This window comes from Symsagittifera roscoffensis, chromosome 6 (assembly GCF_963678635.1).
Source record: "Symsagittifera roscoffensis chromosome 6, txSymRosc1.1, whole genome shotgun sequence".
NCBI lineage: Eukaryota > Metazoa > Xenacoelomorpha > Acoela > Convolutidae > Symsagittifera > Symsagittifera roscoffensis.
In genome coordinates, this window is record NC_087067.1 from 22307896 (window position 1) to 22379984 (window position 72089).

Sequence of the window (72089 nt, forward strand, 5' to 3'; positions counted from 1 at the left end):
CCATATTTGGCTGACCTACCTTACAAATTTTGTAAAGGCTCCAATACAAACTAAGTTTGAGGGGGAGCCGCGCGCCGAAAAAGTTATCAAAAAGCTACAAGGGTTGTCAAGTGAGGTTTAAAGTTTTTCGAAAATATTTAATCAATAGTTGTGCTCGAGTTGGTATTTTTGTGGACCAATTTCGGTGAAAGTTTCGACAAAAGCTGTTTATACTTCACTTGACCACATATTCGTTGATATGAGATAAATTAAATTGATTTTTTATCTGCCATAGTTTTCTGAAGGAGAAAAAAATTTAAGGTATATTCATATTAAAGTATTTTTAGGTGAAATCTTAAATTTTTTGTTCACGCTTAATTGTATCTATTGTGGTTTGGTTTTTTCATGATTTATTTAATCATGTTTTCTTAATTAAATCGGAAATCGCAGTCGGAAATCGCTAAGAGTTTTGACCTGGCACGAGCAGTCTTGTGATGTCAATTTCTCTGAGACAGGAGCATAATTTATCGACGATCTCCTCATGTGGAGTGTTTAGAATGACTCGTATTCAGTCGGTCTTTCACCAGCCAGACTTTATTACTTACATTCGTCCAATTTTCTCTACTAAGTACGAGTCGTTTTCATGACAATGCCAAGTGTCGGAGAGTACGTTTCACAAGTGATAAAAACAAAATGATTAGGCATAAAAACAAATCACTTGTTTGTGTTTCAAGTGTTTTAGAGAATGTTCAATCATTAAACATGCACAGTTTTTACAACTTATCACCATCATAAAATTCGCAGCTCATTTAGCTAGTTTGTTTTGTCTTCTGAGCACAAGTTTAATAGAATTTATTCACTTACATTTATTGGTTAGCGTGCTAGAGACCGCTGTAAGCCTAGCAGAGTATTATAAAAATCAATCCCTGGCATATAAAATTTGAGACATAAAATCTAAGTGTGGTTCAAAACCACATTTGACAGCCCTTAATTTGTCTGGTCATTTTTAGTATCAATAAGCATTTTTAGTATCAATAAGTGAATACTTTGGTTTGGGTCTTGCTGTTTTCGGCATTTTTTTCATAAAAAAGTCTTCAACTTTGTTCTCGCGAAAAACTTAATTGACATAAGAAAAAAGATTTCCGGCGGAACAATAGTTATCTACTGATGCACTTTTCTCAACTTGGATTAGTTCTCTTCATAAGTTTTCTAACAAAATTGATTCTAGGAGTTCAATTATTTTCAACATGATACATTTTTTCTTTGAAACACAGAAGGTTTGAATATTCGAAAAAAATCAGCTTCTTTTTGGTTTTCTTGAGTTTCCTGACCCACTTTTAACTAACTTCTAATTATTCAAAATCGACTTTGCAAATGAAATTAGAAACAATTTCACCAGTTCAAGAAAGATAGCGTCTTTGTAATCAAGCGTCTTTTTGTCGCGTCTATCAATAAGATATCAGCCACCTTAAAGATATCAACCATGTCTCACTAAAACTGTTCCAAAAACTGTTCGAGCTCTTAGTTTTTAGTAATAAAACTAACATGAGTGACTTTTTTTGGCTATAACTTGTACGGCTTGTAATTTTTACATCAATACTAAAAACATTCAGGTGAAACTCCTAAACTGAGGGGAATGACTCATTATTTCTGACAATGATGTCAACTGCAAGAACCAAAAATGATGATATAGTTTTTGAATGATGCCAGAACAATTTTTCAGTTTATGCAGAAGTGGATCTTGGATTTTCTCTAGGGGGGATTGAATTTTAAAAAAATGATTCAAAATTTTGTCGACCTTTTTATAGGTCGACCAAATAAAAACGAAAAAAAAACAGGTCATAAAAGCCGTTTTTGGCACTTTTTAGGAAAATTTTGACCAAAAAATTGCGTTTTTGTGGCGCGCGCTCTCCTTCAAAGTTGGTACATATATTGGCGCCAAAAAGTGCTTATCATAATATTTCATTGCCCAAAAAAAATATGAAAATATTGATGAGCAACTTTTCCATACAATGAAAGTAAAAGACTAAATTATTACAGACATCCTGTACTTTAGTCAGTGATAAACGAAAAAAGTTGGCGAGAAAAAAGCTCTTTTTATGAATTCTATGAAACCAAAACAACCTCTAAATTAGTTTTTTTTCTGTCGGGGATCATAACTTTAACGCTTTTAAGCGCAAAACGGTGTATTTCTAAACAAAAAATTGTGGTCAAAATTTCTGAAATTGTTGCCATAGCTCTCGCGATTACTTATTTTGGATTCAAAATGGTTTTTCTCCATTTCATTTTTCTGGAAGTTTTTTTTTGTTACCCGCTTTCCCACTCTTAGTTTTGAAAAACAGTTTACCGCGTTTCATGTCAAAATATTGAGACTTCTCTTGGCGCTCTAAGATACCCTCAGGGTAGTTTCTACATTAAATCAAAATATTAAACTATCCTTAACTCCCTAGAGCGTATATCACAGCTTCCATAGCTATTTTGATGTTGTCTCGAAAACGCTTTTTCGGCGTGCAGAAAACCTTGTAATTTTCACTCAAAATATCGCTGGAACAACAATTTGTGCTTAATCAACTGTGCACAAAATGAAAACTTCTGAAATTCGTTTCATTTCTGAATAATTCTCGCAAAGGTGTTTTACTCTATTTCCTGTTAAATATGTCAACATTGTCCGTTATTGTCGAAGTTTGAGTTGTTTTCAATAGTTGAGAAAAATGGATTTAATTCTCAAGAAGGTGGGAGTTTAACCAAAACATGAGTTGCGCCAGTCGAAGTATTTATTCAAATCACTTTCAAAATTTTGTTGTTTTAGTACCAGATATCGTTGTGCTTAAGTCTAATCCCTGAGTGTTTATTTTGGTACCATAACAAAAATATTAACAAGGGGAGATGGTGTGCTTTTATACACTAGAATTAAAATCTTCGACTTCGAAACTCATTCAAAACGCCGCTCAGGCAGTGACTTTTTGATGAGTTTTTGCTGTAGTTTCAACCTGCGTTCTGAAGTTGACTTGGTCTAAATTGGATTATAGCTTCAAGGCACCTTTGAGAACCACAATACTTGCACGTATTCTTGTCAATTAAGCCTTGTTTTACATGAAACGGTGCGTGATTTTCGTGTTTTCTGTTTTTAATGAGGCTGCCTTTTTTAATTATTTGTCGCACTTTTCGGCTCTTAAGGCAGACTTAATTCGAAAATTAGCGACTAAATGTGCAGTCAACGAAATTAATTCACAGCATGATTAAAAGAACAACAAAATAAGTTTTGATTAAAAACTCCAAGAGTGATTTTAAACGTGTTTTATGTTTTCTAAAGCTATAATTTTTTTTCGAATCGGCGACAAGCCGTAAAAACTCAATGACTTTTGTCGGCCGTCAATAAAACATGTAAGCTCACTAACCATCGATATTTCAATGGTGTAGATCTGGTTTCTTACCACCAAAGTTGTTCAATTATACAATTTTGAGCCGGTATTTGGTCGCACTTTTAATCAAAAATCAACAAAATACATTACAGTATACTCACAGAAGCAAAAAGACGTGGTAATACCGCCTACTAGAAGAACTCTTGACTTGTGATTGATAATATTCAATCGAAAGTAAAAGAAATTCATCAACGAATCATAGTTATTCAAAAAGTTATTTATATTTTAGTTGACGTTGTTTGGCTTTGGTACTATTATCATCAGTCAAAACTACACTTGCTTATCAACGATTTTTCTGCTAAAATTCCTTTGCCCTTTGATATCCGATCTTACTTCACGCTTCGGTTAGATAAGAGTACATTTTTATCTACTAAATTTTATTATCGGCTTGGAGTAACAATCAAAACTTTATTGTTTTTACTATTTATTTCTAACACCAGTGGATAATAACCAGGCTTTACCAACCAAAAAAATTGCTTTTTTTCATCTCCATTTTGGAGTTTTGGCGTGAAATTTGAATACAAAAAATGGGCAACAAAGTTGGTGCCTTGCGAAAATTTTCAACTTGCGCAAACTCTGAATACGATTTAGCCGCAAAGTACAACAAAAACAACAGCAACAACAACATCAGTAAAAAAGTTGGACGGGGAAAACACAAAAGTGGCGACGGAAGCATCGAATGTGAAATTCACATTTTCAACCACCCTCCCTCCCCCTCTCCGAATAGCCCAAATTTATCACCCTACGCTTGGAACAACGATAACCAAACTCTTCCAGCGGTAATAGCCAGCTTCTACCAAAACCAGCAGACTATTTTTCAAGATGAAACTGATATTCTCTCAAAAATTGGGGTTCTCTTGAACTCGGCTGACCTCAACAAGAAACTTCAGGAAAACTTACAAACTCAAGATGACCCTTTGACCTTGACAGTGACCCAAGGTGACCTGTTCTGTGCAAAATACGACTACAACCCGACCAAGAGTTCTATGAACTCATTCCTGGACGAGAACGAGCCAATTTTGAACTTAATTCGAAACGAGTTCTGCCTTCTACTCGATCAGCACCTGATTGACAGGTAAAACTGCCATATTTTTCTTCCTGATTGACAGGTAAAACGCCAAATTTTCGAAAATGCAATAAAGATTCGAAATAATCACGCTAAAGAAGATTCAAAAAATCGATTTGTTTTGGCCTCTCTAGTTTTGGGAAAACGATCTCAAAAGTTTTTTGTGTGCTTCTTTTTTTTTGCATCTGGAAAAAATAGACAAAAAATCCGTCATATGCTGTTGGAAAATCCGCTCTAATTGCAATGAGTCTGATGTGACACCAAATCGAGAACTATTTATCGAATAAAATATTCAAAAACCTATTTAAGTACATTGGTAGGTTAATTTGAAGCTAGCTGTTTTTGAAATTCAATCATTTTTGTTCAACAGGAACTGGGTCAAAATTGTGAACAAAAAAGGCAAATCTGGCTGGGTGCCTGTCAACTACCTCATACCCGTCAAAGAAGTCACCGAATCTGTCAACTGGTACCACGGGTTGCTATCCAAAAGCGGAGCAGAGGTCATTTTAACCAACGGGGTCAACGGAAGTTTCCTAGTTCGTGAGAGTGAAAGTTCACCGGGAAAAGTCACGCTTTCCATGCATTTCGACGTGAAAATTTACCATTATAGAATTCTAATTGATCACGCCGGCAAGTATCACATAAACATGGAGAAAGCGTTCAATTCGATTTATGATTTGGTGCAATATCACACTGTTAATTCCGATGGGCTAATTTCGAAGTTACTATTTCCGGTACCATCGCAAGGAGCTTGTACACAGTCGCCAATTCAAAGCCAGCAGCTGTTGTGCTCTTCATATACTTGGAATATGCTCAGAAATTGGCTAGCAGAATCAATTGTGAAAAATTCTAACAGTACTGCAGATTTATATTCAACAGCTTCACCTGATATGTATATATCATGTGGCGAAACAGTAGAAAATCAATTCAGTGATAAAAGTAGCGAAAAATGCTCGAATAGTACAGAGAATTCGAACGGTGAACATCGCTACGAAAACTACGACGAGGCCATTCGTAACTGCAAGCCACAGTTGATTTTCCCGCCGAATCAGCCAGAGTCGAGCGAAATGCGAGTAATCATTTCGGATTTGAGACTTGCAACATTGTGAATATAAGTAAAACTATTAAAAACCGACGTAAATTTTGTGCTAAAACTGATAAATTGGTATGAAAAGACATATTGTCGCTTAGAATAATTATTTTGATAGAAATAATTTTGTAAAATTATGAAATTTAAAAACAAAACGAATTCGATATTCAATTAACGTTACATATAAGACATTTTAAAAATTTCTCAGCTGTCAGATAATTACTGAGAACCAGGGGCGGATCTAGAATTTTCTCGAGATGGGGGGGTCGAATCCCTGAGAGAAAGGGCGTGTGCTCCCCCCTAAATCCGCCGCTGCTGAGAAACACAGAGAGGAAGGACTAGCAGCAGAACAGTTCAGCTCTTTACCAAGAACTGCTAATATGGCCAATAATGCTCTATGAAAATTTTCAAATTAACTCGATTATACTTAATTTCGAGTATATGGGATTAATCATACTGAAAAATGCAGAAAAACATACCGAAAAGCACAATAGTTACGCGTTAATTATCTCAAACATGTATTGACCGGTAACTAAGCCAAAAATACTCGGGTAGACGCCAGTTAAAAACAAAAATTGACAAAATATCAGGAAAAGTCTGGGATATAGAACTTTTAATTCAACTCGTATTTTCTTTTAAATAATTCAAATGTTAGGTGATTGGGCCAGAAATAAAATGCAATCCCAAAACATTTCAACTGAAAAAGGTTAAGGGAAATAAACAAAATTAGGGTTGATGAAATTACATATAACAGAGTTATATCAAAAAAACTTTTAATAGTAGTGCAAATAGCAAAAAAACATACCAAAATTCTACGTTGTTCTAATTAAGCATACAAATAATAAGCATACAAACATTAGCTCACCTGCAGTGAGGTTCCATGGATCAAAATCAATTTTTGCGGTCAAAAATGTTGCAATTATAATCGAATATAATTGCGCTTTGTTACCACGCAATCGACTATAACACATTAAAATACAAAGAAATTGATTATGATCCATTCAAAGTTCATTAAAATGAATTATAAGAAATCTCTATAAATTTCTTCCAAATTTTCTGCAATTTTTGCAGACTTTCTTCATTATCCACAGCCTACTCGATTTCTAAACCTACTCACATTTAAACAAATTTAGCGAAAACATATCTTTTACACTTTCAACCCAGGTTTTCTCAATTTCAACACGCAAGTCAAACAACCCCAAATTTACACCCCCCCCCATTTATCGGCACACCTACAACCACCTCCACCTATCCCCCCACCACCTACCCCCCACACTTACCCCTCTTACACACACACCTAACTTCCCTTCTCCTACAACCACTTGACAACCCCCGTAAGTTGGGGGGAGGTAAAGGTCTATAGGGGTATAGAGGTGTGTATGTGTGAACGGGGGTGAGGGCACGTATTTACGGTATTTTTCATTTTTCACTTATTTTTATGGTTAATGTAAATTGGGGATAAATGGTAGTGGCAGGGAGAGGTTGAAGTGAAAGAAGGAAGTAACAAGTGTGTGAATTAGTGTAGGTTTTTAGGGTCAAGAAGAGACAAATAGAAAAAAAACAGTTAGAATACAAAACAAATTTTTGCAGTGGCCAAATGTAAAACACAATTGTGCAATTGAAACGTTCAAGTTTTGAAGATTTACTTTCAAGATTTTAGAAAATCAAGCTCTTACTCGTAAAAATCTAGTATAATCCATTATAATCTATTATAATCTTTTATTGTCAATTATAATGGATTAAATTGATTTCTACTTTTTTTGATTTATAATCGATTATTCATCCATTTTAATAGAATGTTTCAGAATTTAATGAAGACAGACCTTGAGAATTTTTTTAAAATTGATTTTTTATCCATGAAACTTTTATTGCGTGCAACTATTTTTTACATTAAATTGCAAGTATGCGAAAAAAAGGTCCCGACCGGATTCGAACGCAATATCTTTGACATCTGAAGCATCGAAGTTGTTGCTGCGACAAGTGTGCCAAGGAAGATAAACAAAAATCTGTTCTTATTTTAAAAAGCGTGCTAATCAAGAGCAAAAATATACTTTAAATTCAAATATTTGAAAGACTCATAATCGTTTGTTTTTCGTTCAAACTGTTCTTTCAAAAGTAAATAAACTTTTCCATTGCTTTTTTCTCTAATTACAATCAATTTATTTAAAACGAAGCAAACCTCAATTTTTTATGCATCTACTAAAACTATGTAGCCTTCTTTTGATTAGTAGCATTCATTTGATGTATATTGTATCATTTGCAAAAAAAAAAGAAAAAAATTTACAGCTTGTTTTTTTTTTCTGTCAAACTATTGATAAAAGTCAACAAATATAGACCAAATGTGGATCCCTAAAGTATTTACCAATTAGCGACGTTCTCAATAGTTTTGCATTTTATCATTCGGTTGTCTGCTACGTAGTAGTCTGTCAAAATATTCGATTTTTTCCAAAACTAATTCGATACAAATTTTTCAAATATTTAATTGCGATTTAAGCTGTTAAACGTTTCATAAAAATTTACAAAAATAGCGACACAATAATTTTGAGCTCATTCAATTTGCCCATAATTTCAGTAAATTTAATCCAAGGTTGAAGAAAAGAAAGTACTTTCTTAAACCGATATTGATCTGGTTTGATTATTTTTAACATGCGCATGTAAGCTCTTTGCCATTGAGTCTTGATTATATTATAAAAATTTTTTGGAATAGTTTTGGGAGAGGGGCAATTTTGGTCGTTTGAAAATTAACAAAAACTTTTTGTGTTCAATCTCTGCTAGTTTTTTCAACTAATTTCGTCTTCTTCGATTGTTTTTTTTTCTGATTATTTTTGGTTTTCCAAAAAATTATAAACAATTTTTACCCTAAATGCGGCTTTTTTATTTCAGCTCATAAATTTATCAGTTTATTGCAAGTGACTGAGTTATAGCAGACTTTAAAATAATACTTATTTTACCAGTACGTTTTGAATGAAATTTTTCACCAATGTTTGCACTTTTTTGACTTGAGTTTGACTTGTGAAGCAAACTCATCATAGTTAATACCGTCAATTTGATTATGATCTCAATTCATTTCTTGAGGTGAATTTTTGAGTTTTTGATTCACTCAAAGCAGAATCTTACAAAAATTGTCTTGTTGATATAGACTTTGAATTGTGGATAGGCTTCGTTTTGGATTTTTCACTCTCGAAAAAAATTATTACAGCTTACCAGCTAGGCAATAAAATAACTAAGCGTAAAATCCATTGTAAGGACGGAAATGTTTTCAACTGAGATAAAATAGATAACAAATTTCAGATGTCGATTTCACTTTAGTTGGCTCAAACTCACTCGCACATCATGAAAACTATGCAGTTCTTGTTAATTTTTCAAAATATCCCAGCTTTCATCAGGATAAATTTTGACGTTGAAATCATCAACAAACAAAAATTTATGATTTCAATGTCCTATTTTATTTATCAGTAAATCAATATTTGAAAAAAAAATGTATCTTCAATGAGCAGGATGTCTGTAAAAAGCATATCATTGTTTAAACTTTGGTCTCATTGAAAATGATCAAAAGAACATGGACTATATCATAATAATAGCTACATCATATTACGATATTAATATAGAAGAGAATTAGTATATGGGATTTATTTTGGTGGGCCATCAAATAATTTCTGATTTCTTTTAGAAATGAACTTCGGCGGATAGGTGCTTCTGGCCTCTTGAGTGTCAGAAAAAAATTCTTGGAACAATAGATCAGATCTTAATTATAAAGCTGAAAAGTATCTTTTTTTGTAGCAGCAGAATCTTTGAATTTTTAAAACTACGCAAATTCAAAAGTTTTACTCAACGCCCTTTGTAGACAACCCGTACAATAACTTTTCTCTCCAATGAACTTGGTCGTTTTGCCTTTAACGTATTACAATATTTTTTTAAACATGTTTTCCTTTACTTTCGCTAACTGCACCAGCTTTAAAACAGCATGCTACAAACAGCATGTTTTTTACTGAATTAGATCAAAAGTTACATTTGTAACTCCATTAGTTCATTCCTTAGTAATAAGAAAATCTGTACTCATGATTGAAAGTTATGTTTTTTGAGATTTTTTTTCAATTAAACCGTGATTTTTTGAAAAAAAAGTTTTGGAGTTTTCGCTGATGGCGTAGTTTTGTTTTCTGAAAAATGCGAATTCATCTTATAAGATTGAGATCAGTTTATATCAAGCTTTTAATTTGTTGTTTATTTTCATACTTCTGTCTTAACTTCCTAATATTTGTTTGTTTACAAAATCAACCTAAACCACAATCAATTTCATTTGAAGATAATTTTAGAAAGTTAGTGTCGATACCGAAGTATTCTAAATTACCCTTACGAAATTACTCGTATGTTGAAAAAGAGTTTTTTCAATCAAATTTATCGATTTCTGGGTCAAATTTAAATAAAAGTTTTCTCGCTAATTTTTCAAGCGCATTAACTTTGAATTATTCCAAAAGCTCTTCAGTAAAAAAGTTGACCATAAATTCATCGTTACTGCCAAATAACTTAACACAAAAATCAAAACTATCCATAAAAGATATTTCAGAACTATTTATCTATTATAACAAAAACATGTGTCAGATGATACCAAAGATGAATAGAATATTGATTATGATTCCTTCTCGAATTAGCAGTTACCATCGAAGGATTTTTATACGTCAAACTTGGGCAGATTTAAGAAAGCGCGACCTCAAATTGAATTACACGATCATATTCTTCGTAAGTAGACGAAAATAGAATAAAAATCCATTAAAAATCAAGCTATTTTTGTTCCAAGTTTGGCCCAAGAAATCAAAATATTTGAGTTTTTTAAGGCAATGGTTCGAGACCACTATGAGCTGTTTTCGATCGTTATGACGCAACAACATGGCATTGACTATACAAGGATAAGTATGAAGAAAAAATATTCTTGTCATGGCCTAATAGATTAGCCCATATGCCAACTTGTTAGACCTCTACAGATTATCACATTTAAGATATGATTTATTAATAATCGGAAGTTCATCGTTAAAAAAAGAATATCAAAGGTAAATTAGACTTGTTAGTTTTTTTTCCGCTTCAGCTCACCTATTTAGCTTTCTTCTTCGAAAACTTTGGTTGGTCACGATGATAATTTTTCCAGGTTGGCAAACCGGAAGGAGCCAATCAACGGGCATCATTAGAAGCGGAAAAGTCTCTTTTCGGAGATCTAGCAATTCTAACGTTAGCCGATGTTTATTATGACCTTACGAGTAAAATGATGGCCCTGTTCTCATGGGCCGAGCACTTCTGTCGCGATGCTTTTTTCGTATACAAAGTCGACGACGACGTTTACTTGCATTTGGAAAATATGGAAAAGCGAATACAGTTCATAATCAAAAAGGTGAGGCTGTTGTTGAGTCTTTCTTTCATTATTTCCTCTCGATTGTGATGGACATCTTTAGGCGTGTGAAGTGAACGGTTTTTTTAATTTAAATTCATTTATGTTGACAAATATAACTTTCGTTTTTCGCAGAGAAGATTTAATATCTCAAGAATTTAAAAAAATGGAAAATTAGTTAGAAAAACTAATGAAAGCTGAGAAAATAATCAAATATTTTGGACTAAGAATAAGTCTTCATAGCTGAACAATAATAAAAAATCTTGGACTAAGAATAAATCTTCATACTTGTTTTGAGATTTTTTGACTTTGATTTTTCAGCAGTCTTTCAGTAGATCCTTATATGGAGGAAGATGTCACAAATATCCTTTAATTGAACGAGAAAAGAAGAGCAAATTCTATGTCTCATACGAGGAAAACAACTCAACTTTCTTCCCTCCTTATTGTGAAGGTCCCTTCTACTTCATGTCGGCTCATTTAGCTTTCGACTTAGCCAGGCATTGTTGGGATCTCCCGTACAACAAATTCGAAGATGTTTTTGTGGGTGCATGCATTAAGTTTGTTCACCCGGAAACAAAGTTTTTGAACATTTCTCGCAAATTCATGCGTTTCGAATTTAAACAGGAAAACAAAGCAAAACATCAACGGCCATATAAAATAGACAAGATTCAACCAGGATTCGGTAAATTATCAGTGGCACTGCATTCTATGAATACAAACCAAATGTTGAGACTTCATCAAAAGTTAACCAGCAACAAAATATCAGGGACAGAAAATACCATCAAGTTTTACTTACAGGAACTGAGCAAGAAAGCTTTTGTGTTCAAAAACAATACCTGAAGAAGCGGCTAGGATTGCACCATAATTTCTTTCAATTAATGCAATACTGATTCAAGTTGAGAAAATAATTTTTAGAATTTCTTTTAATAATAATTTACCGAGGTCGAAAAGAAATTTAACAAAAATGTCTTTTTAGCGACTCATTGACAACTCAAAATCTGAATTTGGTTAGTCTTGGTTGTGGAAATCTCAGACTAGGAGATGTATTTAGCCAACAATAGAAAAAGCTAACATGTCTGAAACAGAAAGTCACACTTTGAAATGGAGAAGAACAGGCCAAATAATCGATAACCCAAGTTTCGAGGGATTTATTTAGCCAAACCAGTCAACGAAAAAAAGAGCCCAATTAGTAACTAGTTATCTTAGATACTTGATCTTGCAAAGCTAGGCAACAAAAAATGTAAAATTTACAAAAAAGCAAAAACATAAACAAGGATAGCCGGTTACTGTGAATTGATTCAAGAAAAGTAACTCAAAAATGGAAAAGATTTAGAAAAAATTGATTATTTTGCAAATTTTCTCATCTAAATTTCGTGTTTTTTTTTCAAAAAAATGGGTAAAATTAGGCAAAAAGCAGAAAAAGAATGATCTTGTGCGGGCTCGCCTTTTATACTAGTAGAAATCAAGCCAAAAGAGGTGAAATATATACAAAAAGGTACATACAAAAAGCAGACTTTAGGAAAGATGAAAGTGATCAAAATCATCAAAACTTCCCACATAATTGATTAGATCCGAGCCAGGAGTGATCAACTTTGAACAATTTCTGATCGAACATGCCATGGTTTTGATTAGAAATAGACCAGGACTTAAGACAAATTGAAAAAATTGAACCCTCGAGGAACTGTGAAAAATTAGTATTCTTTTAAAAAGTAATTGAGTGCTTACAGTTCCTGGAAATTTTTTTAAAACAAATAGTGCAATCAGGTAAGCCTTTGAATGTTCTGTTACTTTTTTTCTTTGGCGTTCAAAATGATAATGATGTCAAAAGATTGTAGCAAAATCAATAAAAAACAACAGAGCTTATTTTTCATTAGAAAATGTATAAATAAAACTATATCATCTAAAAAGACTTCAAATTTTAACTAGACTTAAAGACTTCAAATTTTAAATAAAAAACACTAGCGAAAACACGACAAAAAGCAGCTCTCTAAAGTGCACAAAGAAAAAGTAGAAATAAGCCTTGAATTAGTAAAAAATCGGATACGTCTCGGACTCGAGCCTACGACTAGCAGCGACCTAGAGATTATGAATCTCACGCACTAACCACTTAGCCACGGAAGTTTCATTGATGACAAACACCAGCCACAAATAAAGCAGAGAACAGATGCTGTGCAATTTCCAACGATACAGTGAAATTTGCCATTTAAGTTAACACTAATTTGCGAGTTAGAATAGAAAAAAAGAAGGTTCGTATTAATAGACTACCCTGATCGCAAGTGTAAATAACTAAAATTCTGGTCTCAAAGCTCGCTTAAAAAACGTAATTCAATGGGAAAATTTTGTAATACCAGAAACTCTTAGCTTAAAAAGTCATTTAAAAAACTAAAATTCATTCTTGTTATTTTTCTGCATCATATGCATTTTTATTATTGAAGATCATAATTTTCCTGTCAATCGGTCAACACATTTGAACTGACTTTTAGAAGACTCAAATTCAAAGCGCTAATAATCAATTTAAGCTCAAAAAAAATTGATGAAGATACTTTCCGGAAAAGAAGACTAACTGTCTTGACTAATAATACATAACTTCGTTCATTAACACCAAGCAGTGAACTAACCAGGAATATATTGTTGCTAGTGACGCAGTATTTTCATTTTTTCAAGGGACGCTCAAAAACTGAAAGCCTGAAAAATTAGCTTGTATGCTTTTTTATATCAAATTTTGAAATTTTCGAAAACACTCGTTCTATTTTTGAAAAATTGTAGAAGTAACTTTCGCGTTTGAAACCTTTGTTCAAATTTTGAATCTTTCATAGCATCAGTTTTTTAAATCCAAAAAAAAAACAATTATTAGGAATTTTTTTCTATTCAAGTATTCTGATTACTTCAGATGTCTCTACAAAACAGAGAGGAGTCAATGCATACCAAGCTTTTGAAACACACATTTTTTGAAACCCAAAGTTTTGTTCAAGAAAATATCAAAAAATTTTGCAATCAGCCCATTACTTTTTTTTTCCAATTATTTTTTTTACAAAAAGGCGAAGCTGAGCTTCGCAACATTTGCTATAAACAAAGCCACCGATTACGTATATAGACTCTTAAAAGTAAAACTATTATTTTGAAATCATTCACGTTTTTTCGCACCATTTACACTTTCTTAATCGGAAAACGTATTTTACTTTCCTTTTATCAAATGAATTTGGAATGAAGTTTAAAAACCAAGTTCTATTTTGTTCTCCTGTAAGCAATCTGTCACACAGAGGCGAAGCTGAGCTTCCCGCCACTTCCGACTCAAAAATGATAGATTATGATTGAAATCAAATAAAAAACATTTGAAAAAATACATGAAAAATAGTTTTTGCCTGTCAAAAAATGGCGAAAAAGCCCAATATATTTAAAATAACATTACCGACACAATGAAAAACTTCACGAAGAGTTTTTCCAATGCTCAAAAAGTCAAACTTTCAAAAAAACTCCTTTCTGTGGGAACTGAGTCAGCAAAAATAAGCAAACAAAATCTGAAATAGCCGAAAGTTTTCAATTTGCAAACAAACAGGTCACAACTAGAATCAAAGTCCAGAGCTCTGTCATTTCAAGCATGGGTGTTACAGCAACTAGGAAGAAAACTGAAATTTCAAAAAATCGGGCTACGCGAATCAAGCCGACAAAAATAAGCAGACGGAACGATAGGCCGAAAAACCACAAAAACTCAAGGTTGCAAAAAACCGGTAACGGTCGGATTCAAATCACAAGCCTTTGCCGCCTCAAGCAAGTGCGCTACCTTTTAGACACATGTTCCGGATGGTTGACTGAAAATGAACTTATCATCAGAAACCATGCATTCGAACGAAAACTGAAAACCAATGAAAAAAGAAATTAAACGAAAATTGCTTAAAAGTTTTTTTTTCAAACTGGAAGTTAAAGCGTGTATAAAAATGCGGGTTAAAAAACGTATATGAAAAAGCCTTTCATCGTGTTACTTTCTTCGAATTGAATTTAAAAATCAATTGAATAAAATATTTGAAAGAAAAACACTCGGCAAATAAGCAGACAAAAATTGGACCGAAATCCATGAAGGCTACAAAAAAAAGCAATTTACACGTGAATTTTTTTAGCAGTAGACCCAGTAACGCATCAACTCTAGGCAAAATAACGAGATATAAGATGCAACGTGCTGAAAAAGGAGATCTTATAATTTGAGATCATCCTGTGAACACAGTTGTTTACGGAAAAAAAAGTGTAGTATCCGATTGCAATACTCTTGCTTATAGTAAAGGTAAATGCCAGGAATCTATTGTCTGGCCAGGTCTAATCAAGTCTTAATCAGATCTAGGTCAAATCAGATTTATATTTGATCAGATATGTGGGACGCAAGAAGTCACATCACTGCAGGTATAGTCACGGGACAGAAATTTCAACTTTAAGCTTTCAAGCGATGAAACGAAAATTTTTGTTTCACGTTATCTAAAAAATGTTTCCAGGCATCGTTTCGCTATTTAATCAGAAGGGTGATAGAAGAGTTCTTTTTGTTAAGTTCTCAGAACTTTAGTAAAAGGCCAAAACCTGAGCCGAATTTTATTTCGTAGCGATTCGTTTTTTTTATTTATTTTTAATTAAAAAAAACTTTATACCTTATACGAGAGCCTAGCTCAGATACTTTCAACGATTAACTTTAACTTCAAAGTTTCAATTTGCTTCTACTGTTTAAGGGTACTTTTTGGCACTAAGAACACTTTTCTCAATCCTTCTGATTAAATGTCCAAACGATGCCTTTTAAACATTTTTTGCGGTTTTTTCCGGTCATAGGCTATACAAAACAGTTTCATCCAGCATATGTCAAAATTACAGCCGTGAATCTTTAGTAGTTGCAGAGAAAACGGCACGAACGTGAAAAAAAACTCAGAACTTGGGAATTTTTACAGTGACAAGATCCTGCTTTTGATAACTTACTTCAATTCGAGTAGTCTCTTTTCTAGTGGAATATTGGCTGAAAGGACCAGTTATTAGATCCTTGATTTTAGGCCATTTTGCACTACGCGTTTTAGCCTAGAGACCCAAGGCTTGTTCCGTTATTCCTAAGAGCCCTTAGCATTTGTAGAAATAGCATTGACTAAAACTCGTATTTTCAACACAACGAATAAACAATGCAACATGTACTAATCGCGAAGCACCTCGACAGAAATAATCAAGAAATGCTTCAGCTTTCAAAGAACATTTTAGCAGTAGTTATTCACATAACATCAACATTACAAAGTATTCTCAATTTCTTGGAATATTACAGGGAACACAAATATAGAAATCTGGAAATTATATAGTTCTCAAAGATAATTTCCAGAAATATTCCAGATTTTGTCTGAGATGTTAAAATAATTACTGCGAGTACTTTTCTCGGCTTCGATGAATGCTAACCGTGACTTGAACGAGAAATAAGATAACTTATTTACTTTACTAGATTAATACTCGTCATACATATTACTACCATATTAGAATATAAATCATCATAAATGATAGAATAATAGCAACCCAACGTGTAACAGACCGAGATATTTCATATCTCGAGCTTAAAAGAACTTCAACTTGAACACATTTTTTGATCCAAGTTCTTTCACTGCACCTTCAAAGTTTTTCACGTTTTAAATTTAAGAATCCTTTTTAAATTATGAACGCATCTTGAGTTCCAGATTCTTTTTGAGATGGTGTTTAATAATTATAGTCCTGGTGACCACCTGCTCTTGAGTTGTACATTCTCTGTCTTTCGTATCTGCCCCCATTATTTCCATTCATAGGCACGTTGCGTTGTCTCAGGGGTTCTCGCTTCCCACCGCCTTGTCCTCTCGAAATGTCATCATTCCTGTAACCTCCTGCATGATAGTATGACCCCGTAGTCTGAGAAATGAGTTCACTCACTGGAATCGCATGTCCCGTTGCGTTGTTCATCACCTTCAGGGGTTCGTAGGCTCCAGGCATTGCCGGTATTCCAGCGGGCGGTCGCATGGCTGCTGTATTTCCACTGTAGTAAGGCGAGACACCACCTACAAACAATTCACGTTGACAGGGACAGGTCTAGCATTTAGACCAGGGGCGGTGGCCAATTAAAAAAAAACGGATTTTTTTCGACTAATTTAGATCGATCAAATACATGCACTGAGCTTTCTTGAAACGCGAAAAAAAGCGTTTTCTAAGATCAAAATTGAATTGTCTCATTGAAAGCAGCGATTAATCTAATAAATCAGTTTTTAATTTTAGAATTTCAGTCACCGCGAGCAGACAACTGATCAACCTACAACTCAGCACATCTGAAAACTATCAGCAACATTAGGAAAAAACTGAGAAATCAACACGAGACAATGATATTTGTTTCCAGAAAAGTCCACAACCAACAATTTATCACCAGACAGTTAAAATTAAACAACTTCCGAATAACACTTCTATTTTGTCAAGCAGAATAACAGAAATATATGTGAAAGTAATAATTCCGAATCTTGCACCAACATAAACACTGCTAAAAGTGAAGAGATGCCCGCATCAAAAGCCAAAAAGATACCTTGCGACATGTTTACAAGAAGCGTATCCCTTTTCAAGGATGAGTTTCCTCTAGGATATCCTGAAATTAACTAAAGAGAAGTCGATAAACTTTTGAAACGCATTAAATTGCTGGTGCTTAACTCGATGAGGCCTTTATTATCATTTGACCATCAAAATCAGTTAACCTAAAACTATTCTACCATGAAGTAATTTAAGAAAGAAATTCACTGCAATACGTCACACGCAGGGTTGCATTACTATCTGATTTAGATTCTCGATTGATTTAAATCCGATTTTTATTATTTTACCTTGAGTTTTAATGAAAACGTTTTTGTTTCAAGAATCAAATAATTCATGTGAAATTACTGATTCAGCAATTAACTGCGTCCAAGTTGAAATTATGCGAAGAGTTCCGTAATCAATGTAAATACTGCAGAGCTGCGTTGTAAGTTTACCCCTGCACTCAGCCGGATGACGCAATGAACAGCGCAGTTATTTTTTTTTGATTTTTTTGTTCGATTAAAATCGGATTTAAATCAGGTTGATTTTAATCATGCAACCCTGGTCACCCCTTTCAAATACCTGCCGCATCCGTCTGCTGCTTAATCTTCTTAAATTCCATGAACTCTGCGAACAACTTCTGGTCTGGATAGCCTGCTACCGCCATAAAGGGATTCGGTGCATACTGCGCTGCTGCTGCTGCGGCCATAGCTCCCGCCATACCAGCAGTGGAATGAGCCATCTCATTCTTCGGTCGCTTCCGAAGAGCATTTGTCTCTCGGATTAATTTGAGAGCAGTCGTGGCGTCCTTGCCAGCAGTAAGTTCGGGTTCCCCATGCGCAAAAGTGCAGGAGTCCTCATGATAACAGTAGCCTCGAGACATGAAGTTATTGCACAGCACTGTCTTGTAATTTCCTCTGATTACCTTGAAACATAAATACAAAAAACTAATTCACAGAAGTGAAGGGGAGCTTGGAATCATTTACAATACAGTAGATAGACATGAAAAATTTAATCAGCCTTTAATGATGATGAGACCTCTTCTCTGTCCTCAACAAAAGTATTGCACTCAAGGAAAGAAAAAACTGACATGTTTTTTGAAAACACTTCAACTGTAAGCCCTTGAAGCTCGTTGAATTTCACAGACAATTTAAGTTTGACCCTTTTTGATAAAAATTAACCCAATTTGAAAAAACTGGATCAATTTGTACAATTTTTATTTCGCATGGTAATCTGATCATTGAATTCATTTTCGAAATTAGAAGTAGATCGCATTTTTCAAGACTTTTACATTTTTTCGTTCCATGGGGCAATTTGCCTTCCTTTTAACAAAAGAACTGAGGTAAAACTGAAAAAAGAACTGAGGTAAAACTGAAAAAAAGGCCTATATAAGAGTAATCACTAATTCAATACTCTTAAAAACTACTGCATGCTGACCGAAATAGCAACTAAACCAAAGCCAGCAGAAAGTATCAATGAGATCAAAGGAAGCGAGCTCAAGGAATGCGATTGACAACTTTTTCAGAAAATCCAATTAGAAAAAACAGGGTCAAAAGGTAAACTTAAAATCAAAACACACGATCGATATTGGTCATTCAAGTTTTTTCGCATCGCTTGCACTTTTGTTAATGGAGAGCATAATTGCCTTCCTTCAGTGAAATAATTTGAATTGAACTAAAAAACATTTCTGAAGTCGAACCGTAAAAAAAAATTGATCGCTAAGAACTTTAAACAGAAAAAGCAGAAAAACAACGCGACCTATATATATATATATAAGTGTTTTCACTCCATTTATTGCTCTTCAATTTTTCTTAACTCAAAAAGAAACTATCGACATGTCCTTCAAAATTTTTTCAATGTCAGAATAACCACTCGGCGGAAACTTCCAGCTTAAATGCAAACACGACCATAAAGAAAATGTACACAAGGACACACAGAGGCGAAGCTTCACTTTGCAAAAGCAAGAGTGAGAAAATGCCATGAAGTAGCTATACAAATGTTAAAGAAAAAAAAAGAATTTTGAAAAATAAATTACCTCGATGAGAACCACTGCCTTACGCAACTGTGCTACTGACGCTTACAGAACTGAAGCACTAGTTACGCATAAAGCGGACAACCCATGCTTTTAAACTAACAATTTTAGGCAGCAAAATTGCCCCCAAAAATCAGTTTATTTTGCCAACAGACATAGCCAACAGACAGAAAGCAGTAAGAAAAAATTGAAAATTCGAAAAAAACATATGGCCTTAAAGCGTTTTGAATTTCAAAAACAGAGCCAATCGAAGATTGGAAAAGAGTAAACAACGCAAGAAAAGATAAAAAAAACACTGATTTCCATGAAAAAATTTCAACTTTCGAATTTCAAAGAAAAAAATAGATGCCCTTTAAGCTCTTTGAAATTCTAGTACAATTTATTATTGGCGCTTTTTTGATAATATGAACCCAACTAGAGAAAACTAGATCAATATGTAAAATTTTTATTCAGCAGGAAATCTAAAAATTAAATTCTACTTTCGAAACTAGAATTCGTTCACGTTTTGTGCGCCATTTCCACGTTCGTATTTGGAGACTGTTATTTAAGTCACTTTCAGCAGATGAATTTCAATTGAACTCAAAAAGTGCACACAATTTCAAGGCTTTTTCATTTAAAAAAAAACAAAAAACTCAGCAAGTCCTATATAAGAGTCTTCAGTACGTTCATTAATCTTAAACTGTCTATGATTGACAGTTTTTTAGTGTAAGAAAACTAGTCATTCGCAAAATGCGTTAAATTGACTGAAAAACTGATTTCTAGAAATAATTTCAATTTTAGTGAACAAGGACCAGTTGCCAATTTGTTTCAGGCTCCACTGTGAAAGAATGAGAGCATGTTCCGGCGAGTTATCATTTCTACAAGAAGAAAAACGGGCAATATTTATTTAGAAGTAAAACTTTTTTGGTACGGGAAGGTGCCAACAGAAGCTAGCCAACATCAGCTCATCCCTTATAAGAATGTTTTTCTTGACAAGGAGAAATTAATATTGACATTTCGAAATCTTGATAGAACAGCAATTGGCAAAGGTTAATCATGATATATGACTCGACCCATCTGACCTTTGTGGTAGCTGATTTTTCGTAAACAAAAAACGACCAAATTGTTTTTCGTGAACAAAAAACAACAACCACAACAAAATTTTTTTATTACGAGGCCAAACTGCATTTTGTGAATTGTAAGCGGATTCCAGAACAAGGACGCTCCCTTTGTTCTTTCATTTTCTTTGATCGTTCCGACTAAAATTTAACATGTTTAAAGACTTGTCTCTGAAATCAAAGCACATACCGACAAAAAATTGTGCGCCTATCCAGTGCAGAGTTTGGCCTCGCAATATTTCTCATTTTTTGGTCGAACATGTAAAAAATAAAGAAGCAACATAATTAGTAATTCTACATTGTGAATTCAACATGAGAAATGACCAAAAAAAATCTTATATCTTAATTCAGTTTTTTTCAGAATTTTATTCATCACAAAAACTGATCACCAAAAAACGATCGCTTCTCCATGCTATACAACACTAATTGTAAAGCAATAAAAATATTAATTTTTCCGAATAACTTTTTGCAAAGAAGGTTCAAAATCATGAAAAAATTTAAGCAGCTTATGAAAAACTGAACAGCTGCTACATGACAGTCATTGCCGGAGCGCATGCAGCATTCGCATACAATCAATCGCATGAAGCCCCTGAAAGCGTTTGTTCGACAAGTTGTCTAGTGGAAAAAGTCTACCACTCGATTTGATTTACTTGCTACCTGCCCGTAAAAAAATTAGCACCTAGAGCCCAAATTTACCTGTAAAATACCTTTAAATATTTCAGTTTCAATTAAATACAAACTATATGCAATTCGTGTTGAACCGATTATCTCTCATCCATGCTTTGCTACATTATATGACATTATACCATTTATTATATACTTTCAATCTGCAATATATTTAATTCTGTTTTCTTACAAAGAGGCAAAGCAACAAATAAGTTTTGGAAAATAAAAAGACCTTGCCGCAACGGGTTTCAATCTCCCGACCTTCAGAGGTAGACTCATACGCTTCCATAACTGCGCCAATCAACATATTTTCAAACACTAGCCACCAATACGGCGGATACAATACATGTTAAATTGCCAAATAGAATTAGAGCAGCATACAGATACTGAAATTCAGCACTAACTTATGCGGTTGAAAAACAAATTGAACTCGAATACTAGAAAACAGGCCACTTTTTTGTCATAGCTTTCTAAAATAGCTTTTCGCTGTCACTTTTTTCAAAAATCGCTTTCGCCTGTTTTTAAAATCGCTTTTCGCTATCGCCTTTTTTTAAAAATCGCTTTACGCTTATCTAAATGCAACGCTTATTCGCTTAATATTTTTCGCACATTTTGCTATAGACGTTTTTTCACGGGAAAAAAATTCAGAACAGATATTGTTCCGACTTTCGAAGAACGCAACGGAACTTTTATCAATGGTTTTTTAGAATAAAAAACTTACTTGCGACAATTTTTGGTGAAACTCTGGGCGTCTGAAACCGCTTTTCAACTTTTGATAATGTTTTTGAAAGTTCGCGACCACTTTCGCTTATAATCCTTAATCGTTGCTTATTACTGCTACAGACAATGCTAGTTTGGTTTTGCCAAAGTAGCGGCTGGAAAAATTTCACGGACTTCTTTTTAGGGCAATTTCAAAAACCTTAGCAAAAAAATCAAATCATCGTCTGCGACATGAACAATTGGCAACGAAATAAATCGCACGGTATTGTTATTTTATTAGTTTTGTATACCTTGGGAGCATCTGGGTTTTCAACCCTCAACTCCTCTTCCCCGTGAGCATAGTCGCAGTTGATTCTGTTGCAGTGTCCAGCTTGCAGGTAGATCTTACATTGAACACACTTCCACTTGGGGTTCTCAGCTATCTTGGCGTCAAAGTCACCTAGGAATACAAGTATCCCTCGTATTCATGGCAAGAACTGTCAATCACAAGAAAGAGTGAAATTGCACTTCGCATACACAAGCAAAAACATGACCGATAACGCTACTGGGAAAAACTGAAAAAGTCTACAAATTTTTGAGTGACGCCCGCCAATTATGACTCTACATAATTGCTAAGTGACGAAAGCCAATAATGACGCATTAGCAGTACCAGTCAGTTTGAAAAAAAAGTCTACCAACAAAAAAGCCTCAATTTATAGAGCGGACGTTAACTAGCATACGAAAAAGTTCATTAAAAACATCCGACCCTGCCCAGGTTCGAACCCTCTTATTTTGTTGCTGGTCTCTTTCCCTACCTCTATTTTAACTAGCATTTTAACCAGCATACGAAAAAGTTCTTTAAAAACATCCAACCCTGCCCAGGTTCGAACCCTCTCATTTTGTTGCTGGTCTCCTTCCCTACCTCTACGCTACAGATTCATAATACCTTGAAGCTAAAGTGATATTTGTAATTTTATAGTGTGTTAATATCCTTAGCATTGGCTGTACTTAATAGCTGGATTAAAATGAACACTTTCAAAATGAACACAGTTTGTCGCAACTGCATCGCAACAATATTTGCGACTTAGATTGGAAAAAAAGAGAGTTCATACTATAACACAAGCTATGCTTGTGTAAAAAATTAACAAAAAATATATCGTTTATAATGCGCGTTGTGATGAGAGAACTAGAAAACAATCTTACAAATTGAGGCATAATCGACTAAAATGTCTTACTTTTTGCATACTTTTTGAATTTCAAAAACCTTTTATTGCCACGGAAACGCTAAATGAAGCTTCAAACATTTCCAGAGGTAAAACTTAATTTAACGCTTAAATAAAGGCTTTTTGTCTTAATACAATTTTTAAAGGCACCTAATCCGTGTCTGGACAATTGTGCCCAAGGCATTTATCTCCCGGACAAAATTGTCCGAAATTCAAAAAGTGTCCAAGACATTTGGTTCCCAGACAAAGTTGTACAAAAATTTTCCACCTAATTGCCACCATAAATAACAACCGGACTACGTCGACAAGATATCAGCAGACAAAAAACAGGACGACAATTTTTTTATGAAACGGAATATTTCCTGTTCTAAAACAAACAGATCCTGGTCAGATTCAAATCCACAGATTTGCCATCCCAATCGTATTCGTTACCTCCAGACTGTGTGCCGGAGACGCTTGGAAACTTGAATTCATTATGAACCAAGATACCAAGTGATTCTGTTTAGCAAGTTGTACCCAAAAAAAGTCTATATTCGATTTGATAACGCTTGCTAATCGCCAGCGTAATTAACTAAGATCAAAATAAAAGAAAAACAAAAAAAATAATTCTGCCAGTTCCACATTATGAACTGGCAGAGGCAGAAAATCTTAAGAACACGGTCAATTCTCATAAAAAAATAATCCAATTAAATCAAATTTACCAAATAAGAATTAGATACGCAACGTTAAAGAGCTGGATCACACCAAAAAAAAGATAACAAAAAAGACCAAAAGTAGAAAAAAGCGGCAAAAGTAGTATCACGTTCTCTCAGTCCTCGTGAAAATAAGTGTCGTCTTAACAGCTGTGATCTCGTTCAAGGGACATCGTTTCAAAAAGCCCTTTATAATACTTACCATCAAACCCAACAGGTCTCAGCTCGAATCTGCCATGTGCGAAAGAACAGTTCTTTCCACTAGGACACACCCCAAGAGAACTGTAGTTGTGACAGAGACTAGTCTTGTACAGGGCTTTGTTCTTCCCTCCCAAGTTGCCTTGAACTTTCAATTCTGCTTCCCCGTGCGCGAACACACAAAATTCACCATTGGGGCAGAATTCATCCTGCTCGTACCTAGAAATAATTAAACTTTTGATGCTTTCAAACCCCATTTTACTATTTCAAAATTTAACCTAATCAAGATCTGAACATCTTAGATCAAACAGAATATTTTGATTAAAAACTGAATTTTAATGAGCTCCAAAACTTCTGTTTCATTTGCACACCGTCAGCCAGATTCGTAGTAAAAAAAGTAAATCTCAGGCACATGGTGAGTAAAATTCTAGTTTCACAAAAAGACGTATCTTGGAACAAGTGAGAATAATCACATTTCATATTCTACTTTGTTTATTGCATGAATAATTTGCATATGAGACCTTAGACACAGCTTTGTCTTGTATTTGGGGTCGTTTGGGTCAGGTGAAGAGACATTTGTGAGTTCCTCCTTGCCATGGGCGAATGTACACGATGAGGCCAGATGACAACTTCCATGTTTCATAAAGTGGATGCACAGCGCCGTCTAAACCAAAATAAATTGAGTAGTAATTATACAGCAAATTATACACGGAATTCACAAAGTGACAAAATGAAAGCTACAGGGTGTTTTCAAAACACGTTTTCATGTATCACATCATGTACTCATCTCTCATTTCACTAATACCTAAGCTGTTGAAACCATTCTTTTCGCAATTGGTGGCTGAGACTCGCCGAATTCTGATGATATGTTTCTTTCCGTAGAATTTCTTTCTATTCACTCATATTTCCGCTGTTAATCGAAATTTCACTGTATTTTGAGCTGAACAAGCAATTACAATGCTGACTTAAAATATCCGCTAAAACGAACAAAACTGAAGTGTTTATCTTACTTTTTTCACATTGGATCGAAATTACAAATAAAAGGATGACGAAAAGTATCTTGGAATTTCAACAGAATCACAATGGTGTATTTTATTTCGCAAAATTACATCTTCAAAACGGGACAATGCAGTGAAAGTTCGATAAACAGCGGGACAATGCAGTGAAAGTTCGATAAACAGCGGGAAAATGCAAGAAACACAAGCAACACAAGGTAATGAAACAAATCATCAAAATTTGGATAATCGCAGCCATAAGTTGCAAAAAGAATGGCCTCGATAACTAAGGTATTAGTAAAATGAGGAATGATACATAAAAAACGTGTTTTGAGAGCACCGTATGTCAACAAAAATTTCAATGCGTTTGTCTCGACAAAGGAAAACGCAGTCGCCAAACAAAATCAGCAGCATTAAATAAGCATTTAGTATCCCTTACTTCAAAAACTTACAAAGCCGAAAATGTTTGAGTAGTCAACTGTTCAGCCGAAAACAGAAAAACGTTATAAAAAAAACTCAGTGAAAAGAAAAATTTGAGCTATTAAGTTTCATATCTCAAAGTTTTTACAAGCCACCTCTCATAGTACATAAAAAATTCACAACGACAAAGTATAGGGTGACTAACAAGATATAATAAAAGCTGAACCATTTACGAGAAGATGCTGATGTTTCATTACAAAGAAAGTTCAATTTCTTATAGATTTATGATAAAACTTATTTAAAGGAAAAAGTTTGGTAACCGATTAATTCTTACTTGGTCTCGCAAATGAATATACTCATGTAACAAGTTGCAAATTACATAAAATTAACAAAGGGCGCAAAGTCTTTTTTTTTTTGGTAATTTCTAATAACTTTATTATCAATTGAAAACTAAGGTTTTCGATCAATTAACTTCTTTTTATTATTGTACCGAGAAAATTTGTTTCCTTTATTGTCTGCTTCGAAAAAACCGTGCAATATTAATACATAAGACCTTGTTGCAGAAGAAACAAATCTGACCACAGGGGCGAATTGGAGCTTCGCATCATTTGCGATACAACGTAAGCGCCGCATTGAAAGCTAGCGAAAAGAAAGACAAAAAAATTCAACTGAAAAAAAAACAGTCGAAAACACAAGCAACAGCATTAAATAAACTTTTAGCGTTTGCTGAGTAGCAACTTCGCCCAAAATACGTAGGTAGATGACTATAGGGCCAAAAAAAAGGGAAAGGGTTGTCAAATAAAAGAAGTTTGAGCGATTCGATTATGAAACTTTTAAACAAAACCGTCCTGGATTTTAGATTAAAATAATATTTGATTTTTGCCATTTAAACAGTAACAATATAACTAAACGAAGGCGAAACATAAGCTTAAGCTAATTAAAACTCGGAAAAAAAATAAATAATACGAACTCAAAATCTGAGTTTGTAAACTGACAGAACAACAGGACTAGTGATGATCGTCGATTAACACCCTGGCTTTCGAAATTAAGCCGTCACAAAAAGCAGACAAATTTCAGTCTGAACATAAGCTGAAAAAAAGCTCTGGCCAGGACTCGAACTCGACACATAAGGATGAGGCAAGCGTGTTACCTCTTGACCACATAGGAAGGAGCCTCATGATACCGCCAGTTCACTTGCGACACAACAAAAACATTGCATTACAACATTGTCACTAAAAAAAACGGATATTTTACATGAAAAGTCGAAATGTTATATTTACCAAAAACTCATACGCTTGTTTCGGATGATGTTCATAAAGAGCTTTAAAAGAGCATTAGTAATCATTTAGCGAGCGACAACTAAGCCGACAAAACTTGGGTCGACAAAAACAAAACTGTTGTCATAAAAACTTGATGGCTTCTTGATATAATCCGAGCAGAGAAACAGGCTGGCGAGGAAGATGCGAAAGAATCAGGACATGACACCAGCTCGCGAGGTAACACGACAAGACATGACACCATCTCGCGAGGTAACACGAAAAAGAGTGGAGAGACGCCCAGTGCCGATAAATTGGAGAAGTTGGAACAAAAACAGAACGCAGACAAGTTCTATGAGAGAACAGAAGAACTGTTCGAGGACTGTCAAAAAGACTGGGACGACATCGTCCAGTTGCTGATGCAAGCGGCAAAGGAAAACTGTGGGCTCCAGGAGAGACAAGCAGCCAACTTTTGGACGATTGGTCACGAAGAAGAACTGAAAGAACTCCACAACTGCATTTCGGGCTTGGTGCAACGCCGCAACAAACTGATGGGAAGAAGATGGACGAAAAGCACAGCCAACGAGGCAGACAACGAGTTAGAAGTGACGAGGGAGCAGCTGAAAATTGAGAGGAATAGGATGAAGAGAAGGCTTCGCCAATTGGAAAGAGAGAGAGGCGGAAAACGATCATCAACCAGTGCGCAACGGCGTCAGAGAAAGGTGACCTGGGTACCGGCTACAGCACGCGCGACAGCAAGCCTCAAACCGGGACCACTTTAACCACGGACGACTTCAAGCATCAGTTTCAGAAGGTGTCCAACAAGCGTTTCGAGACCGAGCCAGGAGAACTTATGAAGGCAGTCAGCGAAATGGGAGAACATAGACAGGAGGAAGTTTTCCATGAGGCAAAAAAAAACCTAAACAAGATATCGACCATCAGAGAGGTTAAAAAAGCCATGAAAGGACGGAGTGCGCATGAAGTACAGAGGTAGAGAAAGCAGTTGTGAATCTGGTCATCTATACGTTCAACCAGAATGGGCCAAGCCTAGCTGATCGACGGCTGACGCGAGCCAGATCATCATGCGCATTCAAGAAGACGTGAAGGATTTGGTGAAGCGACACAGAAGAGTGAACGAGCCGAGCGACAAGGACCCTGAGGCACGCCTACTGGATCTGACAATGGCCTAACCGAGCGTGAATAGGCCGGCTTTGTGGGAGATGTTGAGACTATATGATTTTAAAGGCGCTTTCCTGGAGAGCGTAATGGATCTTCACGAGTCGAGGTTTGAGAGAGGGTTGCCTGTCGTAACTGTGCCTGTTCGACATTTACCACCAAGTTATCATGCATGTTGCGGAGAGAGCTAGAGATGTGAAGGCGAAGGAGAAGGATATAACTGAGGGAGTTAGATGGCGATGGATACCAGGGAGCAAATTACCGAGCCTGGACAAAGTCGACAACTACAATAGCGAAGGATCCACTTTAGTTTTTCCCTATCTTTTTTCGCGGACGACACGACCCCCGTTAGTGACACTGAAGAACGGGAATATTGCGTGAGAGCGATGGAAATCGTGACGGAAACCTTCAAGAACGAAAGCAAGGAGAAGAGGCTAGAGTTTGGCGGAGAGGACTCGGCCGAGGATGTTAGAAGTGTGGTGTGGACCGAAGAGATCTGAATAAGCAGAAAGAAGAGAGCAGGAAAGTTGTGGGCAAGAGTGAAAGCGCGGCTTAAGAACACCCGGATCACAAAGAAACAACAAGCAAGAGTGGTGGAAGCTTGTGTGGAGAGCGTGCTCCTGTTTGACGTGGCCGTCAGAGCTTGGTACGCCTCAGACATCAAGAACCTGCAATCCTGGGTGGACAAGTGCTATCGGTATATCTGGAGCAACAACAGACAACCGACACAGTTGGAAATGCAAGAGAAAGGAAAGAACATGCAGGATAAGAGGAACAAGCTGGGCGTGAAGTCTCAACAATGGAAGATCGAGAAGACAACACTCCAACGCATTGGCCACATACTGCGCATGAGCAACGACAGCCTGGCGAAAGCAACAGTTTTGGGTGACTGCAGAAGTTGGACGGAAGACCGAAATGCCCCGGAAAGAAGAGGCAAACGGTACTTTAGTTAAAGAAGATCCTAAAAAAAAGCAGGCATAGTTGACGAGTGCAGACGAATTGGCAGCCGATAAAAAGACCTGGCGGAAGAAAATAAATGAGAGGATGGAACACCTGATGTGAGGAAGCGGGCCCTAGAAAGGCCTCCCCAACTGCAGAAACTTCGACAACGTGCGCCCAGTGTGACAAACAGTGTAAGAGCAAAGCCGGCCAAAGAATTCACGTGAAACGTATGCATGAAGACCCACCACCTTTGAGTGCATGAAATGCAAAGCCACTTTCAACACCGAGCACACGAAAACATATGCCAGAAACCATAAAACCCGGAAGGGGTTCATAAAATACAACAACCACCAGAAAGAGCTTAGCAATTCAAACGCCACGCGCCACAGAAGAACAGACAAACATGGAAGCAGCAAGAAACTATAGGACCAGAACCAAGATCTGCCCAGACTGGACTGTCAAAACTTGCAACGAATATTCCAGACACAGAAGGACGTGCAATCCGGAATCCTTTGAGTATACCCTTTGACCCAGGCGTTAATGCATAGAAGAAGAAGATATATTCAGAGATCAAAATTGAAGCAAAACTTTTCCACAATTCATGTTTTATTAACTTGAAAATTTCAAATTCGAACCTCAGACATGGAAACCTTAAGCAAGGCTAGTGGCATGCCATACCCAATTGAAAAGATAAAATTTCTATTTTATGAACGCTTTTTTGATTTCATTATCTTGGTACTCGACAGCAAAAATCATCATCCGTTTTACTTTGCTATGACAGCGCCAATTATTGAATCATCAAGTAAAACGAGTGTGACACTGAAAATGCGCTCAGCCATGAGCCAGCCGGAAGTTATGTCAGTGAATGAAATTTGCAAGACTTTCGTAACTGTAACAACTATTATGAAACAGTTAAGCATTTTCTTGGCTGGTATATACTTTGGGTCGTTTATATACTAAAAAAGAAACAATCGCTGTGTAAAAATTTTCGGATAAACATGAGCAAAGAACTAACTTTATAGGTCCCTTTCTTGATCTCAGGTATATTCTTTGAAGACGTGTTTCCAACCAATCTACTCGACATGGGTTCCTTCAGGGTATCATGGTGTTCTGCAATTGAAGGCATGATGTCATCAGTTCGAATTTCAGTTTCACCATGAGCCAGCAGACAGTCATTTCCCATTTGACAAATTCCTCCTTGTTCAAAAGCAGTGCATAGCTGCGACTTGTAAATCTGATTCTCAAAAGACCTCAGTTCTCGGAGTCCATGCGCAAAGGTGCAATCCGATCCAGCAGGACAATTTCCCTTTAAGAAGTTGTTGCAGAGTTTTTTCTTGTACGGAGTCTGCGCCAGGAAATCGTTATTCATACTTGATGTTTAATAATAATAGTCTATATGTATTAATAGTCTATTATTAATAATACAATTATCTGAATAACAAGACGTCTGCAATCTAGCTTTACGCTGACACTTTTTGGTATTTCATTTCAAACAAAACAGCGTGAAAATAAGCAATATCAGAAACGCTATATGGACACAGAGTGTGATAACGATTAGTTCAAGTTTTCAGATTATGTGCTCAAAGCAATTAAGTAATATGAAATAATCAAAATAAAATGCGATAAATTTACTGCTGGAATAAAGACGACACATTAAGACTCAACAACAAGAATAGAAACCAGTATATAAATAAAGTTTTAACAATGAAAAATTTTGCGACTTGATGAAAAATTGGGTAAAAATAACTGGTGATATATACAAATCTTTTAACGAAAAGGAAACTCGCGCCTTCTTTTTGTCTGCGTACGTACATACTGGATTATATTGAATTTCAAAAAAAAAACACTTTAATTGCGCATCGAAATTAATTTCAATACACAAGTGTATGTCAAATGTTTTCTGTTTTTTTTTCTATCAATTAATAAAAATAATATAACATCATTAGATACGCATAGTTACAATAACAATGAACAAAACAAAATCTATTACAATTATCGATGATTACTTTTCACCTGAGAGCTTCAAGGTGGTTTATATATAAATATTATTATTATATAAACTTGAAGCTTTTCGATGAAACTTTACCATGAGTTGCCACAGAGGTGTCTTCATTAAATAATAATAAATAATAATTCTTGAATTTTATCTTTGCTTTTCTGTATGTTAGTATGTCTCTAAAGTTGACTTTATCATCTGTTAGTTTGTTCCGGATTATGACGGACTTTTTAAAGAAGGAATTTTCTATGTATTGCCATTGTATCTGTCGCCTAAATATATTTTATTGTTTCTTGTATTAATATCTATTTGGTGGTTATCATACTCAATGTTATAGGCTGGCAATAATTGATATTGTATTTTCCAAAAGTGACATAATATTTTATAGTCCAGAAACATTGTTACTGGCAATATATTGTGTTTAAGCTTCAAGTCTGAAGATGAGTCGTATTTTGCACGATCGCAGCAAAATTTAACTGCCCAGCTTAACTGTTTTCCAGAGATATCATTAGGTTAGCGGATATTCAACTTAAAAGAATTGCTGGGTAATGCAAATGACTAATTACCAGTGCATGCATTATCAAGAGTCTTGTTTTTTACTGGCAATGGCTTTTTGATTGATTGATGTGTTTTTATTCCGCATGCAATTTTCCTGAGAATATTTTTGATTTCATCTTGGAATGTGAGAGACTGATCTAAAACTACTCCTAGGTGTTTAACATTGGTTTTTTCCTCAATTAATTTATCATCTAGAGTTATTGTATACTTTTCATCCTTTTCCTTGAATAGTTTTTGCTGAGTTCTGTTTTTTTTTGCATTCAACTGAATTGAGTGTTCTAAAAAACAAATTGACAACAGACTGCAATTGGCTTTGAATGCTTTAAGAGCTCTTTGTGGATCGTTATTTTCACAGAATAGTAATGTATCATCCGCATATTGAACTATTTTACATGTTTTGTCAAATTGTTTGTTGAGATCGTTAATGTAGAGATTGAATATTAGAGGGCCAAGGACAGTGCCCTGTGGTACACCCTGCTCAAGTGCAATCCAATCGGACTCGGTGTTGCTAACAATTGTTTTCTGGCTTCGGTTGGTGATAAAGGGATTGATCATTTCTATAGCTTCTTCAGAAAAGTTTAACCCTTTTAAGCCAAAAAAAAGCCAAAATAGAGATTTCTACTATCAATATCAAACGTGACTTGATGGAGGTGAATTTAGAGGAAGACGAAGTTATTGTTTCTCTCGACGTCAAGAGCCTATATACCAACGTCCCTGTCCTAGAGTCGATCGAGTTAGCAGCGGATATTCTCTATAATTCGGAGGAGCTTCCTCCTGTTGATAAAGAAACTTTTAAAGATCTCATGAAAATGGCGGTTACAGACGTTTATTTTATGTGTGATGGCAGATGGTATATCCAAACTGATGGGGTAGCGATGGGTTCTTCTTTAGCAGTCATTCTTGCCAATATCTGGATGAAAATTTCGATGACAGAATCAGCAGACAACCTGATAACTTCAACAGCAATGGTTCACAAGACAGCTATCCCTGTGGCAAGTGCATGTTGGAGGTCCTGGATGAAGATTTTTCTATTTGCTGTGACGACTGTGACCGATGGTTTCATCTTAAATGCACCAATTTAACCATCCGCCAGCTCAAAGGTATGGATGATAATTATTGGAATTGTGGTTGCGGTGCAGTATGGTCTAGACCTAAAGCAAAAATTTTTGGTAGGTACGTAGTTGACATCCTGCGTTCGGTCATGGTTGCTGAAATTGATCGCCTGTTACCATATGTGAATACGCTACATCAAAACCTGGATTTCACAATAGAATTACAGCTCAATGGGACGCTTCCTTTTCTCGATATGCTTATTAGACAGTCCGGCCGTACTATCAGCACAGAATGGTACAGCAAACCTAAGGACACTGGACTCACCCTTGTGTTTCACGCCTGTGCGCCAACAAAATACAAGAGAAACATTGTTCAGGGCACCGTGCATAGAATTGATCACTCCACTTCCACTTGGGAGGCTTTTGATAAAGGTTTGAGGAAAGCAAAAAATGATTGGGAAGCAAATCAGTTTTCTCCGGCTTTTTATCAAACCATAGTGACAGATTCTCTTCTTAAAATCAAGAAAAACCTGGACACAATCACACAAGCAACAACCAATTCAATAAAGCCTGAACGTATCGAGAAACCAGTTATCCTGCTCCAGTATCGAGAAAAAGTGTCTGATATTTTCGCAAAAAGGCTGCAAAACTGTGGTATTTCTACAATATTCACGACCCGTAAACTCAGAACCTGTTTTCATACTTTGAAAACAAATTTCCCTAGGTATTTGACGAGTAGGGTGGTTTATGAGATATCTTGCGCAGGATGCAATTCCTGCTATGTTGGACAGACCATCCGACACCTGATCACCCGAAAAATTGACCACCTTAGAGATTCTGTCCGGGTGGGTAATCATTTAAAGGAATGCGGAGCAGACAAGGCTGCAGTTGAGGCGAGAATTTTGGACAGATGTTTAGACACGAATAAATTTTTGACCTTAAAAGCGCTTTAAATTTCGATAGGAGACCTGCCCTCAACACGCGCGACGAATACCGGCAGCGGTACCTCACAGTCAAGTTGTGAGGTTTTTTAAGTCCGTTTGTTTTAGTCACATGACTAACTCGGTTCTTAATTGATGCTATTTTTATATTCTTTTTAATGTTAGTTTTTATATATTTTTTTGAAATTTCTACATATCCATATCCATTCCGGTTTTACAGGTGCTTTGTTTTTTAGATTAGCTGATGATGACTTTTATGTCAAAAACGTTTCTGGAATTTAATTTACATTGATCTGCCGTTTTTACCACATTAACCCTTTTAGTTTCTGTTTAAGATAAGTATGATCAATAGAATCAAATGCTTTAGAGAGATCCAGTAAGGAACATGCTTCAGTTTTGTTGTTGTCTACTGCTTTTGTGAATGCTTCAGTGCAATAAAGATTAGCGTCAATTGTTGAATATGATGTTCTGAACCCAAATTGGGTCTTACTTAGTACTTTTTGGAATATCAGATGTTCGTTGATTTGTTTATATAACAATTTTTCAAAAACTTTTGAGAGAGCTACAGTTATAGAGATAGGCCTATAATTTTCTGGTAGTTCTGGATCTTCTCTTTTGTATATTGGTGTGACAGTTGCTTTTTTGAGCTTGCAAGGATATGTCTTGTTTTTCAAAAATTCATTGTATAGAAATGTCAGATGTGTGTATATTTCATTGCAGCCATCCTTCAATGCCCAGGCTGGATTTTTGGATGGACCTGGTGCCTTTCGACAATTTAAACTATGTAATTTTTTTTACATTCAGCTGATGTGATGAATCGGAATGAAAATTTATTATTTTTTCGAATGTTGCATGTAGAAGTCGGTGGAATTTGCCTGATTTTTGAATTTTTCTCATAAAAGTATCCAAGAGTTGAGAACTTGTAATTTAGCAGGTTCGACATCTGTAAATTATTGGTTATGAAATCGCCGAAAGAGTTTCTGAGTAATGGAATGAGGTTGGAAGATTTTTTTGAGTTTCTTGTATCGTTAATTATACTCCATTTTTTGCGTTCGCTTTTTTTCGAGTTAAACAGTTGGGATATAAAATTATCATCTTCGTAGTTTACCTTTGGTTTGTCGTTGCGAATGAAAATAGTCTTCTGTGGGGCAAATTTTTTAATGGTGTCAGCAATGTTAGATGTGAAGATGTCGAGCATTATTTCGGGATTGTTATTGCTATAGAAACTTCTCCAATTTATAGCTGATAGTTTTAGTTTGAATTTGTAATTGGAGTAATTGGATTTGTCATATATTTTACGTTTGATTGGTCCTACCTTGTTGTTCAGCTTAAGTTCTGTAATGAATGCTGTTGCTTGGTGGTCGGTCTTAATTGGTGGTGTGAATACTATTGAAATATTTGTTAGATCTTTTGTGCCTAGGTCGGTGATAATATAGTCAATTAGTGCTTCTGAGTGAGTAGGTGTTAATTTGCTAAGGACGTCCAGATTATATGGTATTAGGATTGTATCTAAAGACTGTTTGTCGTCTTCGTTGAGATAGTTGAGATTGTAATCTCCTAGTAAAATTTGGTTTGAATTAAATGACTGTGCATGGTCAATTGATTTGGCTAGATCTTCTAAGAAGTTTGTTTTTTTTTGTTTCTGTTAGGATTGTAGGCTAGGTTTAACAGAGTGGTTCTATCATTTCTGTTGAGTCCGGCCTTAAATTCTTTGCAGATGCTATCATACTTTTTGTGCATGTTGTTTAAGTCATGTCTTATCTTTGGGTTTAACTTTTTAGGAACCAGTAACATGACCCCTCCTCCCTTCAATTTTTTACTTGATTCATAAGTTCTGGAACAACTTATAAGTTCTGGAACAACTTCAATTAGTAGTAGTATTTCAATGTTTATTCTACGCTTAAACTATGCTATCTTCTGCATACTGTAGCAAAGTATAACCATGGCAGATAAGATTTTTGGGTATTATTGATATATAAAATGAACAACTCCGGACCCAGTACTGTTCCTTTCGGCTCCCTTTTGACTTCAATCCAGTCCAAAAAAAATCCATTGACGTTTATTAGTAGTAGTAGGTCAGTATTTAGAGCTCTTGGCTCAAGGAATTGCACCCCACAATTTTGGTCACTTATATTTTCATGTGCATGAGTTTATTTCACTATATTGTTCAAAAAATTTACTAGAGATTTTCATTAAAACCGGCTTCGTCAGCTCGCTAATCTCGTAGTTTGTTTACTTTGTAATGATGTTTAACAGTCTGCTATATCTCTTCCAAAAATTTTCATCGGCTTTTTTTGTTTGTTGTTTTTTCAGTTTTTATTTGATTACCGCTGGTTTGTCTTTATTGATGTCACTTCCAGGGTTGTCCTTTAATGATGCGGGTTTTCTGATATTATAGTTTCCTTGTATGATGGATAGTAAGAGTAGGGCATCGTGTAATTTCAAGTACATAGATAGGGCAGGAGTTCTAGTTGTTTTAATCTATTGTTGTAATTTTTTCCATATGCCAAGTATCCATGAGGTGGCCCGTTTTTGAAATTGTTCGATATCCCTCATTTCACCTTTGTTTGGTGACCATGCCTCAGATGCGTATGCTATTACAGGGACCACATACCCTTTGTATGCGTTCAGTTTCATATATTTGTTTGCTATTTTCGATACGCTGCGTTTTAGAAAATAGAAAGCTCTCCATGCTTTGGAACATCTTTTTATCACAATTTGCTTTCCAATTTAAGTTCGTTGCCATTATAATACCTAGATCTTTTATTTTTCTTTTTCACAACTTAAGCGGTTGGTATTAAGCGTCAAATTATCAATTTCGAATTTCGTTCTGATTGGTAGTATAAAGCATTTATCACTATTGAGTTTCATTTCGTTGTCTGACCACCATTTTTCTATTCTATTTATGTCTTTTTGTAGAATACAAGGGTCAGTATTTGCAAGTGTGAAATCATCTGCATACCCAAAAAATTCGCTATTTTTATTTATAGTTGGTAAATCATTTATAAATAGGATAAAAAATAGGGTCCAATGGTTGACCCTTCTGGCACACCACTAGTTACTGATGCGGGTGGGGAGAGCTTATCATTTATTTTTACATATTGTCCCCTGTTTGTTAAGTAACATGCAATGAGCTTCATGAAGTTTCCGCAAAATACAAATCAATTATTTTTGGTTACGAACGCTGTCAAATGCTTTACGAAACTCTAGGCAGAGAACATTAAGTTCAGTGTCAGTTGAAATGTCATGTTTTTGGTACACATGATCAAGAAAATGTAGGAGTTGAGTCATCGCCGATCGCATTTTACAGAAACCGTGTTGGGCTTCATGCAAGTGTTCGTTGGTTAGATTATAAAGTTCATCAAAGATAGGTTTCTCTAGTATTTTTGATACATTGCAAAGAAGGCTTATTGGCCGGTAATTCTCTACTTGTGAAATGTTCGCGTCCTTGAATATTGGGATTACTTCACCAATTTTCCGGTAAGTGGGGAAAATCCTTTTGGTATTACTGTTTTGAAAACAAGATAGAGTGATTTTGATAGATATGGCAAATTTTTTGAGATAAGATTTCCGATGTTGTCAGGACCACAGGCTTTACTGCTATCAAAGTTCGAGAGAACTGGGACAATTTTTTTCTGTTATGACCTATTTATTACGGTTATTGTTTTCGAAATTTTGATTTGCATTTAGTTGATAATCTCTGGTAAAGACACAGCAGTAGAATTTATTGAAAAGCTTACTTATTTCATTATCATTGTAAATTTGATTGTTTCCGAAAGACATAAGGTCAGGAAAAAGAATGCCTTCGTGGGTTGATCGAAGATATTTTTGCAGTTCAGGGAATTTTTTTCCTTTGAAAAACTTTTCTTCATAGTCTGCTTGATCTTGTGTTAAACTTTTGCGCAGCAGAGCTGCTTTCTTTTTTTTTAGTTTTGTGAAGCCGCTTAGATTGTTTCTGTTTTTTTGTTCGATTTTACGTTTTGTTGTGGAAATAACTTTTGTTTGGTGTGATGTACTACTAGATTTCCAAGGGGGAGGTTCTTTCTGTGGCTTGTTACTCTCGGGACATGCTGAAATTGATCGCCTGTTATGATATGTGAGTACGCTACATCCAAACCTGGAGTTCACAATAGAATTACAGCTCAATGGGACGCTTCCTTTTCTCGATATGCTTATTAGACAGTCCGGCCATACTATCAGCACAGAATGGTACAGCAAACCTACAGACACTGGGCTCACCCTTGGGTTTCACGCCTGTGCGCCATAAAATACAAGAGAAACATTGTTCAGGGCACCGTGCACAGAATTGACCACTCCACTTCCACTTGGGAGGCTTTTGATAAAAGTTTGAGGAAAGCAAAAAATGATTGGGAAGACAATCAGTTTTCTCCGGCTTTTTATGAAACCATAGTGACAGATTCTCTTCTTAAAATCAAGGAAAACCAGGACACGACCACACGAGCAACAACCAATTCAATAAAGCCTGAACGTATCGAGAAACCAGTTATCCTGTTCCAGAATCGTCTGATATTTTCGCGAAAAGGCTGCAAAAATGTGGTATTTCTACAATATTCACGACCCGCAAACTCAGAACCTGTTTTCATACTTTGAAAACAGATTTCCCTAGGTATTTGACGAGTAGGTTGGTTTATGAGATATCTTGTCCAGGATGCAATTCCTGCTATGTTGGACAGACCGTCCGACACCTGATCGCCCGAAAAATTGAACACCTTAGAGACTCTGCCCCGGTGGGTTATCATTTAAAGGAATGCGGAGCAGACAAGGCTGCAGTTGAGGCGAGATGTTCGGACAGATGTTTAGACACGAATAAACTTTTGACCTTAGAAGCTTTTATATTTCGAAGAGAAGACCTGCCCTCAACGCGCGCGAGGAATACCGGCACTGGTACCTCACAGTTAAGTTGTGAGGTTTTTTAAGTCCGTTTGTTTTAGTCACATGACTAACTCGGTTCTTAATTGATGCTATTTTTATATTCTTTTCAATGTTAGTTTTTATATATTTTTTGTAATTTCTACACATCCTTTTCCATTCCGGTTTTACAGGTGCTTTGTTTTTTAGATTAGCTGATAATGACGTTTATGTTGAAAACGTTTGTGGAATTTATTTCACATTGATCTGCCGTTTTTACCACATTAACCCTTTTAGTTTCTGTTTAGGATAAGTATGATCAATTGAATCAAATGCTTTAGAGAGATCCAGTAAGGAACATGCTACAGTTTTGTTGTTGTCTACTGCTTTTCTGAATGCTTCAGTGCAATAAAGAATTGCGTCGATTGTTGAAAATGATGTTCTGAACCCAAATTGGGTATCACTTTGTAATTTTTGGAATATCAGATAATCGTTGATTTGTTTATATAACAATTTTTCAAAGACTTTTGTGAGAGCCCCAGTTATAGAGATAGGCCTATAATTTTCTGGTAGTTCTGGATCTTCTTTTTTGTATATTGGTGTGACAATTGCTTTTTTGAGCTTGCAAGGATATGTCTTGTTTTTCAACAACTCATTGTATAGAAAAGTCAGATGTGTGTAATATTCATTGCAGCCATCCTTCAATGCCCAGGCTGGATTTTTGGATAGACCTGGTGCCTTTCGACAATTTAAACTATGTATTTTTTTTATATTCAGCTGATGTGATGAATCGGAATGAAAATTTATTATTATTTCGAATGTTGCATCTAGAAGTCGGTGGACTTTGCCTGATTTTTGAATTTTTCTCATAAAAGCATCCAAGAGTTGCGGACTTGTAAATTAGCAGGTTTGCCATCTGTAAATTATTGGTTATGAAATCGCCGAAAGAGTTTCTGAGTAATGGAATGAGGTTGGAAGATTTTTTTGAGTTTCTTGTATTGTTAATTATACTCCATTTTTCGCGTTCGCTTTTTTTTGAGTTAAACAGTTGGGATATAAATTTATCATCTTCGTAGTTTACCTTTGGTTTGTCGTTGCGAATGAAAATAGTCTTCTGTGGGGCACATTCTTTAATGGTGTCAGCAATGTTAGACGTGAAGATGTCGAGCATTATTTTGGGATTATTATTGCTATAGAAACTTCTCCAATTTATAGCTGATAGTTTTTGTTTGAATTTTTAATTGGAGTAATTGGATTTGTCATATATTTTACGTTTGATTGCTCTTACGTTATTGTTCAGCTTAAGTTCTGAAATGAATGCTGTTGCTTGGTGGTCGGTCTTAATTGGTGGTGTGAATACTATTGAATTATTTGTTAGATCTTTTATGCCTAGGTTGGTGATAATATAGTCTATTAGTGCTTCTGAGTGAGTAGGTGTTAATTTGTTAAGGACGTCCAGATTATATGGTATTAGGATTGTATCTGAAGATTGTTTGTCGTCTTCGTTGAGATAGTTGAGATTGTAATCTCCTAGTAAAATTAGGTTTGAATTAAATGACTGTGCATGGTCAATTGATTTGGCTAGATCTTCTAAGAAGTCTGTTTTGTTGTTTCTATTAGGATTGTAGGCTAGGTTTAACAGAGTGGTTCTATCATTTTGTTGAGTCCGGCTTAAAATTCTTTCCAGATGCTATCATACTTTTTGTGCATGTTGTTTAAGTCATGTCTTACCTTTGGGTTTAACTTTTTAGGAACCAGTAACATGACCCCTCCTCCCTTCAATTTTTTACTTGATTCATAAGTTCTGCAACAACTTATAAGTTCTAGAACAACTTCAAATAGTAGTAGTTTTTCAATGTTTATTCTACGCTTAAACTATGCCATCTTCTGCATACTGTAGCAAAGTATAACCATCGCAGATACGATTTTTGGGTATCATTGATATATAAAATGAACAACTCCGGACCCAGTACTGTTCCTTGCGGCTCCATTTTGACTTCAATCCAGTCCAAAAAAAATCCATTGACGTTTAGTAGTAGTAGTAGATCAGTCTTTAGAGCTCTTGGCTCAAGGGTTTGCAGCCCACAGTTTTGGTCACTTATATTTTCATGTGCATGAGTTTATTTCACTATATTGTTCAAAAAATTTACAGTAGATTTTTATTAAAACCGGCTTCTTCAGCTCGCTAATCTCGTAGTTTGTTTACTTTGTAATGATGTTTAACAGTCTGCTATATCTCTTCCAAAACTTTTCATCGGCTTTTTTGTTTGTTGTTTTTTCAGTATTTATTTGATTACCGCTGGTTTGTCTTTATTGATGTCATTTCCAGGGTTGTTCTTTAATGATACGGGTTTTCTGATATTATAGTTTCCTTGCATGATGGATAGTAAGAGTAGGGCATCGTGTAGTTCGAAGTACATAGATAGAGGCAGGAGTTCTAGTTGTTTTAATTTATTGTTGTAGTTTTCCCATATGCCAAGTATCCATGAGGTGGCCCGTTTTTGGATTTTTTCGATATCCCTCAATTCACCTTTGTTTGGTGACCATGTCTCAGATGCGTATGCTATTACAGGGACCACATACCCTTTGTATGCATTTAGTTTCATATTTTTGTTTGCTAGTTTCGATACGCTGCGTTTAAAAAAAAAGCTCTCCATGCTTTGGAACATCTTTTATTTTTACATATTGTCCCCTGTTTGTTAAGTATTATGCAATGAGTTTCATGAAGTTTCCGCAAAATACAAATTGTTGAATTTTATCAACTACTTTTGGTTACGAACGCTGTCAAATGCTAAACGAAACTCTAGGCAGAGAACGTTAAGTTCAGTGTCAGTTGAAATGTCATATTTTTGCTACACATGTTCAAGAAATTGTAGGAGTTGAGTCATCACCGATCGCATGTTACAGAAACCGTGTTGGGCTTCTTGCAAGTGTTTGTTGGTTAGATTATAAAGTTCATCAAAGATAGGTTTCTCTAGTATTTTTGATACATTGCAAAGAAGGCGTATTGGCCGGTAATTCTCTACTTTTGAAATGTTCGCGTCCTTGAATATTGGGATTACTTCACCAATTTTCCGGTAAGTGGGGAAAATCCTTTTGATTTTACTGTTTTGAAAACAAGATAGAGTGATTTTGATAGATATGGCAAATTTTTTGAGATAAGATTTCCGATGTTGTCAGCACTACAGGCTTTACTGGTATCAAAGTTCGAGAGAACTGGGACAATTTTTTTTCTGTTATAACTTATTTATTACGGTCATTGTTTTCAAAATTTTGTTTGGCATTTAGTTGATAATCTCTGGTAAAGACACTGCAGTAGAATATATTGAAAAGCTTACTTATTTCATTATCATTGTAAACTTGATTGTTGCCGAAAGACATAAAGTCAGGAAAAAGAATGCCTTCGTGGGTTGATCGAAGATATTTTTGCAGTTCAGAGAACTTTTTTCCTTTGAAAAGCTTTTCTTCATAGTCTGCTTGATCTTGTGTTAAACTTTTGCGTAGCAGAGCGTCTTTCTTTTTTCTTTAGTTTTGTGAGGCCGCTTAGATTGTTTCTGTTTTTTTGTTCGATTTTACTTTTTAATGTGGAAATAACTTTTGTTTGGTGTGATGTACTACTAGACTTCCAAGGGGGAGGTTCTTTCTGTGGCTTGTTACTCTCGGGACATGCTGAAATTGATCGCCTGTTATCATATGTGAGTACGCTACATCCAAACCTGGAGTTCACAATAGAATTACAGCTCAATGGGACGCTTCCTTTTCTTGATATGCTTATTAGACAGTCCGGCCGTACTATCAGCACAGAATGGTACAGCAAACCTACAGACGCTGGACTCACCCTTGGGTTTCACTCCTGTGCGCCATAAAATACAAGAGAAACATTGTTCAGGGCACCGTGCACAGAATTGATTACTCCACTTCCACTTGGGAGAATTTTGATAGAGGTTTGAGGAAAGCAAAAAAATGATTGGGAAGACAATCAGTTTTCTCCGGCTTTTTATGAAACCATAGTGACAGATTCTCTTCTTAAAATCAAGGAAAACCAGGACACGACCACACGAGCAACAACCAATTCAATAAAGCCTGAACGTATCGAGAAACCAGTTATCCTGCTCCAGTATTGAGGAAAAGTGTCTGATATTTTCTCGAAAAGGCTGCAAAACTGAGGTATTTCTACAATATTCACGACCCGCAAACTCAGAACCTGTTTTCATACTTTGAAAACAGATTTCCCTAGGTATTTGACGAGTAGGGTGGTTTATGAGATATCTTGTCCAGGATGCCTTTCCTGCTATGTTGCACAGACCGCCCGACACCTGATCACCCGAAAAATTGAACACCTTAGAGACTCTGCCCCGGTGGGTTATCATTTAAAGGAATGCGGAGCAGACAAGGCTGCAGTTGAGGCGAGAATTTTGGACAGATGTTTAGACACGGATAAATTTTGACCTTAGAAGCTTTTATATTTCGAGGAGAAGACCTGCCCTCAACACGCGCGAGGAATACCGGCACTGGTTCCTCACAGTTAAGTTGTGAGGTTTTTTAAGTCCGTTTGTTTTAGTCACATGACTAACTCGGTTCTTAATTGATTCTATTTTTATATTCTTTTCAATGTTAGTTTTTATATATTTTTTGTAATTTCTACACATCCATTTCCATTCCGGTTTTACAGGTGCTTTGTTTTTTAGATTAGCTGATGATGACGTTTATGTCGAAAACGTTTGTGGAATTTATTTTACATTGGTCGGCCGTTTTTACCAAATTAACCCTTTTAGTTTCTGTTTAGGATAAGTATGATCAATAGAATCAAATGCTTTAGAGAGATCCAGTAAGGAACATGCTACAGTTTTGTTGTTGTCTACTGCTTTTCTGAATGCTTCAGTGCAATAAAGAATTGCGTCGATTGTTGAATATGATGTTCTGAACCCAAAATTGGGTATTACCTAGTAATTTTTGGAATATCAGATATTCGTTGATTTGCTTATATAACAATTTTTCAAAAACTTTTGAGAGAGCCCCAGTTATAGAGATAGGCCTATAATTTTCTGGTAGTTCTGGATCTTCTTTTATGTATATTGGTGTGACAATTGCTTTTTTGAGCTTGCAAGGATATGTCTTGTTTTTCAACAACTCATTGTATAGAAATGTCAGATGTGTGTATATTTCATTGCAGCCATCCTTCAATGCCAAGGCTGGAATTTTGGATGGACCTGGTGCCTTTCGACAATATAAACTATGTATTTTTTTTACATTCAGCTGATGTGATGAATCGGAATGAAAATTTATTATTATTTCGAATGTTGCATGTAGAAGTCGGTGGACTTTGCCTGATTTTTGAATTTTTCTCATAAAAGCATCCAAGAATTGAGAACTTGTAATTTAACAGGTTCGCCATCTGTAAATTATTGGTTATGAAATCGCCGAAAGAGTTTCTGAGTAATGGAATGAGGTTGGAAGATTTTTTTGAGTTTCTTGTATTGTTAATTATACTCCATTTTTCGCGTTCGCTTTTTTTCGAGTTAAACAGTTGGGATATAAATTTATCATCTTCCTAGTTTACCTTTGGGTTGTCGTTGCGAATGAAAACAGTCTTCTTTAATGGTGTCAGCAATGTTAGATGTGAAGATGTCGAGCATTATTTCGGGATTATTATTGCTATAGAAGCTTCTCCAATTTATAGCTTATAGTTTTTGTTTGAATTTGTAATTGGGAGTAATTGGATTTGTCATATATTTTACGTTTGATTGCTCTTACGTTGTTGTTCAGCTTAAGTTCTGTAATGAATGCTGTTGCTTGGTGGTCGGTCTTAATTGGTGGTGTGAATACTATTGAATTATTTGTTAGATCTTTTATGCCTAGGTTGGTGATAATTATATAACGTCCAGATTATATGGTATTAGGATTGTATCTGAAGACTGTTTGTCGTCTTCGTTGAGATAGTTGAGATTGTAATCTGCTAGTAAAATTAGGTTTGAATTAAATGACTGTGCATGGTCAATTGATTTGGCTAGATCTTCTAAGAAGTCTGTTTTGTTGTTTCTATTAGGATTGTAGGCTAGGTTTAACAGAGTGGCTCTATCATTTTTGTTGAGTCCGGCTTTAAATTCTTTCCAGATGCTATCATACTTTTTGTGCATGTTGTTTAAGTCATGTCTTACCTTTGGGTTTAACTTTTTAGGAACCAGTAACATGACCCCTCCTCCCTTCAATTTTTTACTTGATTATTAAGTTCTGCAACAACTTATAAGTTCTGGAACAACTTCAATTAGTAGTAGTATTTCAATGTTTATTCTACGCTTAAACTATGCCATCTTCTGCATACTGTAGCAAAGTATAACTATCGCAGATACGATTTTTGGGTATCATTGATATATAAAATGAACAACTCCGGACCCAGTACTGTTCCTTGCGGCTCCCTTTTGACTTCAATCCAGTCCAAAAAAAATCCATTGACGTTTAGTAGTAGTAGTAGTTCAGTCTTTAGAGCTCTTGGTTCAAGGGTTTGCAGCCCACAGTTTTGGTCACTTATATTTTCATGTGCATGAGTTTATTTCACTATATTGTTCAAAAAATTTACAGTAGATTTTTATTAAAACCGGTTTCTTCAGCTCGCTAATCTCGTAGTTTGTTTACTTTGTAATGATGTTTAACAGTCTGCTATATCTCTTCCAAAAATTTTTATCGGCTTTTTTTGTTTGTTGTTTTTTCAGTATTTATTTGATTACCGCTGGTTTGTCTTTATTGATGTCATTTCCAGGGTTGTTCTTTAATGATACGGGTTTTCTGATATTATAGTTTCCTTGCATGATGGATAGTAAGAGTGTAGTTCAAAGTGCATAGATAGAGGCAGGAGTTCTAGTTGTTTTAATTTATTGTTGTAGTTTTCCCATATGCCAAGTAACCATGAGGTGGCCCGTTTTTGGATTTTTTCGATATCCCTCAATTCACCTTTGTTTGTTGACCATGTCTCAGATGCGTATGCTATTACAGTGACCACATACCCTTTGTATGCGTTCAGTTTCATATTTGTTTGCTAGTTTCGATACGTTGCATTTTAGAAAATAGAAAGCTCTCCATGCTTTGGAACATCTTTTATCACAATTTGCTTTCCAATTTAATTTCGTCGCCATTATAATACCTAGATCTTTGTTTTTCTTTTTCACAACTTAAGCGATTGGTATTAAGCGTCAAACTATCAATTTCGAATTTTGTTTTGATTGGTAGTATATAGCATTTATCACTATTGAGTTTCATTTCGTTGTCTGACCACCATTTTTCTATTCTATTTATGTCTTTTTGTAGAATACAAGGGCCAGTATTTGCAAGTGTGAAATCATCTGCATACCCAAAAAATTCGCTATTATTAATTATAGTTGCTAAACCATTTATAAATAGGATAAATAATAGGGTCCAATGATTGACCCTTCTGGCACACCACTAGTTACTGATGGTGGTGGGGAGCGCTTATCATTTATTTTTACATATTGACCCCTGTTTGTTAAGTAACTTGCACTGAGTTTCACGAAGTTTCCGCAAAATACAAATTCTTAGATTTTATCAATTAATTTTCGGTGACGAACGCTGTCAAATGCTTTACGAAACTCTAGGTAGAGAACATTAAGTTCCGTTTCAGTTGAAATATCATATTTTTGGTACACATGATCAAGAAATTGTAGGAGTTGAGTCATGACCGATCGCATTTTACAGAAACCGTGTTGGGCTTCATGCAAGTGTTTGTTGGTTAGATTATAAAGTTCAACAAAGATAGGTTTCTCTAGTATTGTTGATACATTGCAAAGAAGGTGTAACATTCGCCCGGAAGATACATATCGACGGATAACAAAACTAAGTCTTAAGACGACTGGCTAACGTCTAAACAGAGCTTTGCATGCTTTTCACCGTCTCTACCAAGCCAGTACTTTTCGGTGGTCTTTCCAACATCGGGTCGACAAAAACGTTGCTGTTCTCCGGCTTCGACCAGAACGCTCAAATTAACTTAATTACATGCAAATAGTGAGCTCATGGCTGGGTCTCAGTATCCCCAGACCACGAGGTCACTCCTAAAAACAGGGCTACTACTTATTATATTACTATTGTTTTTGTTCAGTAGATAAAAATCATCATCTCCATCGAAGATGGATCAACCCTTTCCCCCCCCCAACTCCTAGCACCTCATCCTTGTTAAAACTAATCCAAATGTCAATTAAATTCAAGCCAGGACATGACAGGATGCTAAAAGTTTACGTGACAGGATAAAAGTTTCAGTTCCTTTACCCTTCCGGATTGACGAGTCCGCTGAATCAAGTTCGTTAATCTTGATTTCCTCCTAATCCGGAAGGCTGGTTTCTTACCCTTCACCGTTGTTCGCAACGGCCTTGCAACTATTGTAGCAGCACAATAGTTGCAACTCGGAACGTCCTCTGCTATTCTGTAGTTCGTTGTCGTTTTTAATCTCAATTTTCGTCCTGTTCGCTATCGCAGATAAAGTTGTTCTCGTCTTTTTTTCTCGTTTTAGCCAAAATGGCCGTTTCTGACGTTTCTCAGAAATATGACGTCATAATTCGACTTTTTGAAATTTAAAAACACTAGAATTATCCAGCCCTCACCGTTTGGCCAATCGTTCCAATAACGTTCTTAGTTCTTAATAACCACAGATCCGGAAGGCTTACTGCTAAAAATTCGAAGTCTGCACAAATTGCATTTTGGCCATTCTGGTCGAATGTCACATACTCCCCGGACAGTCCGGTCAATGTCCTCATTGAATCGCGCAATGTTCGTAAAATCGTTACAGTGTCATCGAACAGAATTTACAAAATGCCCGAAATTACTTTTATCCACGTCACATCGACTCACTGCAGAATATAAATGGCATCATACTACATCACTATAGCCTTCAAATTCTTTCATTAATCTGCACATTGAGGATATGACCTAAGATAAAACATATTTTCTGACTTCCAGTGTCAATGTCCCGATTAAAACTTTTTCTCTTAGATTTAAAAGGTGTTGGCTTGCAGGACAGTCCTGCCAACCAACAAGCTAAAATTATCCTACTATGCTCTTCCCTTCGGAAATCTTGCTTGTTATTGTCCTGTAATATTAAAACTAAGAAACTTTGTGGTTAGAAAGAACAATGAAACAATCTCCCTCTTCGAGAGATTACTCAAGCCTTCCACGTCACCACAAAGTGATCAGTCTTCCTAAGTGATTAAAAACAACCATGCAGGCTGGAATATTTAAATATACTCTTCTCTTAAGCCTTTCTAAATAAATAATAAGTGAGTGTCTCTAAAGCCACTTCTGCTAAAATCAAAATGCAAATTTATAAATGCAACAATTTCAAAACTCAACTAAATGTTTCAGTTTTCAATTACAACTTGGTTGCTTGGTTTCTCACTTGAGTTTTTCACACACATAAAACAATTCTGAGTTTTAACTTTTCTTCATCACTCCTTTGTTCTCTTCTTTTTTCGTCGTTTAGAAGTTCTAAAACTTCTAAATTCTTCTAATTTTCTTTCTTGTTGCCTCTTGTTTTCTCGACCATTCATCAATGTTCCATTTCTTCCTCCTGTGATACTGACTCCGCACTTTCGGTTTCCGTGTCTTGTAGCACATCGTTGGCTATCCTGACGCTGTTGGAAGCCGTCCTCCAACACTTCTGCTCTTCTACCCTCTGTTTACAGCAAGGTAGGGGATCCACGTTGGATTCTCTGTTTCTGCAGAAACTGTTGTGGAGACATAACGTCACGTTTCTCTCCAAATCTTCTTTCAGCATCTCTGCCTTCTCATTTCCACTACGCTCACTCGTCCTGGGAATTCTTTTCACGGCGGTGGTCACTGCATTCCGATGAGTCACGAGAGCTCGCTTGAAAGCTCCTGCTCCAATGTCCAGCTGATATTCACTGTACACCCTGCCGTGCTTCGACATATGCTTTTTCGCATACTCGTACAACCAAGCAGTCATGTTAGCTCTGAACCATGGCATCAATCGTTTTCTTGCCCATATCTTCTTCACTTCCATCGGAATGTTTAGAACTTTGCACATTGTCTCAAAAAGATCTAAATCTTTTAGACAATCTAATTTCCGCAATTGTTCTCTCGTCGGCGCCTCCTGTCTATTATTTTCTCTCACATGAGCTTCCAGCCATCGTATCGCCATCATAACTCCCACTATCACTATTGTTACGGGCTGTGATGAATCTGGTAAACCCATGGAGAGCAGCTCTCCAGAGTCCCAGATCAACATCAGATTACTACGCTTGGGATACCACCAGGTCTGCAGCAAGCAGTGGCAAGGAAACTCGTCATGCGTCAACATGATGCTCCTCCAATTACGTTTTCCCGAAGCTTCCAGCAATGGTTCCACTTCCATCATCACTCGGTGGATTTCATCATTCTCATCTACTGCATTGTAATCTGTGACAGTTGATCCTCTCTGTTTCTATTTCTCAAAGTCACTGAAGTTCCCGCTCACATATCCCATGAACTTCTTTCCTAGTATTGACTCCAACTCTTCTTTGGTTCTCTCTGGAATTGCTGAGAACATCTTACATAGTAACTCGTAAGACTTTTCAGACATTCTCGCCAATCTCACACACTTCGGCACTGAGAAGGCTTGATCCACAATCGTTCTTGTATTCTTCACGTCCACAGCTACGAAATGTACAGGATACCTGCTCTTGCACATTGGAGCCAACGTTGAACCCACCAAATATCGTGCTCCTGATGGTCTACAATAAGTTTCGCTGTGTCTGATGTTCATTTCTGTCTCGATTGCTTCCCTCCATTTTCCTATGTATTTCTGCTCAGTCTGCAGAACTCCTGGAAATACTTCTACGCTGATGGCTGTGACCATCTCATGTTTCTGTTCTAGATTCAATAGTGACTCTAAAGAACCAAACATGCTGTAGAATCCTAGTGCAGTCACTAGATTCACATCGGTTCCTCCATGGCAATCTGCTATCAGTTCCGTTTCAGTTCTTGCTTTCATCACTACGTTTCCAAACAATACTGTCAATTGCTTGTGTTGTTTCTCCAGGGTTTTCACACAGTCTAGACCTCCACAAACATGACCCTCCAGTCCACAGACTTCCGCCAGACAGCTACCAGGTTTGACCCAGTCTTCTGGTCCCCAGCCAGGCAACTCCACTTTATCTTCTCCGTTGCTCTTAGAGGCTGTTATCATCACATTATATATGATGTTGAGGTCACGCAGGTTACAGTCTGCATTCAGTTCCCTCTGTACGTCTTGTGTCGCCCGTAATATTGAGTCAGCGTTGGGACTAGGACACCATGATGGCCTCATCAATTCCCACACTGCCATCAAGCTCGTTCTCAGTAATTCATCTGAGAATCCCAACCCAAACTCCACTCTCTTGTCGGATTTTGGTACTGAAGGTGCAGTCACCTCTTCTTCCAAGACCAATCCCAATTTGGCCTGTGGATTGTTAACGCTCTTAATTGTTACAATTCTGGACGTCCAGAATCTTAGTAACACCGCCTGCTCATAATCAAAGAAGCAATCGCGTATGTCTTCACTCAGGAAAGGATTGTACGCTATCCCTATAATCCCGGATACGTAGCTATATGACTTCTTCTTGATCGGTCCACAGTATTCACTGGATTTCGGCAATGCTCCCATAGATTCTTTAGTGAGTCTCAACTCCTCCTTGTTTGAGAATCTCCTGATCTCGTCTATCTTTTTCATGGGTTCCAATTCTTCAGGTTCTTTCATGTTTACCCTCATCGGTTTACTTTGCTGCATATCCAGCAGTGCTAGCAATAAAAAGGCTTTCGTTCGCTCATCGCCTTCCCTCAACATTTTAACACAAGTGTTTAATGCAGGCACTGAAATCTGCTCTATCAGGAATCGAATGAAACAGAGAGCGTCTCTCCGCTTCGCACACGCTACTGCTGCTCCCTCCTGGACTATCAGATCCCACAGATTCGTCATAAGGAAAACCTTTTCTTCCTTTGATCTCTTCCTTTCTTCTGAATCATATTCTTCGCGAGTCAGTCCCATCATGCACCAGGCGAACCTGAGTTGTAACTCTGTCCTTACGTAAGGTACTGCCACGAGAGCATGTATTCTTGGCGTAGTCCTCATTTCTTCTTCGAAATACCTCAATACTACTGCTTTCCATGGAAGGTTCACTAACTGCTCGATCGTTTCCGCCTGTATGTCAGACGACGCCAAAGTTCCATACGCCTTCTGCTTGAGGGTGGTGCCTTGCAACATCATTTCCAGATAACCCTCCATGGCTTTTTCGTCTTACATACCCTCTAGCCGAGTTTCGGTATTCCAACATCTCCATGTATCCACCGGTGGGTTCATCTATCGACACTGTCTCCGACACGGTTAGTCGGTTGTATTCCACTGGTGTTAGTTGTCCTGCAACACTTCCCTTTCCATGGTTCATGGGAGATGGCTTGAAGTCCCTCATTTTGCTCTCTCCACATTGGCTTAGTATTTCCATTTCTAAAGTTGCTCCAGTTAGAGTGCGGTCACTCCTTTTGGATTTATAACCGGTTGACTTTATCCCCGCCATGAGAATGGGTGGCACCATCGCTATATCGGTTAATATTCTATCTGTGCCAGACAATTGATAATCACCTTGTCCCAAATCCATGACTTCCTCGACTCGTTTTCTTTTCGCTGAGTTACCAGCTTTCACCGATATTTCTGAATCCACTTTCGTCTTCCCAATTCTCCTCGGCATCACTCTGCTGCCTAACTTCATTTTCATCGCATTGATCTTATCAATCACCATTTTCGATCGCATCGTCCCTCTCCTGGTTCTTGACAGGTACACCACCTCTCCTTCATCGTCCTGCGGTGTCATCTTGATGGGAGAATTCGCTTCACTCTCATCAGTGGCTGAGTCGATCAATAACTCACTCAGTCTCCCTTCACACTCATCAAGCTTGTCAAGTACTTCTCTCATCAAGGGTTGATTGAGACCTGTTTTGAGGATGGACTGGGTCCCATAGCTCTGAATCACGGTCCAGACTTCTTCCATAAACGCCACTCTGTCCAGCTTACATCCCGTCCTACTCTCGTGGTCTCGGTGATGTACTTCCCATTCCCCTTCGGGCAGCGTTCGCAAGAAAGGTACTCTGGCTGAGGCCTCTATTCTTCTCCTCCGCGGTGATTCCATGAGGATTCTCTGGTCGTTATTTCTTGAATTGCCAGGAGAGCTGCTCTCCGGCAAATTCCGTTTCATTTCCTCAAAGGCTGACGGAGGTTCCAGTGTCGAGATGCCTTCATCCGCTGGCTCAGTCGTTTCCAACGTGTCTGCATTATTCTCAAGATCACTGAAGATATTGAAATCCAGGCTGGATGTTCCTCCTGTCGATGCCCTGTCGTCTTCCCCACCAGCTTGATCTTGTTGCATGGGTTCTTCAGTCTGACGGCTTCCACCCTGTCCGTCATCTCCTTCTGACTTATCCTTGTTCGAGCTCGATGGTCCTTGTTCGTCATTGTCGGCTTCTTCCTGGAATCTCGGTATGAGCAATGTACCGGCCGATTTATCTTCCTCTTCTCCATGAACCACTTTGATTTCTTCGCAGCCGAAGGGTGCTAGGAAGGTTCTCGTCTGCAATATTCCTCCCACTTTCATCTCCTTTTTCACACTGGTCAGGATTAATGAGGCTTCAGGCAATTCTGTCCTGCCTCTCATTCTCATCGGAGCTAAGCCTAGTCCTCTCCATTCCTCATCAAATCTTCCAGGCTTGGGAGTAGCGGCGTTGCTTATTCGCCTTCTCGTCGCTTGATCCGTGTATGCAAATCGTGTGTACTGTAACACGGCGGCATTTCTCCCTACGAAGTATGGATCCATCGTTCCCACGAAATTCCCTATTCTCCTTTCATTGGTTTCGAATGCTCTCAACCTAGGAGTTTGTACCACGGAGACTGCTCCGAGCAACATCCTTCTTATTATAGGGAATTCAGGGATTGCCTCCGGTAGCTTCTTGTAATCGCCCCAGTCCTTCGTTTCTTCTCTCACCTTGTGGTATGCTGCAGTGAGACGAGGCACTCTGGTTATTTCACCATTCGTTTTGTCATAGGGTCTCAGATTCCAAAGCTTTGGAAACACCTCGATGTGTCCTCTTTCTACTTCTCCCATGCGGTCACGGAAGTGATCGTCAAAATTGATGATCGTCATTTCTGGCTCTGATATCTTCGCAAACAACAGATCTTCACTCATGAGTTCCCGCAATGTGTTCTGCTCACACCAGTTCAGTGTACTACCGTCCACTGCCGATATGAGGTTCAGGTGCAGCACCGACCTCCTATATGCTTCCACTTTAACGTCAGGGAACGCAAACGTGACTGCTGGTCCATAGATCACTGTCACGAACTCCGTGACTCCTCTGATCAGCGCCAAGGGATCGGTTCTCATAGCTAAGCTCAAATCTGTTAATAGCGACATGCCTCCAACATGTCGTCTAACATCTTCCTCTCTTTCAATTGTCTCGTCTTCTCCGGTTCCAAAGCGATTTTGCTGCAAGAGATACTGGATAAGAGTGTGTCTCAGGTCTCTTATTTTGTTCCACGAGTCCGTGGATTTCTTCATATCCAGATTCCTCACTCTCTCTTTCATCTGCTCTGGACAACGTGCCAGTTTCATTAGTCCTCCCAAGTTTCCGTGGGTTATTGCGATCAATTTCAGAAGTCCATCTAGTCGCAGGTTCTGTATTCCATCCGTTAGCAGTATCGCCGGTCCTTTCACGAAACTCTCCGCTCCGAATGTCACGAACAAGGCTATTAATTCCACTATCGATACTCTCACTACTGCTTGGAGGAATTCCTTTATCAAATAGTGCGAGACTTTCGGGTAAACTTTTGCCAGGAAGGACGCGGTCCATCCGGCTCCCAACCCTTCTAGCATGCTGTCTGTCCTTTCAAATCCCTCCTGTCCCTTCACTTCCTGGGTCCAGAAGGTTTCCAGAGTAATCTGACACATTCTGTTCACAAACTCAGCGGTCTTTTCTCCGGCATTTTCCGCCAGGTTCACCTCCTTCAACAAGTAGGCATGTATCTTCGTGATCATTACGGGGCCTTGCTGAAAAGCATCTGCACCCAATGCCGCTACTCTAGGATTCAGGTGTAGCCACTGGTTGGCTTCGGGCTTGGTTCTCAGAACCATCGCCTCCAGATGAGCTCTCGTCTCTAGTGAGTTTTTTCTTCTTGTGTCTTCACTTGCCACTTCCATTGCTCGGAACCATAAGTCGTTGGACATTGCCGTGATCACTCGATGGTCGTCGTCTATTCCCGGTTTCAGTTTGAGTTGCCGACTGAAGTTGGACAGTTCCAACCCCAGCACTTCGTCCAACACTAACATGTGTAGCGCGTGGTCTTTGAATCCTCTCATCGCGTTTGAGATATCTGACCATACTGCAGGCAGTTCAGCCTTAAGTGGCCTCAGGTTCTCCATTTCTATCATGCGATTCGGGGCCGATATGATCACATCATATTTTCCTTCCGAAAGTAAGGCTACCATTGCATACACAAATTTCAGTCCATCCGGGAGATGTGCATATCCCGGAGACAACGCGAATACTACTCTCAACGCCACTTTATTGAATGACCTCTCCTTCGTCGCATCCACCACTTCACCCATCGACTCCAGGATGTCTTTTATTGCTGGCCATACTGCGTTTTCTGCTGTTGCAGGATCTCTGAGCCTGCTCAGAAAACCTCTACTGTGTAGATGGTCATTGATGCCAGCAAACACAATCGTTATTGGGTTCATGTATGTCTGCCTTTGTACCCCTATAGCCAAAGACACTGATTGCAATAGGTCTAGGTCGACCGCGGCCAACATTATGACGTCCGGCCAAAACAAAGACTTGGAGGTGTACACGAACTCTGAATTCGCTACTACCATGATTTTGGCCTTCCTCATATCTGCTTTGTCATAGGCGGCGAAGATGGTCTCATCTTTCTTTATCGCTGTCAATCCGCCATATCTCTGGGCATCACCATCTTGGTTCACTAGTTTTGGGTACACTCTCTCCTTCACATGACCAGGTGGTGTCGTCAGCTGCCTAAATATCTTCACGTGTTGTCCAATCGGCGCTCTCGCCGTCAGGAATCTTCCTGGTCTCTCTTCACGATTCCCCTCATCATGGTTCAATCTCACATCTTGCAACGGTCTCGCATTCACTGGTCCCATCGTGTTGTTAGAGGGCAGTCCCTCCAAATCAGCAAATCTCAAGGCCGTCGTGGAGCTCAAATTTATGCTAGCGGCTATCAACCAGTCTACGCCGGTTATCGAGTACAATTTGCTGACGGATAGCATCGCTCCATTCAACATCCTCCTTGCATCTTCGATGAAGCTTACTCTCTGGAGATCCAGCTTCATTAGTTCGTCTTTGTATATATGCCAAGGAGACGGTATGGACCTCGACCACAACAATGAGTCTCTGCTCGGTCTTTCCTCTCGACTGGTACTCGTCGTCTCCGATCTAGTGTCCGATCTAGATGTGCCTGCTACTTCTTCGATTGGTTGGTTGACAGGTCCTATCCTTCTCCTAAGATGAATTGTTCTCCTCATCGGTGCTTCTCCCAACCGATCCTGCACGTCCGTTCTTCGACCTGGTTCGCTGGAGCTTTTTTGCCGGTAATTCGTGACGGCTGGGACCGTACCCAAGCGTGTCTCCAGGCTAGGAGGCACAAAGGTGGTAATCACCGCATCACTCACCGTTCCCTCTTCCTTCAGCACTCCTGTGTCAAAGAGTTCTGCCTCCAGCTCCTCCAACCGTTCTTGGAAGACTCGATTCAACCAAGCTTGTCCTTCGATACTGTCGAAGTGGATGCCATCCGTGGTCAGTCTGGCCTGATCCATGGCTCTCAACTCATGCTCAATGTCCATGAGGATCATTCTTCCGGCATTTCGATTTGCTAGGTTCCTCAAGATGTTGTTCCATCTCATGACTCCCTCGTTGTGCCTCCTTCCTGATGCTGTCAGGCTTCTCGTATTCATTGGCACAGTGCAAACGGTCAGTACCGCGCAACTGAACTTCTGCCAGAGGGTAGTGAACAAACACACCATCATTGACTCCCACAGTGCTTCCTGCTCGTCTGAACCTCGGGAGATGTCGTTCGTCCCAACTAAGATCATCACATTGGGAATCTTCCCTGGATTCATCAGTTCCACCATCCGATATAATTGGGCTATCGTCGCGCCTCCAAAGGCCATCACCGTGGTGACCCATGAGGTCCCCAAATTCGACAGCACTCTGACTAAGCTGTCTCCCAATATCAGGTGAGATGTCCCGAGTGGTGGTTGCTGCAGGTTCACAGCCGGGCTCCAGGTAGCTCGATTGAAGCAGGCCCTCGGATCTGTCTCCGGAACTCCCGTGAAATTATACTTCAATTGATTATTCTTCTGCACGTCTATTACACGAGACACTTTCTTCGCTGGCATCTTTCGTACTTTCCTCTCTGGAATTCTCGAGCTCCCCATGAGTGGTGTCACGTTACTTATCCCCTGTCTGATCACGGTCTGGGAGAGTTGTACTCTGCCCGTATCGTCAATCGTTCCATAGGGTGCGGTCACCTCGGAACCTGGCGCATTCTTGTTAGCGACCAGTCGTCCAGCTGTCTCTATCAGCCTTCTCACTGTCTGTTCTACGACGGGATCACCCAAGGTGTCACTAGGATCCGGGATTGTTACTCGATTCGTCTCTGCCTCTGCTGGAAGCCGTGTCTCCGTTGTTTGACTCATTTCTCGAGGTGTCAAGAGCTCCATCGGGGACTGCCCACGAGGAATATCCCTTGCAGGTATCACTTTCTCCACGGCTGTTGTCAACGCCACCTGCTCCGATCGCTCTTTGTATTCCTGCCTTAAGCGTTCGATCTCTTGACCCTGCTTTTTATTGCAGTCTTCAAACAACTTTCTCCACATGTCCCGATCTTCCTCCATCTGGAGCATGCTTTTGGTCATCTCGTCCAGCTCCTTCTTCGTACTTCTCAGCTGATCATTCATCTCGTCCAGATCTTGTATGGTTTGGTTCGTCTGCACCTTCTGTGTTACTTTCGCCCTTTTTGGTGGCACAGCTGCTCTCAGTGGTGAACCAGACGAGGTCGCCTCGCTGTTCATCTCCTGATGCATTCTCGTCAACCCAGGTTTAGGCTTAGAGGGCATTGGCATCTCACCTGGTTGGTAAGTCCTAGAACTTCCCAATCCAGGCTCATTCGCCAAGTCACTCCCTGAGAGAGCCCTGTTTCTCCACCTCATCACTCTCATGTTCGGGCGGTCTAGTACTCCTCTTTCTCCATATGCTGCCATCAACAGGACTTCCGTGGGGCGGTCCCCACGGTTGTCGTGCCCCAAGATGTTGATCAGGGCGGTCAGCAACATGACCACCTCTGGGTCCTCCAGAGCGAAGTCTCGTTCGATCAGCCGACGATAGATCGCATCTACCATCGGTCCTACATATGCCTCTGCCAGGTCCATCAGTTCATCCAGGTTGAAATTGTCCATACTGTTCTTTCCAAGTTTGATTTGATTCGATTTGATAATTTGACTCAAGTGAGTAATTTAAATGATCAATCAGGATCTAGAAAAGCAAATACGAATGTCACATTTGTCAGTTTCACCTTAACATATATCGTTAAAATTTGCTTAAAGACAGTTCAGATAAAAAGATATTTATCCTAAAATTTATTAAAATCAATTGGTTTCTAAAATTTTGGAATTCGACCCAAGATTGGACAGTCCAAACTTTGGATCTATTCCCAAGATCGTCATTTAGTTGTTCATGGTCACTAATTACCCATGATCTTAATAACCTAACACATAACATAACATAACACACATATCACATATTACACACAACTTAGTCTTTGGCCTAACACCCTCTCGCACATCACTCAGCCTATACTTAAGTAATACTTCTTATGTAGATATACTTGTATGTTCGTATCAGAGAATATCACGTGTACAAGCGCGTACAATTCCCGAGGACGCAGTCTTCCTCTGTTTGGATCGTACACTGGAAGCGAGAGCTCCTTCACGTCCATTTCGACAAGGAAGTCCCTCAGCCTTGTCAAAGACAAGACTAGGTTTTCTGGGTCCACGTGCTGCTTCTCTGTCGCCCTCGTTACCAAGAAGCATAAGTACTTTCCCGGTATCTGCGACACCGCCGGAGGTAAGGCTGCTACGCCCCCTATCCCTGGTCTTTGCTTCCAAAGGAATTCCACGTTTTTGTATTCTCTCTTAAAATCTGCCGCTAACGCTGTCCTAAAACTCATGTCTGCGGTGATTGCTATCGCACATGTTCTGTTTGTGAGTATGAAATCACTGTCTGTTAGTATTATGTTGCTGATGAGTTCTGTCTGATAGAGTTGCGGTAACACTATCGCGTTATACTTGAATAGGACTCTGTCTTCCTCCCTTCTTTTGCAAACCACAATCCCGTCCTTGTTCAAATATAACCTCCCTTCCTTCTGCATGAAGTATTGTCTCAGGATGCGATAACTATCTTCCTCGAGGTCCCCTTTATCCGGAGAACCATTCTCGATCCACCTTTTCAGGTTGCTTGTCATGCGATCATTTCTCTGCGCCCTTAGAAGGTCCGAGAGTCTGTATCTCGCCTTCAAGTACGTCTTCATGACCCTCATCTGACTATTCAGCTCGTTGGGCTGATGGGTGTCTTCTTCCATCTTAACGCACCAAATCTTCGCCAACGGTTGTGTTTCTTGTTCAAACGGTTGAAGATCAGTCCTGACTGCCTCTTTCTGTGGCAATAAGCTCATCGACCGCTTTGATACTGCTATTGTTTCTAAGTCATCCGCTGCGTTGTCAAAGACTCTTTCGCTTGGTATTAGGTAGCGATCACTGTCAGGATCCTGGTACACTTCTCTGTCCAGGTCCCTTGCCCGAGTTTCCACTAGTAGCGTGTGTATCACTAGTTCCGACAGTTCGGATCCCGAACTCGAGTTCCTGTCTGAATAGGTGTCCATTCCTGAGTTTCGGGAATCATCATCCGTCGAAGAGGTTGTGCTGGAGACTGCGCTCTCCTCCAGATCATGTCTGTGCTTTCTTCGCATCCATCTGAACTCCCCGGACAAAACCTTGTTCTCTAGATCCTGTTTCTCATCAGGAATTTCCTTGTTTATCTCAGACTCCCCGGACAAATTTCCTTGTCCCGGGTGTTGATCTTGTGATCGCTGGTTCTTCTCATCATCCTTCTCCCCGGACAAATAGTCTTGCAGCAGATTGTGTTCTACCTCTTCACCCTCTTTATGCCGGTCTACAAAGGTGACGGTTTTCTTTCGCTTGCTGCTCCCCTGTTCTTTCTGTCCGTAAGAAGTACTTGTTAAAATCTCTTGGGGTATTGAGGATACTAGTTGCTGAACTATTGTCCTACAACCCCTTTCGTTCTCTTCGTGCTGTCGTCTGGACGGCATGATCTTCACCTTCTCACTGACTGTTAGCGATGCCACTGCTGCTGTCCACTCGGGGTCATCTCTGGTCACTTCTCTTTCTAACAATCCACCCAGCATCCGCATCACTTGTGGTGTGACTTGCACCGTTTTATCCAAAAATGAGAGGCTGTTTATATTCATGCGAGAGAGTTCTTGCTGGACCAGGTTCGAGCGCAGCAACAAATCCAAGGGGACCGGGTCCTCCTTGGACAGGATCTTTATCTCGGCTGCTTTCTCTACAGGTAACTCAGGGTGCCCTGGAATTGGATGTCCAGACTTATCCAACCATCTCGTTAAGGGAAGCGCTTCATAAGTTTCTTTGTCCAGAAACGAGAATCCCTCCTTTATTTCCGCCTGATTAGCCTGCTTCTGCTCCAATCTTTCATAGAACTCAGTTTTCTTGCTGAGGCTGTCAGCATTCTGGTGTTTATCACGCATCCTATGTTCGATTATCATATGGTAGCCATCCAATCTTACTATCCATCTACCAATATAACTCTGATCCATCGAGTAGGTCTTCAACCAGGATAACGCTCTGTTGTCCACGCGTAACTTGAAGGGAGCGCTCCCCAAGTATGCATGGTACTTCTCCACGAAGGTGACTACTGCAAACAATTCTGCTTTTGGTGCGCCATATTTCATCTCTGTGTCACTCAAGACTTTGCTGCCGTATGCAATGGGACGGAGAACTGTTCTTCCGTTCCATTCTTGCTCTTGATGCAAGATTCCTGAGATGGCCACCACCGATGCGTCTGTGTCGAGAACATACATGCCCTTTTCTGTAGGCATGCCCAGCACTGGCGCTTCGCACAGTTCCCGCTTTATGTTCTCGAATGCAACCTGTGCCTCTTCGTTCCATTCGAACTTTTTCCCTTTGTTGCGCATCAGCTTCTGCATCGGGTACACCTTGTCCGCATATCCTTTAATGAATTCACGGTAATAATTGGCAAACCCCAGGAAGCTTATTAGCTGTGTGTCCGTCCTCGGAGCCTTCCATGTCAGCACAGCCTCTACTGCTTCCGGATCTGGCCTCACACCATGCCTGTCCACCATTCTTCCCAGGTACTTGATCGAATCCCTAAGGATTTCACATTTCGATGGTTTGCATTTCAAGCCTGCTCTTTTCATACATCCGAAGACCTCATCGAGCCGATCAATGTGATCCTCCAGGGTCGGTGTCGCTATGACTACGTCATCCACGTAGCACATCAAGAGATTCCCATACTTTTTGGTCACTCCTGTCAAAGCCTGAGCCATCAGCCTTTGAAAAGTTGCTGTTGCATTGCACAAGCCGAAGGGCATCCTCTTCCACTGGTACAACCCCAATTCGCACGCGAATCCGGTTTTCTCTCTGTCCTTCTTTCGCAGAGGGACCTGCCAGAAGGCAGAACCTAAGTCCAATGTGGTGAAGAACTTGGCATCACCAAGTTTAGATAGGCTCTCGTCTGTTCGCGGTATCGGGTACGCATCTTTTATTGTTACCGCGTTCAAGTAACGAAAGTCGCAACAAAATCTAAGCTGCCCCCTTTCTTTTTTGCCATTACTACCCCGCAAGCCCATGGCAATTTCGAGGGTTCTATCATGTCGTATTCGAGCAACATTTCTATTTCCGCTCGGCACGCTTCCAATTTGTGTGGTGTCATTCGTCTCGCGCCCTCGCTGTGCGGAACAGCACCTACTTCCAGCTCAATTTCGTGTTCTACAAAGTTACAGCAACCGATGTCCGCTTTATGTTTCGAAAATACATCTGCGTTCCGATATAAAACGTCCCGCAATTTTTCAAAATCTCCCTTACCTATTTTCCCTTTTAAATGTTCTATTTCTGGCAAAACCGGTTTGTCAGAATCTAGTTCATATGACGAGGGGCGTTCCGGAAAATTCGAGCAGCTTGATAAGCCGTCGTCCGTTTCGGATTTCATTGAAAACAATTTATGAATAGATTTTAATTCATTAATTCTTTGTAAAATTTTATCTTTATTTGCATGATAAGGACAGTCTTTCACACTATATTTCTTCAAGTTTTGTGTCTCCTCATAGTCGGTCCTTATCGGCAAAGCGTAGCCAAGCTTCTTTCCACGCTGGATTGAAACCGTGGTGTCCAGTGTGTTCAACAACACACTGACACACAGTCCGTTTCGCGTTACCGAGAAGCTCCGGCCTAAAATCACCGAACTCTGACTATTTGGATTCGGCACTAAGCAAACCTGTTTACTATCACTCAACGAATTTAAATTTCTTATTCTAAAAATTGCTACTACAGCTTGTCCTGGTTTTAATTTTACTTTTCTATCCAGAAAAACTGGTACCTTATTTTCGTCTGTTATTATCCTATTAATTGGTCTCTTAACATACTTTCGGTCCGGGTTTCTAATCCGTATTAGACCGTTGTTCAAGTCAATCATCACGTCAAAATTCCTGACAAAATCTCTGCCCAAGATGAATTGGTCGGCATCGTCCAGATTCTCTACCACCAGGAAGCTCATCCAAAGATACCGTCCTCCCATGTGGAGGACCGTTATTGGTGTTCTTCCGGCTACGTAGATAGCTCCTCGATTGGCTGCGGCCAGTCGGAGATTCGTTGGAATTAGATCTTCCCGCGTGAAGCCCATTCTTTCCCAAGTTTTTATCGGCATCACACTCACTACCGCTCCTGTGTCCAGAAGCCCTGTGACTCCGATTTTTGTTCCGTTGGTGTCGAGCAGATGTGCTGTCACATCTGCTTCATATCCAATGTGAACTGCGTCTTGTTCCATCATGGCGTCATGGCCTATCCTGCGGACCTTGAGTTCCTCTTCTCCCAAATAGATCTGCCCCATTTGGTCATCATCTGTTGTTACATAAGTCCTGGTGTAGATACTGATTCCATCCACGTTCAGCATTATTTGATACGGCCCATAGACTTCCAGGTAGCGTCCATGAAGTTTCTTCATGCGAGGGCCACCCGTCGTTAGTAATGCTCGCACAGCTCTCGACTCGGTGCGTGGCTCCACCTGTCTCAGATAATCTGCATATGTGTCCAAATGCATCAAAGTGAACTCGGATGGTTCACTCAGATTTCTAATTACCTGATGTCCAGCCACTGAGATTATCGACTGTATCTTGCTTCCCTGCGGCACCATGCCGAACCTCTTACCGGAGATCACTTTAAGTTTCATGTCTAAACTGCTTGGTGTTTTCGTCTCTTTGAACTCCGTTGCTTCGAAGGTGTTCAATTGCTCCTGAAGCTTTTCATTTTCCAGTTCAAGTTTCACTTTTTGTTCGATCTCTTTCGTCACCAATTCCTGTTGTACTCTATTTAGAGCATCCCTTGCGGCTGCCTTATAATCGATCTTGAAGTCCTCAGCCGCAGTTGCCGGTTCCGGCTCACGTGTCTCCCCTGCTACCGCTTGCATTTTCTTTGCCGCCAGCTCTTGAGTTTTATCCTTTCTGCGTGCCTCCGCTTCACTCAAAAGTCGAGCCTTGTTGGCTTTCACTCCTGACAAAGCTTCTTCATGTCTTGGATGCTTGATGTCTGCCACTGCATCCCAGAATTGCGGACAATCTGATTTAAAATGACCTTCCAAGTTGCAAAAGAAACATCTCGGGCCGAATTTCGCAATTACTCCTCTCATGAAATCCTCATGGTCCAACTCTGACGCATCTTCGTCCTCGAGGCTAAAGCCTATTGCTTTCATGCCTTGTTTGTAAGCTGGGCATGCTGACACATGATGGTCTGTTGAACTGCAATTAGCACAAGAACGTCTCTTGTCCATATCATCCCTCGGTTTGTACCAATTGTTCCCTTGGTTTGCTGGTCCGTTGTTAAAATTTCCATAATTGCTCTTGTAATATCCAGATCTCGAAGGAGGTTTCAACAAAAGATACTCTTTTGATTTGAGCCTCAACTCCTCCGGTGTTGGCGCATTAGTTGATAGTGGTGTGTAATGCGTTGCTAGCATCGTACGAAGTTCATCATTCTTCACACCATCGATAAGTTTCGAGGCTACGGCCAAGTTCATTCTTCGGTTTGACTCGTCCGGTTGGCTGCGTCTCCTCAGCATTTCCAAATCATCGAGAAACTTGTCTATCGTTTCATCTTCTCGTTGCCTCCGTTTCTCGAAGCGCATCATCGCCTGGTGCCCCTGCACCCCTGATCCAAAACGGTTTAACAAGATTTCGAAGATTTTCTCAGCAGTGTCACGTTGATATTGCTTCTTGGCCATGACACAGTTCAGGGTTGTCCCTTCCAAGTTGCTGGTGAGCGCACTGCATTCCTGTCTCTCCGACAAGTCCTCTTCCTCAAAATGCAACTTCATTACCTCTATCCAGGTATCAATACAGCCATCAGATTCGTCTTTGTAGCATCTTGGTTTCTTAAAGACTCTTCTGGACTTCTCACTGCGTTCATTGGTTCTAGATAACCTCGTCAGGAATGTCTCCAAAGACCTATTCAGGGGTTCAAATGCTGTGGCCATTGCCGTAGCATCCCTTGAGTGTCCCGCTTGAGTGTCCTCACACCTCGTCGAAGGCTCTGTGTTCGGTGCTTCCCTGCAATCCGAACCACCGTGAGTGTTTCCCGCTTGGCCCACATGACTCCTCCTTGGGCTTGCATGCCCCCTGTTGCCGGAATCACTTCTCCCAGTCGCATGTGTGCTTTGCGTTGGTCGTTCGTTAGAGGTTTGTCTGTTCCCCGTTGAACTTGCTCTACTGTTCGGGCCCCATGCTGTATTACCCCTTGTGGCATAGCCTGATGAACTGCCCCTGCCTCTAGTGGATCCATACGTCTTCCTCCTTGGATGTTCATTGAAGTTCACCCTCGGTTCCCTGCTGGGACCTCCCGAGTTCGGCTCTCCTTCTTTTGGTCCACTCTTGCTGCTTAGTAGCCCGTCCAACCTATCCATGATAGCCTGAGTTCGCCTCTCCATCATCGCGTCTATCTTTGTGTCAAGAGTCCCAAGAGACTGCTCTTGCTGAATTCTTAACTTCTCCATGTCGGCTCTTAAGCGTAACTCCCTCTGTTCCGCCTCTCTTGTCATTCGCGACAAGTTCCTCGTCATATGTTCGTCCGTTCTTTCTTTCAAGCGTTTTTCGCTTCTGCCAACTTCTTGTCTGTTGCGGTTTATTTCTTCCCGCAGACTTTCTCTTTCAATGTGGACTGCTCTTTCTAGTTCACTCATCCTTATCGACATCTGTTCATTTTGTTCTCCTAAACTGTCCACTATGTTGTTTAAGGCTTCCTCTAGTGCTGCCCCGTTATCCATGTCTGGCGTCACTAGTGGTGGTGTAACCCTGTCGGTCCCAGGTAACTTCGTGCTTGTCGAGGTCCGGGCCTTGACTCTCTGCTTCAACGTCTTTTCATTATTTATTTCAGGATCCATTAACGCGTTGCCAAGCCCTCTGGTTCTACCCTCTCCAGGTTGTGGCTCCGAACTTGTCCTAATCGCGAACTTGTCCTTTGACTGGCCCGGTGTGTTTGCCTCTTTGCTTATCGTTGTCACTTCACCAAATTTGTCCATGGTTCCAGTCTCTCTTCCGACGTGTGTCTCACTCTCCTGGATCGAACTATTGAGGCTGACTTGAGATCCAAAGTCCCCTTGCTCCCCTTCATCCTCTTCCTCCTGGGTTTCAACTTCGTTCCCCGCGCCTCCTCCCATGGTGAATGGAAAGATGTTTCCGAAGGTGTTCTTCATTCTTTCTGAGAACGATGATGACGTTGTTTGTTTCCCAGTTCCGCCTGCCATCATAGTGTTGTCTGTCGGAGATCTTCTCGTTGCCGCTACTTCAGTTGAGATGTCGGACAGTTCCGACATCTCTTCCCGATCCAATGTCCCGGTGGAAGTGGCAAAATCATGGCCTTGTTCTACCGGGGTAGATTCACTCGCCAGCCTTCTGCCTCTTCCTTCCAGTCCATTTACTTCCTGGTTGTCATTCATGGTCTGGTCCGTATTGACCTCCACTTCTAACAGTTCTCTTCGCTCTTCTGAGGTCTTCTGACTTCTCGTTTCAACCATTCTGCCTGAAACCGTCCCCCTTTTGTCAGACCGGGATCGCTTGATCCAATCCACAAAAGGATCGGTCATCGTTTTTCTTTGCTTTTCAGGTATGAATTTCCTAGATTACCTCGTTTTGGTATCCTTGACTTGTCTAGACTCATTCTCTGGTTGTCACTTTCCAATGCCTACTCTTGACTCAATTGCTAGAGACCTTATAGTTTTATTAACAATAATAATGACACAACACAATAAATTTCACCAGATTATATTAAATAGTGACCACGAATCCCTGTATGTTGTCAGAGTACAGTTTTTACAAATTTATTCACACTAACCGATTATCGGTCCAAAGATTTGGAAATTATCACAATATGATGTTATCAGTCAATTTAAAAGATAGTGTACTCACTACCCAATCAAGCACAGTTTACGTTGATTTAAAATCAAAAACAAAAAAATATATTGACCCAATATGAATATTTATATAATAAAAACGTATGTGTCTTGTACTCTTAGTCTGTCGCAGTACAATAGTCGAACCTGTCTTTTAAAGAAAAAGCTTTCCCTGCTCGGTGCTGCACCAAACAGACAAAACTTTGAAGGCAGTAATTTTCTCAAGTGGGCGTCTATTGCACCCACCGAGTACTGTGTTACCTATCTGCCTTCGGACTGCCCGAGCTAGACCTACTAAAATCCTCAGGGCAGTCACTCTTCCCAAAAACGTATTATGTTTCAATCCACACCAATGAATCACGCTCTTTTTATTTTAGACTTAGTGTCGCGAATATCCGAGTTCGGACCTGTTTTGTGTTAGTCTGGTTTTTATTGAAAGGCAAGTTACCAGTGCAGTCACTGATACCTAGCCTGTGTGTTAATAACCTAATATCTCTCATTTTTTAGTTTTTCTTTCGTCTACCTAAGTTCTTAATAAAATAATACCCCTCCGGATTGGCACAAATAGGACCCTTCCGGATTAATAGAATCTAGACCCCTCCGGATTTGGACCCCTCTGAGTTGGTTAATACAAGACCCCTCCGGATTTGGACCCCTGCGAATTAGCAACTATAAGACGCCTCCGGATTCGGACCCCTCCTAACTTGAAAAATCTTTGACCCCTCCGGATTGGGAGCCCTCCGGTTTTGTAAAAGTGGCTTTTCTGAGATTTCCTTTTTTCAACCTATACCCCTCCGGATACGTTACCCGATGCAATTATGCTCTTTCAATTAACTGGGAAGGGTATGTACTACCTTCCTAGACCCTTCCGGATTGAAGTTAAGCCTCTTATTTGACAATTCACGCTAACGGTGAAGGGTCTTATCGCTGGCCTAACTTGGGCTCGATTAAGCTTTTGCTGTGCCTTTAGCCTTCCCTTTTGGTCTAGAACGGCCCAAAAGTTACTTTATTCAACCGCTATTACCTTTTGGTAGGGGTCTAAGGGTTTTTCAGAAAAATTTGTAGAACGTGAAGGGTGTACCCCTCCGGATTTGTGTAATTTGCTAAAAACAATCTCAAAAAATTTTCTCGCTCGCTTTTTCGAGTAATTCTCTTTCCTACTAGTAAGTTCAGCTAATTTCTGATCTAATGGTACCAAGATTGACCGGATCTGTCCAATTGTCGAAAAGTTATTAGCCAAAACGTCTTTCTTGCAAACTCAAAAAATTTCTCACTTATAGGTTCCACCTAACTTTTTCCGCAAATCTGGTCCTTCCGACCTGAAAATTATTGATCCGAGCTCATAAGGCCTATACTCTTCTAGTTCAATGCAAAAGACCCGATCTAAAACGCTTTTGTAGAAAAAATTTGCGAAAAACTATGCTACCTGGACCCCTCCGGATTGATGAATCCACCAAATCAAACACGTTATGTCCGATTTCTCTGCAACCCGGAAGGCTTTCGGGTAGCCGGTTTTAAAACTTGTAGATTCACTAGTGGACGTTGTCCGAACAACTATTTTTGCTGTTGTAACTCAAAAATTTCAAAAGATTTTCTAAATTTATAGTGTTTCGTTTTCTCAAAAATCACGAAAATTCGGTTTTTGGTTCCAAAATAGTTCCAAGCACTTCCGAACTAAACTTAACCGGTTCTATCTATTGTGGTAGTGCAGTAACGATGTAACACACTAACTTAGCGCTTTTTTCCGTTTGAAAAAATATCGATATCTCAAAAATCGCGACTTGTGGGGGGATCAAAATATCGCTATTTTGACCCTAAAAACCGGTCTGTTTTCGTTGTTTTTCACTGAAAAACGATATAAGACTATTAATATAGGCTATATAATTAATAATATTAGTAATACTATACCCCTCCGGGTTTCCTTAATATCCGAATTAAGGTGCTTAACTCGGATATTCGCAGTTCGGTGGAGGGTCACTACAGTGCAGCACTGTCGAGCCCCCCACAGATTACTATCTTACTTTTTGTACCAAAAGGGATACAAAACTTGTTAACGATACCCAACAGTCGATTTTTGTCGTCGTTGAGCCTCTTCTTGTTGCTCTTTGTACTGCTTGCCGGATCGGTCTTCACCCAAGACCCTTCCGAATTGAGCGCAAATCAGCTGACCCTTCCGGATTGAGCGCAATTTATCATTAACGTGCTTAAATGCTCAAATAACCCTACAGTACAAGCCTGACAAACGGGCTACAAAATTGATCGTAACAATCCTGACTGATATAAATGCCTGTAACAACAATATATCTATCAACAACAAACGGGGGGTTGGATCACATCTTGTCTGGGGGGATGATTTCTACTGATTTTTTTTTTACTTTTTTTACTGTTTTTGGTTTTTTCGGTTATTTTTTATGTTTTTTGTTTTTCTTGGGTACTATACTACTTTTTGTTTGGTTTTACTTATATCTTTAAGTGTTTTTGGTCACAAACCACTCAGGGGATGAGGGGTTCATGATTCCCCCCACCCTTCCTGGTTCGTGAATTTTCGGTCTTAACTAGGTTAAAAAACTATTCAGGCAGTTTAGGCCTATTAAGGGCGTTAATGTGAGCATCCGCTCGGCGCGGAGTGCTCGTTAACGGTTCCGCCGGTCATGATGTTAAAAAAGAATAACACCCAGGAGCGCCATAAAAACATGTATGTAACATTCGCCCGGAAGATACATATCGACGGATAACAAAAATAAGTCTTAAGACGACTGGCTAACGTCTAAAAAGAGCTTTGCATGCTTTTCACCGTCTCTACCAAGCCAGTACTTTTCGGTGGTCTTTCTAACATCGGGTCGACAAAAACGTTACTGTTCTCCGGCTTCGACCAGAATGCTCAAATTAACTTAATTACATGCAAATAGGGAGCTCATGGCTGGGTCTCAGTATCCCCAGACCACGAGGTCACTCCTAAAAACAGGGCTACTACTTATTATATTACTATTGTTTTTGTTCAGTAGATAAAAATCATCATCTCCATCGAAGATGGATCAACCCTTTCCCCCCCAACTCCTAGCACCTCATCCTTGTTAAAACTAATCCAAATATCAATTAAATTCAAGTCAGGACATGGCAGGATGCTAAAAGTTTATATAACAGGCTAAAAGTTTCAGTTCCGAAACCCTTCCGGATTCTTGAATCCACTGAATCAAGCTCGTTGATCTTGATTTCCTCCTAATCCGGAAGGCTGGTTTCTTACCCTTCACCGTTGTTCGCAACGGCCTTGCAACTATTGTAGCAGCACAATAGTTGCAACTCGGAACGTTCTCTGCTATTCCTGCAATCTGCTGCTGTTTTTCAATCACGATTGTCGTTGTTATCGTCAGCGCAACTAATGTTGTTGTGTTTTCTCTCTCGTTTTTTCTTAAAATGGCCGTTTCAGCATTTCTCAGAAATGTGACGTCATCATCCGAATTTTTGAAATTTTAAAATACTAGAATATTCTAGCCCTCACCGTTCGGCTAAAAGTTCCAATAACGCTCTTAGTTCTTAAAAACCACCAACCCGGAAGGCTTACTGCTAAAATTCCGAATTCTGCAGAGATTGCATTTTTCACATTCTGGTCGAATGTCACACGATCGTTCTGATTTCTCTTTTTCGGTTTTCAGTTATCGCGAGAAAATCGTGCATGACAGGCTCCATTCGAATTTTTGAAAAATTAAATTTCACCCCAAAATTAAGCGCTCTTGCTTTTCTCAAGGTCAAACTTCCAAATATGACCGACTGGCACATACTCCCCGGACTGAAGATCGATGTCCTCATCGCGTGCTGTCGTCTGCCAGTGAGTCCCAGAAAACCGAGTGTAGCTCAAGGTACAGTGCCAGTGGTCATTTACAGAAGTTTGCAGCAGACTTAAGCTTATCTACACCCCAAAATTCACAGCCATGTAAAATTTTCACACTATCGCTAAACAGCAATCAAAATCTGCACACACCTGCACCCTTGAATTCTCGCTTTTCAAGCCAATTATTTAAAATTTCTTTTGTCCCATTCAATTAGGAAATTGTCATGCAGCATTTTGATTTATATAATAGATATAGCATATTAATAACAATATCTGTTTCGTTAAAATTTCTTTTTCGTGAACCCAGGTTTCACCCGGATCCACACTCAAGCCCCCCTTCCCTCTCAAGACTCAAGATCCATTCGAACCATCCGCTCATTTCGCACTCTTCGCCTTGGAGGTGCCGCTCCCTGATGTACTAGATACGGCAAACTGTCTCAACAGTTCTTCTTCATCATCGGAGCTAATTAAGATCTCCTCCTAAGCCTTCAGCTGTTCATAGTATCGCATCCATTCTCTTTGCTCCTGTAACCTCTTCGCCTGGTTGGGTAGTGCCTTCACCCTAGATTCCCGGTTTTCAAACAAAAAGAGTTGTGCAGGCTCAAGCTCACGTTCTTCGCCAAGTCTTCCTCTAGTATTGATTCCCTCGCTTTGGTATTGTCTCTAGACATTTTACCCACTCTCTTCCATCCTGTCGTGATCGCATTTCGATGGGTTAGCAGGGGTCTCTTGAAAGCTTCCGGCCCAATCTCGGCCTGGAACTGTCGATACTCCTTTTGATGCTTTCTCATGTGATCTTTCGTTGTCATGTACAACCAAGACGTCAGTGTCGCCCGAAACCATGGAAAGTACCTCAAACGGCTCCATACGTGTCTGACTTCCGTTGGTATGGCGAATACTTTGCACGCAGTCTCAAACAACTCGAGTCTCCTGCTGTAGTCTATCGCATATATTGATTCAGCCGTTGGCGTCGTCGCCTCCCGATACTTCGTTATATTCTCTTCTACCCATCTCAGAGCCAGCATCGTACTCACTACTAAGAGCGTCACCTTCTGCCGGTGATCCGGTAGTCCGATCGACCGAATTTCTTCTATATCCCACACCAGGCAAAGGGGCATGGGCATTCTCCATGGGTGATCTCAATGCTCCTGAGGTTACGCTCTCCCGAGGCTTCCAAGAGAGGCTCAAGCTCCATCATTTTCTCATGCATCGTGTCGTTCTCTTCCATGTTTGGAGCACCCCCCCCCCCACAGGTTTTCCGATCACGTTTTGTCTCTCGTGATCACTTGTGTTCTCACTTTCCAACTTCAAAAGCTCTTCTCCCCAGATTTCACTCAAGTCATCTCTCAATTCTTTCGGTACTGTCCCTCTGATTTTCCTCAACAACTTGTGCGAGTGATGCGACACCCGAGCCAACCTCACACACTTGGGCACTGAGAAGGCCTTGTCCACCAATACTCTCTGGCTGGATGCTTCCACCATCGCCATGTGCAGTGGGTAGTGGCTTCCGCACAAGTTGGCCATCATTGACCCTATCAGGGATTTTGCGTTCAATGGCAGGCCATAAGCTTCGCTCATGGGAAACCCCATTTCTGCCTCGAGGCCAACCTTCCAGCTCCGGATGTGTTTTTGAGTCACCTGCAACACCCCAGGCCATGATTCTACGCTCAACGCCGTCACTGAATGGTGTTCAGATTCTAGCCTCTCCAGTGACTGCAGACTACACATTCTCGAGAAGAATCCGAGAGCTGTCGCTATATTCACCGTAGTTCTCGCGTAACACTCCGCAACTATTTGCACTTCACTTTTCTCCCTTTCCGTGATGTCTTCAAACCAAGTAACCAGATCTTCGTTTTGAAAGGACAGCATCCTGACACATGACCGTCCATCGCAGGTGTGTTCTCCGTTCCCACACGTCGAATCCAGACAGCTACCCGGTTCCATCTTCTTTGCTGACCCGAGCTTGTTCGTGTTTTCGCCTGACTCCTGCATCTGAGGTGAGATTAGTTTGTGCAACACACTCAACTTTGCCAAATCTTCATCCTCCGTTGGTGCTAGCCTCACTCGCTCTGTGGTTTCCTCGATCAGACTCGCGTGGGGATGTGGGCACCAGGAGGGTCTTAGTAATTTCCATACCACTCCCAAGTTCGTGATTAACAAGCCATTTCCATCACCCATGTTCACTTCAACTCTTTTGTTCGAGCGCGGTATGCTCACCACCTCTGGTGTTTTCTCAAGAATCAGGCCCAGGCTCGGCCTCTCTTTCTCCACCGCGTCTATTTCCACTATTCGTTCTGTCCAAAACTTCAGTAGCTCCGCTACCTCGTGGTTCCTGTGAGCGCCTCCAGTTTCTGAGTCTAAGAATGGGTTGTAGGCTATTCCCATCACTCCTGACACGTATTGGTATTCCCCCTTCTCGCTGAGTCTCGAGTACTGCTCTGACGAGGCCAGGTTACGGTGAACATCATGTTCTTCTTCGAACTTCTTGTTATAAAACCTCCGCACCTCGTCTAGCTTTCTGTGGTTCTCTAGGGATAGTCTGGAACCATCTTCCTTTTCTATTCCAGTACTCTGATACACGTTTAAGATGATCGTTGAGACTCTTTTTTCCACGGTTTTACTTCCGCTTGCTCTTTGGTGGCACGCCAAGATGGTGCTGTCAGACATCATTGACATTATCCATCTCAAGAAACATGTGGCATCCTTCCTCCTAGCCAGGCTCAAACCTGAATTATCCCTGGCCACGTGTTGCATCAGTGCTTGATACACATCTAGCTTCTTGCTTCCCAACTTCAACCTGTCATATGAGGTCAATGTCTCCAACTCTATTCCCACCAGACTCCAGGTGAACATCAATTGTCCTGCGGTTCTAACGAAGGGATTCGCCATCAATGGCGGTGCTGATGAGGATGTCCTCATTGCCTCTTCGAAATGATCCTTCAACAAGTTCTACCAGGACCTCTTCAGCTGATTCGCCAATTCTATCTTGTTAACCTCAGTCTTTTGCTGGGTGGCCCAATTGCGTCGTTTGCGAGCCACTCCACTGTCCAACTTCTTCAAGCAGTCTTCCATTTCCTTCAATGTCTCGAGGGCCACCCACCATGTCCGGGAGGTGTTCCTCGTTTTGTTCCTCTCCAGTGGATCACTCGTCACTTGCTTCCCCGTGGCCTGGTGTGCCATCGAGACC

General features: G+C 39.2%; 3 protein-coding genes across 4 annotated transcripts; 2 read left to right on the plus strand and 1 right to left on the minus strand.

Annotated features, from left to right (window-relative positions):
• The first annotated feature begins 2784 nt into the window (after positions 1 to 2784).
• Positions 2785 to 5716, plus strand: LOC134847767 (uncharacterized). The gene is made up of 2 exons (XM_063864976.1): positions 2785 to 4476; positions 4838 to 5716. The coding sequence occupies exons 1-2, from the start codon at positions 3929 to 3931 to the stop codon at positions 5574 to 5576; spliced, it is 1287 nt and encodes a 428-aa protein (XP_063721046.1). The 5' UTR covers positions 2785 to 3928; the 3' UTR covers positions 5577 to 5716.
• A 3790-nt stretch (positions 5717 to 9506) lies between these two features.
• On the plus strand, positions 9507 to 11774 carry LOC134848649 (beta-1,3-galactosyltransferase 5-like). Its single transcript, XM_063866167.1, has 4 exons — positions 9507 to 9561; positions 10122 to 10294; positions 10698 to 10937; positions 11256 to 11774. The coding sequence occupies exons 2-4, from the start codon at positions 10148 to 10150 to the stop codon at positions 11772 to 11774; spliced, it is 906 nt and encodes a 301-aa protein (XP_063722237.1). The 5' UTR covers positions 9507 to 9561; positions 10122 to 10147.
• A 4261-nt stretch (positions 11775 to 16035) lies between these two features.
• On the minus strand, positions 16036 to 30317 carry LOC134848086 (uncharacterized). Of its 2 annotated transcripts, XM_063865426.1 has the most exons (7): positions 29871 to 30317; positions 24588 to 24730; positions 24071 to 24285; positions 22265 to 22413; positions 18042 to 18384; positions 17479 to 17538; positions 16036 to 16966 (listed from the first exon to the last, which is right to left on the minus strand). In XM_063865426.1, exons 1-7 carry the CDS (start codon positions 30222 to 30224, stop codon positions 16635 to 16637), a joined length of 1596 nt encoding a protein of 531 aa, XP_063721496.1. In that variant the 5' UTR covers positions 30225 to 30317; the 3' UTR covers positions 16036 to 16634. The 2 variants fall into 2 exon arrangements, with proteins under 2 accessions (XP_063721496.1, XP_063721497.1); XM_063865427.1 differs by lacking the exon at positions 17479 to 17538.
• Between the last annotated feature and the right edge of the window lie 41772 nt (positions 30318 to 72089).

Coding starts and splice junctions, on each gene's coding strand:
- LOC134847767 (XM_063864976.1), top strand. CDS start 3,929: ATGGGCAACAAAGTTGGTGCCTTGCGAAAATTTTCAACTTGCGCAAAC. Junction 4,477..4,837: donor GATCAGCACCTGATTGACAG/GTAAAACTGCCA, acceptor TTTGTTCAACAG/GAACTGGGTCAAAATTGTGA.
- LOC134848649 (XM_063866167.1), top strand. CDS start 10,148: ATGTGTCAGATGATACCAAAGATGAATAGAATATTGATTATGATTCCT. Junction 10,295..10,697: donor ATTACACGATCATATTCTTC/GTAAGTAGACGA, acceptor TAATTTTTCCAG/GTTGGCAAACCGGAAGGAGC. Junction 10,938..11,255: donor TACAGTTCATAATCAAAAAG/GTGAGGCTGTTG, acceptor TTGATTTTTCAG/CAGTCTTTCAGTAGATCCTT.
- LOC134848086 (XM_063865426.1), bottom strand. CDS start 30,224: ATGAATAACGATTTCCTGGCGCAGACTCCGTACAAGAAAAAACTCTGC. Junction 24,286..24,587: donor AAGACAAAGCTGTGTCTAAG/GTCTCATATGCA, acceptor AATTATTTCTAG/GTACGAGCAGGATGAATTCT. Junction 18,385..22,264: donor AAAACCCAGATGCTCCCAAG/GTATACAAAACT, acceptor TTATGTTTCAAG/GTAATCAGAGGAAATTACAA.